Below are 72089 nucleotides of genomic sequence, written 5' to 3'. Positions count from 1 at the left end.
ATAGCCATTTTTGTGAGCACGCCGTTTGCATCCTGTTAGTTTGGTGATCGAACTGAGAATTCAAAGATTTAATATGTACTTTAAGGTACCTATGTTCTAAATTTGAGGACCTACAGAGGTCGTTTGGTATTTTTAAGAAAGGCATCATGTGTTGCCAGAACATTGACCTCATCAAGTCCGCAGTGTCGACAAAGCTAGTTGGGCATTTTCGAAAATTAATATCTCTTCGCTCGGGACTTGTCTTGAGAAACCGTTTGGTAGAAGTCATCCTTGTATATCAGAGTACACGCCTGTCAAACAGCGAGCTCCAGAAAGGTGTTTTGATAGGTTTGAAAATTACGTCTTCGCGATTAAATGCAAAAATTGTGGCGTAATTGCCTGAAGGATGTAAAATGCAATTTTATGATCCGAAAATGATGCCGATCGTTCCCAGAGGTATATTTGAGGTCTGTGAAGATATTCCAGAGGCCAGTAGCTTGAAAACGAAAAAAAAATTTAGTCGGACCCACTTTGGGGCCCAACCTGGCTCATGCCTATGTCGTATTATTTTATTGGCGACTTTGTTTAATAAAGGATTTTCAGAATATCTGAGTGCGGATTGTGATTATGTGACATGTCATAAGAGTTGAAAAGACTGTAGACCTCCAAGCAATTTCAGATTGGTGATTTTAATGCTAAAATCCTCCTTCAGTGACAAAGAAGAGACATAAAAAAAAAGGCACCTGGCAAGTAGAGGTTTGGAAGAAGGTTTTAGAACTTTCAAAATGCAATTGGCAGCCATAATGCCAATCAACTTTACCCAAATCTCCTCCTTGCTGTAGTTTTTGGAAGGGCATTAGAAATTACCAAAGCAATGAAGCTTTCAGCAAATGTGAAAATGGAGTGGGAAGTGTGAGCTTCTTAAACAATGCAATTCCAAGTGCCATCTATGGTGAGAAAGCATTCAAACTCCAAACAAATACGGTGGCATGTGAAAAGTAAAGGAGGCATTATGTTTTTAACCAAAAGAAATTAACAGCCACCACCAAATCCTCCCTTGTATATGGAGTGGAAGTGGCTGAAGAAAATGTTTGTAATAAACTCACTTCAGCAAATCCAACTGGCATGTGTAATTCCCGTGACTTCCTCCTTCCCTGTTGTGTGCATGTGTGGTATTTGGAGGGGACATAAGTCTGCAGCAAATAGAATTTAGCAAGTTTAAACCCCAGCATTCTCCCTCACGTGACTGGTGAAAGGGGGAATTTTGAAATCAAATTGAAACTTTTGCAGTCTCCCCTCCCTCACGTGGTGTTTGGGAAGCAAATTTAAAACTGGTAGCAAGTAAATCATGGCAGATCACATGGAGACTGGAGGGGTTGTAGTCAAATAGAAGTAAAGGGGTGTTTCCCCCAATTTCAATGATAGCCAGCATCCTCTTTCCTGTGTGACATATAAAAAGGGCATTAAAATTAAAAGACACCAATATGATATTGATTAAAGTTGATCCAAACTCTTGTGGCTTTCATAAATCTCAATTGGCAGGTGGAAGGCATTATAAACATCATGCAAGTGTCTAAAATTTCCATGAAAGCACTCAGAAATTGCTTCAAAATCGTAGTCCCAGGCATAATGCATTATCCCACATTGGCTGGGAAGTGGACTATTTTGATGTTTATAAGCAAGAACGCACAATAACATAATGTGTAAGCCATAAAGGCTTTTGATGGATGGTGCCTATGGGCGCCCAAGGTGGGCCCATGTGCAAGCATGGATCTCGAGGCAACAGAGGAGGTGATTGGACGGTGACCAAGTGGACCCCATGCAGGCATGCTTCCCAAGGCAGACAAGCAAAATTTTGCAGAGAAAGGTTGGGTTAACGAGTGAGCAAGTCCGAGGAGATCAACAGTGCGCTCTATTTCGCGAAGGGAAGATGCACGTAGTTTAAACCCCGCGAAGTTGCGAAAGCCAGGTGGTGGGTATAGTTAGATGTCTAGTAGGTGGGTCCCAGTGAGGTGGCAATCCAGTGGCGATGATGTGGCGCTTAGGTGGCGTACACGTGGTGGCCAAGTGATGGATAAGCAAGCGAACATGTGGCGGTGATGAGGTGTTATCCTAGGTGGCACCCAGTGGACCCCATCAGCCAATCGGAGGCCACCATGTGGCAAAGCATCAGAGCACATATGGAGGCAAAAATCAAATTTAAAATGAGTAAATGATATAGTTCTGAGTATATTAAAATTCAAAAAATTTAAATGATTGAGCACAAATGGAGATTAATTCGCCCAGGGTCTAAATTTTGGCCAAAATATAAAGTGTTATATGTTTTCGGAAAGCTCTCGGAGTGAGGAATCTGATTATGAGGTTAATTTTGAAAAATGTAGGATATTTTGGAAGAAATATCCACGGGAACAAAATTCAGTTAGAGGGGAGACACTTGGCAATTTTCAGTTGTAGATTTGAATCTCTTCCCTCCCCTTCTTATTCCCCATTCTTCTCAGTTGTAGAGGTTCCAGTTTTTGAGAGATTTGCTCCAAGGGAGAAATCCAAAATTGCAAGTTCCAGTGATGGCATCCTTTTATCAATGCAAATGACAGTGCGTTCATCTATGTTTTTAGTGTTGTCTTTACTATAGGTTTAGTTTCAGTTTGCAGGTTCACACATATGCAAGGTATGTGTGAGTTTCCATGAAATTGTCTCCAAAATGTACTCAGATTCATATAATTTCATATTATCAAGGATAATTTGAGTTGTCTCTTTTAGATTCCTCTAAGAGTGTAATGTTGTCTTTTGGGTATTCTTCAAGGAAGGATTTAAATCCTAAAACCCAGCATTAATGATTTTGAATGCATATTGGATATCTACATATAAGTATGGTTTTGTGACAGAGTAGAGGATTGTATTAATGTAAGGCATTGATACATGAAAATTTAATGTTGAAAAGAACTTGCATCTAAGATTTCTCATCCAGTTTTATGCATGACTGTGTGGCCTGGATAAGGCACTGGTCTCTTATAATATTGAAAGGTTGTCAGAACACCTTTTAAAAATAAAAAATTAGAATATCTTTTTATATTTCATGTTATGAGGAAGTGTCCCTCCATCTCATGATTCAAAATGTTGAGTTGCAAGTGTGGATCTAGCCCATCTACAGTTATCTCTTAGTTTTTGAACCTTTTAAGATCCATCTGCTTTTGATTGATGTAGTCTTGTGTGTAATAGGTCTGATTAAATGCATCAAAGGTATACTCGCCTGGGTTTTGCAGAGCCTGAAGAGTAGAAGGATTCATATCCTTATCATGTTGTCCAAGCCCTGAGGTGTTTCATTGATTGAGATTGGCTATCTCATAGATAGATTTGCAGGTATACTTGGGTTATCACTATTGGTGAACAACAAGAAGTAGGAGTAGAGAAGGACTCAGGGAGTAGACTGAACCAATCCAAGGTTGGATTGTGTGTAGGAGCATCCTTAGACCTAAAACCAATGTTTGTTTAGCCTTATGAATTTAGTTGCATTTTGTTGCTTCAGGACTAGACCTAGTTACCCCTATTAGGCCTGTCTGGTCAAGAGGAGTTCAGAGGTGTACAAAATGAGTTGGAACCTATCCTTTTGGAATCTAAAAGTACTCACTAAAGGGTACTCAAATCTGAATTTTGTTTTCTTCATCCTTTGGAGAAGTTGAGGCTAGTTTGCAGAAAACAATGTTTGGAGGGCTCTAGGCTGAATTTAGTCTGGTATGACAATATAGTAGCACTTGGGTGTTGTGGGCCTAGGAGCTATTGGGGATCAACTTGGTTGATAAAAAAAAGTCTTAACCAAGACAGGGGAACCCTGTCCACTCCCTAAATCGAAGGGTTCAGGTATTTCCATGTTTTTCTAATTTGGCTTGTTAGCCATTATCCTTAGCATGCCATGTAAAGAGATATTGTTCACTGGGTGAGAGTGAACAAAAGGATTGATCACCTGCAAAAGGTTGGAGTTAGGGCTTAATTATGCTTCCCCTACTAACCTCTGCATCAAGTGGTATCAAAGCTTAGGAAAAGCCGAAGGGAAGAAATAGTTGAACATGTCTGACCAAAACCAAGAAGGAGAAGAGGAGATCATTAGGATCCCTTCGAAGGTGACCAATGGTGAACTTGCAAAGAAAGTGCAAGGATTGAGTATTGAACTACAAAGTTTAAAAGGCAAGCTTGGGAGGAGGGAAGAAGGTCTAGTGGAAGAAAGGGGAGAAGAAGAGGAAGAGGAAATTCTTGTAGACCAAAGACACCTTGTGAATGCCCTCAAGTCTATGGCTAGAAGGACTTCAGACACTAAGTTGGACTTGTCCATGTTCAGTGGAAAGATGGACCCAGACCTAGTCATGGAATGGGTTGATGCATTGGAAAGTTTCTTCGAATGTGATGAGATCCCTGAGAACCAGAGGGTCAAGATAGCAAAGACAAAATTGAAAGGTGTAGCATTGAGTTGGTGGAACTTCACTCAAGGAGAAAGGGTGAAGGAAAGAATGAACATGATCACTTCATGGAAGGTTATGGTTGCCAAGATCAAAGAAGCTTATGTACCTGAAGGTTATGGAGTACAACTTCATAAAAAGAGACAAAAATTGAGACAAAAGGAGATGGATGTTAGTAGCTATACTTAGGAATTCCAAATGCTATGTCTGAAATCCAAGATAGTGGAAGATGAAACTGAGAAGGTAGCTAGATACCTGAACAGCCCGAGAATTAACATTTAGGATGAACTAAACCTTTGCAACCCCGACATGGTGCAAAAGTGTTATCAATTGGTAGTGAAGGTCGAAGAAAAGCTCTAGAGGAGGCAAGACTAGAACAGCAGGGGCAAAGGCAAAAAGGAATTCAGTAATAGAGATAAAGGAATGTCTAGTGGAAAGGGATAGAACTTCAGACTCCAAGGAGAGTTAAATAAAGAGAACTCACAAGGAGAGAACAGTTCTAGAGGTTGATATAGAGGCAGAAGGTCCAATAGAAGAGGAAGATCTGGTGGGAGAAATGGAGGCCCTATGAGGTGCTTCAATTGCAACCAAAAAGGCCACCATCCCAATAGATGTCTGGAGAAGACAGGATCAAGCACACAAGGGGATAGGAGAAAAAACTTGATCCAAGAGGATGCACAAAGTTCTCACTCACCCTCAAAGGATTTGGATCCAGAAGAAGGAGTATGCCTAATGATGAAGAGGACATTGCTGAAGACACCAACACCACAAGAACCACCACAAGTGAAGACATTGTTGAGGACCCATTGCAAGAGCCATGGTAAGGTATGTAAACTTGTTGTTGGTTCTGGTTCAACTGAGAATTTAGTGTCTAAAGAAATGACAGACAAACTCAAACTTGTAAGGTTGCCCCATCCCACCCCATCCCATGTATCTTGGCCTAACAAATCCCAACAAAACCTCATAAATTAATAGGCTTGGGTCAATTTCTCTATAGGAGAATATAAGAATAGAGTACTATGTGATGTTGTAGACATGAATGTGTATCATTTGTTGTTAGGTAACCCTTGGTAGTAGGACCTCAAGGCACAACATGATGGGATGAAAAACACTTATACCATTAACAAGGATGGAAATGTATACACCATGAAACCACTGTCTGACCTAAGGAATGAAAAGAAAAAAGAACCAATGGTATTATTGGTAGGAGAAAGGGAGATAATAGAAACCATAAAAGAAGCCAAAAGAGCTTATGCCTTAATCTTGAAGCCCAAGAAGCAGGAAAACCCTAAGGAGGTACCCAAATAAGTGCAAGAACTTCTCGACATTAACAAAGATGTAGTTGCAGGAGACATGCCCAATGCCCTACCACCTTTAAGAGATGTATTTCATCACATTGACTTCATACCTAGTGCTTCGCTACCTAACAAAGAAGCTTATAAGCTTACCTCTAATCAGACTACGAAAGTCTCAAGACAAGTCCAGGATCTACTGGATAAAGGGTTGATTCAAAAGAGTAAGAGCCCATGTACATTCCCTAGTGTATTAGCCCCTAAAAAGGATGGCAAATGGATGCTATGTACCGATTCTAGGGAAGTGAACAAAATTACAATCAAATACAGATTCCCAATTCCAAGGATTGAAGATCTAATGGATCGATTAGGAGGTGCATGTTACTTTTCAAAGATAGACCTTAAATTAGGCTATCACCAAATTTGGATAAGGCCAAGGGATGAGTAGAAAACTACATTTAAAACCACAGAGGGATTATATGAATGGCTTGTCATGCCATTTGGCCTTAGTAATTCACCTAGCACATTCATGAGATTGATGAATGAAGTTCTTCAAGACTTCAATGGAAATTTTATCGTTGTATATCTTGATGATATACTTTTTTTTGGTAAGACCAAGGTAGAACACTTGGAACATCTTAGTCAAGTCTTAAAAAGACTTCATGAACAAAAACTATTGATAAATCTAGAAAAATATGTTTGCATGTAGGAAGAACTAATATATTTAGGATTTTTGATATCCAAAGGTACTTTGAAGATGGATCTATAGAAGGTAGATGCCATCTTGACTTGGCCAACAAAAAGGACACCGAGAGAAGTGAGAAGCTTTCATGGGTTGGCAACATTCTATAGGAAATTCATTAAAAAATTTAGTCACATCTGTGCACCACCCCTTGACACCATCAAGGGAGGAAGAAACGTAAAGTTTGAATGGACAACTAAAGCAGAGGAATAATTTGTATACCTAAAAGGTAGAGTGGCACAATTTCCTATTCTTACTCTTCCTGATTTCAATAAACTATTCACAGTAGAAATAGATGCAAGTAATTTGGCCATTGGAGTAGTCCTTAGCCAAGAAGGTAGGTCAGTTGCATTCTTTTCTAAAATAATGAATGAAACTAAAAATAAGTATAGTACATATGACTTGGAACTGTATGCAATGGTGCAAGAACTTAGAAATTGGAGGCATTATCTTTTTCCAAAATAATTTATTGTTTTCACTGACAACCATGCATTAAGCTTCTTGAATAGACGGGAGAAACTAAGTTGCAGGCATATGAAGTGGGTTGACCAGTTGCAAGCCTATGCCTTCACTATAAAATACAAGAAGGGAACACAAAAGAAAGTGGTAGATGCACTTAGTAGGAGAGTCCATTTAGTGCAAGAGGTTAAGATCCAGAGTATTGGAATAGATGCCCTCAAAGACCTATACAAAGGTGATGTAGATTTTGATGGGATATATGAGGTTTGCATTACGCTTTCTGATGCATATCACATTTTATCTTCTGATTATATGATTAAGAATGGCTTATTGTTCAAAGGGGGATAGTTGTGCATTCCAAAGTGGTCAATGAGAGGAAATATCATTAAGGAGAAACATTGTGGTCCTATGGGAAGTCATTTTGGTATTGATTAAAAACTAGACTTGGTTAGGAGGCACTACTTTTGGCCTAAAATGCAACAAGCATTAGGAAGTTTGTAGAGTCTTGCATAATCTGTCAAAGAGCTAAGGGAGTTAGCACAAATCAAGGCATTTACCAACCATTTCCAATACCTACAAAACCATGGGATAGTGTGAGTATGGACTTTGTTATGGGATTGCCTAGGAGAAGACAAGGGTTTGACAACATTTTTGTCATTGTAGACAAATTCAATAAAATGGCACATTTTGTACCCTACAAGTCCACAAATGTTGCATCTCACATTGCAAATTTATTCTTTAAGGAAGTAGTTAGAATCCATGGAGTGCCTTCCTCAATCATCTCAGACAGAGATGTAAAGTTTCAAGGCCATTTTTGGCAAACTCTTTGGAAGAAGTTAGGCACAAATTTGTCTTTCAATTCTACCTACCATCCTCAGATAGATGGGAAGCTAAATTCATAAATAGGTCTCTTAAAAACCTACTTAGATGTCTAACCAAGCAGTATGCACAAGCTTGGGATTCAATTCTTCCTTAGGCAGAATTTGTATTTAATGATACTATTAATAGGAGCACTAGAAAAACTCCTTTTCAGATCAACTATGGTATTCATCCTAGAAGGGTGATAGAGTTAAGAGAGCTACCAAATTATTTCGAAGCAAGAGCCCATAGAGAATATTTGGTAAAGGTTTTCACTATTTAGAAAATTGGGTATTCTTGTCCCATAGTCGGCTAAAAATCTGCAAAGATGTGTTTGGCATAGCCTTGTTGCCTCTGTGGTTTTTGGGTCAAAGAGGGTTTAAGGTTTTTGAAAAGTTTAACCCTTCTTGTGTTTTGAAAACCCTTGCATTCTATTCTTGCATTACTTTTTCCACTTAAGGAAGGGTCGGTCCATCATAAAAAGTGTCCCCCCATTAGATTCTCCCTAGGTGGTCTTTTAAATATCTTTAATTTTTACGCCTTTGCATATGTCTTGTTTTAATATTTGTTGGGCTTCCTAACTATCATGCAAGTCAAGGTTGATCCTGCACTATGCATTATTACATTGGGTGAAGATGCCTATAGTTTAGCATTCACGAAGTGGCGAAAGGGGTAAGTGGGCTCGACCAAAGGATTGTTCATATGGTAAAAGGACTACATCTTGTATTGGATCCAATGGCTTGTGTTGCTTCTCTAGCCCAAGATGCATGTGATTTATCCTCTGTGAAATAGCGAAAGAGTTGGTGGGTCCTAGAGGCAAGTGGTTCCTTTGGTTAAAGGATGATCAGTTCAGAGAAGATCAATAGTGCATGTATATTCGTAGCCAAAAGATGTCCATGTTTTACCTTTCATGAAGTAGTGAAAAGGTGGAGGGCTCGGGAAAGGTGGTCATGAAATGGTTAACAGGCAAGCTATTTCCAAGGATCTAATGATTGTCATTGCTTCACAAAGGAGAGTTGCCTGAGGTTTAGAGTCTACGAAGTAGCAAAAGGATTGGTGGGTCCAAAAGATAAGCCAGTCATGATTTTAAAGACCGATCAACTTGGATTTGATCGGACGGCCCACATAGATTCATAGTCCCAAATCAAATAGAGTTTACCATTCACAAAATAGCAAAGTGACATGGCAATCACATGGTGGATGACATGGCAGGATAGGTGGGTTGCTTGGTTGAGGGAAATGATGGCTTGTCAGATGCATGTGGCTCTAAAGGATTGCTTGAGGGCCCCCTTTATTTTAACCGATGATGGTGTTGAAACCCATGGTGAAGTAGAACACGTGGCAGTCTTAGAATGGAGCCCGTTGGAGTTCTTGAGTGAATATGAGACTGACACGTAAGATTCATTTGCTCATAATAAAACAAAGCAAGTGGTTTCCAAGCTGAGGGTCCACTTTAAAGGTTTGAGTACATTAAATGGTGTACATCTCGAGGTGGAGCCAATGATGGGCATTATTTCTTAGCTTGAAGATGCAGGGTGGTTAGCTTTCACGAAGTGGAGAAGACCGCTGGCAGTGATGGTGGTGCATGGTTAGCATAAAAAGATGGAGGTCACCATAAGTAGTAAAGATCATGCGAGTGATAATTTATTGGATGACAAGCGTTGTTTTGAGTGATCAAAGTGCACAAGGTTTAGTGTTCACGAAGTAGAGAAAAGAAGGTGGGGCCCGTCACTAATAAAGAAGGACCGAAAGGAGTAAACGTAGTGCATGTTTCCAAGGATTTGACGAGTGTCATTGCTTTGCAAAGGAAAGGTGTGGTGGTTTTAAACTCCACAAAATGGCAAAACAACGAAACAATAAAATACTCAAAAAACTTGTGATCCGTTGGAGCCCATTTTTTAATTCGATTTGCAAATTCAATTCTGAGTTGATAGCCGAAGCATGCAGGATTAATTTATCAACTCAATGTCAAGTTGCCGTATTAAGGTCTGCATCAACTTGAATGTCAGAATCATTTTGATGAGTTTATTGTAGAGGAACCAATGCAGAGCGATTTTCTTCAGGTGAGTAACAGGTTTTTGTGTTTTTTTCTTGCTACTTACAGTCTGAAAATTGGTGTTACTGTGTGAATTGCTTCGTTAGAGTTTTGTTTAACTCTTAATTGATATAATTGCATTAATGGGATGGCACAAAGAAGGGATTTTACAAGGAAGGTAAATTACCAAGATAGGAATATATGTGATGACTTCCTGGAACAACTAACCATGTCTACCAATGCTACGACCAAAGATAAAGAATTGGTACCAGAAAACCCTCATTTAAGAATTGGAGACGGTCTATATGATAAAGGAAATTGCTTAAGGGATCCACAGATAGGGATGTCAGGTCTGGGACTTTTCAAGGTAGGTTTTGGTCAGAGACATTCCCTTGCCCCATTAAATAGTATATGGCAATTGGATGTGGGAAAGCTTATGACCCTATAGCCAAAATTATGACCCTATAGCCAAATGTATCAAAAATATAAAGGGATCAGCCTTAATTGAGATCAATGATGATGAGTTTAGGAAGGGTTTCAAGCTTAGTGTAGTGTCCAATTATTTAGAGCCTATCAACTTTGAGACACTTGCACAAGTCTACAATGTGCAAAGGGATCACCTTAGGAGTGGCCCACTGAAAGAGTTTTTTGTCAAGATAGGAGGGTTAACTTTTGTAGGCTCCAGCACCATGGAACCTTTCTCCCTCAATTTGTTTACTCTAAGGGCTAAGGGCATGTATTGGTCACTTTGTCAAATTTTTAGAGAAGATGCTGAGAAACTTGCCAACCCATTATATGTTGATGATAGCATAGATTCTGAACCCCTCTCTGGCAGTAACATTTGACTATGTGCCTTACCTCACTGATGCAATTCATGAAGGGATAGTAGGCATAAAAAATGGTAAGGTGGATAGGCCTTTTGGATGGTACTCCCTTCTCATGCATATGTTTTTATTTAAAGGTGCTGATTATTTTGCTAGTGAAATGGAACTAATAAAGGAAAAAGATGGTGAAGAGATGTCGGTGCAATTATGGAGCACCATTCTGTCCTACGATAGAGAAGATGCTAGTTACCTAAAGTTTGATAGGTGCTTTATGTCTAAAATCAGGATTCTCTTGTGCACAGAAAACCCTCGGATCCCTAAGGCTCTCTTATAATTCCTCGGGCCCAAGGAGTTTTCTGAAGGTATTAAGATTGCTCATAATTGGGGTGATATGTATTTGTACCCGGTTTCTACAGTTTTCAGAGTTTATGGTTTCAGAGGCACTCCATATTTGTTGCCTTATCAAGTCCCATTGAAGATAGGAATTGTAGAAGTCTTAAGGCAAATTGGAGGTGTGCAAGAAGCAGAGCTAACAAATAGGGGTAATAAAGGGACTATTTTCCCAACTGTTACCATGGCTCATCATTTTGTGATCACCAAAGGTGGCTGGAAGTATTTTGAAGATTTCTTTAAACCATATAGGTTGTCTATTGCAGTCTTAAGATTTGCAGACCCTGAAGATTTTTTCAATGGCATGTTTAGAAATAGAGCAATATGTAAAGGTAGGCCGCACCAATTTCATTTCCCTGAAGATCTGATTAGGAATGAATTCAATTTGGATGAGCAAGAATTGAGGAGAGAGAAGTGGGTGGCATACAAAAGGGCTCTTGATTTCATTCATCAATTTGATAGTAGTTATGACCCTCTTTCTAGTTTAATCCCTTTGAGGAAAAAATCAAATTCTTAATTATTTATTTTGAAGACCTCATGCAAACTTTGAAGGAAAAGAGGGAGGCCATAATGAGAGATGATCGTGATAGGGTTAGATTGGTTCTTGCTAAGCCTACCTTTGCTAAGGCCATCCCATTGGGTGATTATGTAATGCACAAGAAATCAAAATACAGTGTGATGATGCCAATAATTGGTGATCCTTCTACTTCAAGAGGGAAAAGTGAAATCAAAGATGTCATTGACATCCATGACTCCCCTAAAAGGAAAAGAGTGGGGAAGGAAGTCCAAACTGGTGAGCCTCTGTATTCAACATCTAAATCCCCTATCCACATAGGACATGAGCATGCGATAGCTGAATAGTTGTTACATCTAGGGAGTCTCAGGGAGATTGCCTACACATATGAGGAAACACAAGAGGGGATGCCAGAAGAGCCACCTAGTGTTGAGATGAACTTGACTGAAGATGAGTTCAAAGGTAAAGAGCTAGACCCAATTGTCAAGCAAGCCAGTGAGGAGTTCCTGATGGATAGTAATTTTGTTACAACAAGGGCCTTCATGCAATTTGTATGGAAACAAAACATTGAACAATTTAAGGCAAGATGTGAAAAAGGGAAGAGTGAGCAGCTTCACAAAGATGTAACTCTGGTGGAGGAAGAGGTAAAACAAGAAATGATTGAAGAATTCAAGGCCATTACTCCTAAAAAGGGAAGAGAGATGGTATCAAAGACTGGTGTTTTAATCCTCCCTGAGTGGGATATAGCAGATGCTTTGGTACTTGAAGTGGTTAGGAAAGAAACCAAGCCTATGGAAGGAGTGACATTCAACAAAGATAATGCTGCTTTAGTCACATGGTCATTAAAAAAGGATGAAAATAGAAGAAGGAAAGATACCTCAGATTCTAGTTTCCTAGGAGGTATGATAGTGAAAAGAGTCCAAGATATAGGGGTGGTAGAAGCTGCTAGCACAGTTTTAGAAACCGCAAAATTTAGTGTAGTAGTGGCAGAAAAGGAGGCAAAGGAAAAAGCTAGTGTCTAGTTGAAATTGGAAACAATCTTGAAGGTTTATAATGAGGCCAAAGAAGGAATAGCTAACTAAGATAACATCATTGCTATACTTTAGAGTCAGTTTGTAGGACAACACCATCAAGGTGAGTCCTCTACTCTAATGATAGCTTCTTCTCTAGCAAGACCTCCACCTACAAGTCCTATCATAGAATTTACCCCTTCTCCTATGCCTTCTAGTTTTCAACCAACTGAAACAATTCAACATGAGTTGGAAAACATGAAACAGGCTCAATCCCTATTTGCAAGTAAATATGAGGAAAAGGTAAAGGCCACAATTTTGATATTTGCTGATTCAGTTAGGGCCTCTGTCGTACATATTTGTATGAAGAGGAGTTTTAATATTTTGACTGAATTAAGAGAAGATGAGACCACTTTGGAATCTATTCCAAATAAGTGGATGCCTAGGGGAAAGGAGTTAGAGCTTATGTGTTCATCTCATGCAAATACAAAGGCAAATGACAGTCTCAGATCCACTTGTGAAGTCATAAAAGAAATGAATATACTCTCAGAAGAAAGGGTAGGTGTGAAGAGAAAAGCCCAATTATATAGGAAAGAATATTCTGATCACAAGTATGAGTTGTTTCCTGGGGGTTTTGTTGGTCCAACTCAGTTAAAAGAGGAGAAGGCATGCTTAGAAGAGCTAGACCACAACTTGTTCCAAAGGGTCAATGAAATCATCAATACTGATGACACGTCCTTATTTGTCAAGACAATTGAGGAGTTTGAAAAGGTAAAGTCACATTATGGTTTCATAGAAACAGAGATTGGGCAGTTAAGGGTCACTTGGAAAAGGCTAGAAGGGATGAAGAAGAAGATTGCTAGCTTCTCTTGGCCGAGTGATGACATTTTCCAAGAGTGGAAGGACAAATATGCCAAACAAAAGGAAGAAGTTCTAGAACAATTAGAAGATGTTGCAGTGGAACAACAAACTGAGGAGGCCGTTGATACTAAAAAGGACTTGTAACTGTTTCTTGGAGGACATTGCGGTCTGTAACAAACTTTTCTTAGGAATGTCCGAAGCTTTTATGCATCCATGATATTATAAATGTATACCAGAGCTAATAGAAAAGAGATCACAAGAAATTTTGTAAAGAAACTCTGTAGAAATATATCTGGTTTTTTTCTAGCTATCAGAGAGAATACTTTGATTCATGTAAGATTATCTAAAAAATGAATATAAAGATATAGATCAACACTTTTCTAGCCTAAATCTGTGTTGTCTTCTAGTGTGCACTCGTTAATTTTCTGGTTTCATTTGAATAATCTAGGGTTATTTGATTGAACATGGATTGTAAGGCAGTCATATGGATATGTTTCTAGCTTTTCTCTTCAAGGGAGAGGAATTAAATATGCTTGAAATATATCTATTAGTAAATCACTTGTTTTCTCATTTTGAATTTGATGAACGGTTTTATTTTTTAGAGGATAAAACTCATGTATATGTTAGGCATGTATGGGGTTAGCTAAGGCTGAGGTGGTGAGACGTATGGGATTGTTCAGTTTTGGAATTCTAATATGATTTGGGTGACTCTGTAGCTCGAATAAGGCACTAGTATCCAATTGTGGGATTCTTTCTTCTAATACTGAAAATGAACATAATTTTTTCTTCTAATGTTTTAGTTTCATTGAGGTGATGAAATCCATGGTTTTTTGACACTGGTTTACTGTGGATCTCAATTTCAAAGTGTGAAAATATTCATAGAAGGTATACCAACATGAACTTTGGATAAGTTTAAAGTGTAGAAGGCTCTAAAACCTTGTTATATGTTATTCTTGAGTTCTATTTCTCTGATCTCTTCATATGCAGACAAAGTTATTCATTTTCTTATAGGAGGATAGGAGGGAAATCAAAATTTGAGACTCACAAAAGTGGTGACTCTACTGGGGAGTAGTCATAGTGTGTTATATGTTACAGACTGGTGCCTAAATTAGTTTGGAAGTTTGTTGGATTTTTGTGATGTTGTGGAAGATCACGTTATCTCTCATTTGTGCTATCTTTCGTTTTGAAAATCTTCTTGATTTTTTAAATCTTTGCAAGTTATTTGTTTAAGCTTGTTTTCTTATTTCCCCACAGTCTGTGTGGGTGGCGACTCTAACAAGTATAACCAGTTCTTTTTGAATAAGTATAATTTTTTTAAAGAAGAACAAGCACAATGCAGAGAGGAAGGAATACTAGGTCATTCATGAGGAAGCATCCTCAAGAGACATTGCAAGAGGGATTACCTGAACAGGCATGGATAGGTAAGAAAAGATCAGCTGTACATGAGCCATCGAATGCTACTTGGGTACAAAAGAACACTAATGCGGGTAAGTCCTCTGAAAGACCCATATATGCCAATTCAAATTCTTCTTCTTGTGAATTTGAGTAGGATATTTTGGGTTTCCATTCTGGGTTGTTTGGCAGTAATGAGGAAGTGCAAATTTTAAATCAAAGAATATCTCATATTAGTTTATCTAGGAAAGACAGGAATAGTTCAAATATTAAGATGGACTCTATACCCAGAACAATGGATGGAAATATTAGTTTCATTGATATTGACCAAGTTAATGTATCAGATTTCGAAGAAATGTTCCCTAACGAAGATAAGGTATCCCAAGAAATTGAGGTCTTGAATAGAAAAGTCTATCATTTAATTTCCTTAAGGGCAGAAAAGGAAACAAATAAGGAAAAAGAGGTAAAAGAAAAATTGATGGAGAGGGACAAGCTTCTAAGACATATTGTTGATCTTGAGTTCTTCACCCAAGAGAAAGCTAAGAGTGAGGATGAGGGTCCAGTCATCAGAGAAATTCTAGTTGCCAAGACCAACCCTGCATACAAATTTGTTGTGCAACCAAATAGGGAAGTCCTTAGTGACCCACAACCTGTTAGAAATAATTTTGATAAGGGGAAACAAAAGTGAATGGAAGATGGGTCTGGATCTAAGACTACAAGGGAGCTCTCTCATATGTTATCTGCACATGAGAGAGAGCTAGAGAGGATGAGGAAAGAGAAAGAAGATCTGCAAAGGGAATTGGAAAAGGCTGAATTAGAAGCAGCCAATCAAGAGGTTAAAAGAAAGATTAATTATCTAAAGGTTCCCCCTATCATTTTTCCTTCAGCAAACCCAAATAAAATTTCTCCTCAGCATGCCTCACTCCCTCCAGTTAAAATTCAGTCAACCTTGCCTATGAGCACTTTCCCAACAAATCAAGCCCCTATCACTAAACAAGGTAACCAAATCCCTTTGACTCATGGTCCTATTGTAGGAATGAACATGAGAAATAACCCTACTGCTAATCAATTTCAAAGAAGACCCATTAACTTGGAGTTATACAGACAACTCTTTTTTGATGGAATCATAGGGTACCCAAACCATGTTCCTATTGAGTTAAGGGATAAACTTCACAAATTTGTTGGAAATAATGCAATCAGTGCAGAAGAGCACCTAAAATATTTTGGTGACTTGATAAATGATTATGAAATTGTAGATGAAGATGTTATCATGAAATTGTTTGTACAGTCCTTAGTAGATGATGCAAGGGATTGGTATAGAGGTCTCCCTGTGAGTAGTATTGAGTCTTGGGAAGATTTTAAGAATTGCTTTCAAGAACAATATGGTGACAAAACAAATGTGAGCTTCATGCTCAATGAGTTCAATAATATTAGAAAATCTGATAATGAAATTGTCATAGACTTCAATGCTAGATTTTAGAAAGCGATGCATAGGCTCTATCAAGTAATGAGGTTAGATGATAACATGTGTCTGATACTTATTACAATTCTTTTGATTCTAAAATGGCCTATATTCTGAGGGATTAAAATCCACATAGTCTGAGAGATGCATTCAGGATTGCCATCAATGTGGAAAGTAATAGGAAAGCATCTAGGAAAATAGGAAGGAGAACTGATGGAATGTTGTGGCAAGAATCAAAGCAACAACCTAATAAAGTCGCTAAGGAAGATGACAAAATAGAGAAATTAATGATTGCTATGAAATATCTTACTGTCAAGATAAGTAAAAATGATAAGCCTCATTACAATTGGCAAGATAGGCCTCCTAGATTGCATGACATGCCTTACAATACAACATGGAAAGATGGAAAACCTCAAAATGAGAAGCCAAAAAACACTCAGAACCAAGATACCCCAGATCCTTTAAAAGGAGGAAATGTTCATAATATGGAGAATACTCCTTGGTGCATGGATTGTGATGGACCACATTCTCCTCATCAATGTGTTGTAGCTCAAGCCCTTGAAGAATCCATGAGACAAGAGGTTGAGCCTGATATTAATATGTTTGAAACTATTATTGAAAGTGATGATGAGTCATTAAAAAGTGAATTTAATGAATGTGATGTGCGAAATAGTAAAAGATCTTACCAAGGACAGTTGACAATTGATTGGCATCCCACTTTGAACATGGTAACAATTGAAGATGAAGAAGTTCATCTCAGAAGACCCAGTGATGAAGAAGTAAGAAATCTTACTAAGGCTACCATAGCCAAAGCCAAACATAATTACAATTTGAGAAGTATTAAGAAGGATGGGGATCAAGGTGAACCTGGTTCAATGTTCATAAAAGAAGTATCCCAGAAGAAAGCAACAAGTAATGCCACCTTGCCTCAAGATAGTCAAGAAAAGAATAACCAAATTAAAGGTATAGCCAAGGGTATGGATAATAATGCTATTGGTGATATACAAGGAACTAGCACAATGAAGAAGCCAAGTTAGCCTAAGATAGAGAAAGTTAAGACTAATACTGAGTTGATTAATAATTCCACATTTGATATGACTCAAGCTCTTACCCAGATGAAGGTCACTGTCCCATTGATAGAATTATTGAAAATAAAGGAACATAGAGAAGCTGCTTTATCTTTATTTTCTAAGATATCTGACGGTAACATAGCTTTGCCTTCAGATTCAATCAAGGATGAAAAGGATCATGAGCTGCAAACCATAGAGGTATATGTTGGAACAACTATTACACAAGAGCCTTCATAGGTTGATCCTTTCTATGTTACTTTGTTAGTAAATAACTAGTTAATTAAGAACTGTATGATATATTCTGGTGCAGCTGCAAATATGATGCCATATGGTGTCATTAAAGAATTAGGGTTGTCAGTAAGTATAGTGTATGGGAAGTGTTATACTATAGACAATAGAGAAGTAACAATGATAGGTACAATGAAAGATGTGGAAGTAAAAATAACAGCATTCCCTGAAGCAACATATAAGATGGATGTCATAGTAACTGATACAAAACCTCACTATGGCATGTTGCTATCTAGATAGTGGATTGCAGCAGTAGGTGGAAATGTTTAGTTGGATCTGTCATATGCTACTATGCCAATCAATGGAAGCCAAGTCAAGTTGTATAGAGAACCACGTGCCCCTAGGGTAATTGAGAAAGTAGACCCTAGTATGCTAAACTGTATGATTGGTGTGGATCTAGACAATTTTAGAATACAACCAATTTTACCTCAATTGAAGAATACTAATCCTATTATGACTAAACTGGAATCTCAACAGCATGATTTGCGGCACATGTATTTTGATGGAGCTTGCTCCAAAGAAGGATCTAGAGCAAGATTTCTTTTTGTATCCCCATCAGGTATAACCTTCAAATATTCATTTTTGCTAGCCTTTCAATGCACAAATAACACTGTTGAATATGAAGCCTTGTTATTGGGGCTTGAAGTTGCAAAAAGGCATGGGATTTAGTTGTTGAGAGTACTAGGGGATTCAGATTTGGTTGTTTCTCAGGTTAGATCTAAGTATGCATCTAAAAATGATCATTTGAAAAGGTACAAGCATGCAGTTTGGGATGTGATTGAGCATTTTAGTGCATTCTCTATTAATTCGATAGAAAGGTCAAATAATATCATGGCTGATTTCCTAGCAAATGTTGCATTAAAAAATGATGATATAACACTAACCGGTGTATCCACAGTTGAGATAAAAGCTAGACCTGCCATTCCTGATAATGTATATAATTGGCAAGTGTTTGTTGGTGATGAAGACATTCTCAGATTCATACAATACATTGATGACTATGGTGGACAAAAAATTGATTGCAATGCATTGGTAGAAGTGGTTGAAGATAGGGAAACTGTGTTTGGAAATGACTTGATTCAATTGGAAACTAATGAAATACCTAAAGGATTAGTAGAATGGGAAGGTATGTTCAGTTACAGTGATAATCATTTGCATCAGAAGTCAACCACCAAGTCAGATGAATTGAAGAAAGTAAACTTGGGGACAAAATCATCCCCTAAGTTGGTGTATATTGGAAAAAACTTGTCTCCACATGTTAGAGTTAACCTTATTAATTTATTGAAAAAATATAATCATGTTTTTGCTTGGTCTTATGAAGATTTGAAGGCGTATAGACAAGATCTATTTTAGCATGAAGTCCCTTTGCTTCCAGGTGCTAAGCCTTTCAAATAGAAACAAAGACCTATTAACCCCCTATTGGAATCTAAAATGCAACAAGAATTAACTAAGCTGAGGGAAGGGGGAATCATTAAGCCTATAAGGCATTCATCATGGGTGTCTAATTTGGTCCCAGTTAGGAAGAAGAATGGGGACATAAGGCTCTGTGTTAATTTTAGGAACTTGAATCTTGATTCTTTGAAAGACAATTATTCTTCTCCTAATATGGAAGCAATGTTGCAGAGAGTAACTCGCTATGACCTTTTGTCTATGATAGATGGATTCTCAGGATATAACCAGGTGTTAGTGAAAGAATATGAACAATTCAAGACTACTTTTACCACCCCTTGGGGAACATATGTATATGTAAGAATATATTTTTGTTTGGAAAATACTAGAGCTACTTTTCAGAGAGCAATGGAAGTAGCTTTCAGGGAGTTCATTAACATTATCATGGTAGTGTATCAAGATGACTTGACATGTTTCTCCAAAAGGGTAGATGACCAATGTGGGCACTTGGAAAAGGTTTTCAATAAATCTCTAGAATTTGGTGTCTCCTTAAATCCAAAAAAGTGTCATTTTGCTATCACTGAAGGGAAGCTACTCGGGCATATTGTCTCCAACGAAGGGGTTATAATAGACCCTGAAAGAATTGAAGCTATAAATAATGTACTTGAGCCAAAGAGTGTTAAAGATATCCAATCTTTCTTGGGCAAGGTAAATTTTGTTAGAAGATTCATTGCAAATTTTGCAGAGATAGTCAAGCCCATTGTTAGATTGCTTAAGAGGGATACAAATTTATTCTGGGATGAAGAAGCTTCAAAGGCTTTTGGTGAAATTAAAAGGGCTATCCAGGAGGCACCAATGTTGAAGTCCCCTGACTACAATAAACCTTTCTCTCTATTTTCTTTTGTGTCATATCATACAATCGCTGCAGTTCTTCTACAAAAGGATAATGAAGGGTATTAACATCCTATGGCTTCTTATAACAAATCTTTACAAGCTGCAGAGTTAAAATATGAAATCATGGAAAAACAAGCATATGCTTTGGTTAAGGCTGTAAAAGCATTTAGGCCATATCTTGTGAATGCACAAGTGATTTCTTATGTCCCACATGCAGCTGTTAAAGATATTTTGTCTTAGTCCAAGGTCACTGGTAAAAGATGCAGATAGATAACCAGAATTTAGGAGTTTGATTTAGATATTAAAATTACTAAGTTGGTAAGAGGCTTAGGTCTTGCTAAGCTAATGGATAAATCAAACCTTCTTGAACTTGAGGTGAATAATGTTGAGGTTAAGGACATCCTAGTCACAAGTATTGAGACATAGCCCTGGTATTCAAAGATAGTGCATTTTTTAAGGGATGCAACATATACAGAGGGAATGACCCACAACTAGAGAAGGACATTGAGACTAAAATCTCAAAATATGTCCTTATTCAAGGTGATTTGTATTGGTGGAATAGAGATGGGGCATTGTTGATGTGTTTAGACAAATCTCAAGCTAAGAGGATGTTAACTAAAATGCATGATGGAGTGTGTGGAGCTCATTACTCTACCAAGACTATAGTCAGTAAGATAGTTAGGGCTGGTTATTACTGGCCTACTTTATTTAAAGATGCCCATGAACATGTTCAGAGATGTGACCCATGCCAAAAATTTTCATCTAAATTGAAGTATGAGGGAGCCTTACCCCTCAACCTAGTCATAGTAGAAGCCCCTTTTGTCCAATGGGGCATTGATTTTATTGGAGAAATAGTTGAGAAATTAGGAAGAGGTCATAGGTGGATTATAGTGGCTACTGATTATTTCACCAAGTGGATTGAAGCTATACCCACTAGGAGAGCTACAAGTAAGGTTGCTATTGACTTCCTGATGGATAATGTTATAACCAGATTTGGTGTTCCAGTGAAACTAGTAATGGATAATGCCATGAGCTTTAGGTCAGAGGAGTTCTTTGAATTTTGTACCAGCCATGGAATAGTTATGTCCTACTCTTCACCATATCATCCTCAGGGTAACGGGCAAGCTAAATCTAACAATAAGAGCCTTTTGAACATTATTAAGAAAATCCTTGAGGAGAACAACAGGTCTTGGGACTAGAAGTTAAAGTTGGTTCTATGGGCGGACAGGGTTACTATCAAGAAAGCAATTGGGGTTTCACCTTTTGAATTGGTATATGGCACACAATCTAGGGTGCCAGTTAATAATCTTCTTCCTATATACAAGTTCTTTCAAGCTGAGGATATGGAGTTATATGAACCTATGGAAGATAGAATGATTCAAATGGTGGAGGTATAAGAAATCATAACTTTGGCCCATAAGAGGAATTTGAAGATCTAGTTGCAATCCAAATACTTGTTTGATAAAAGAACCACATTGAGGAAGTTCCAAATCGGTGACATGGTTCTTCAATGGAATGCAAGAGGGAAAGATAAAGGGAAACATAAGAAATTTGAATCATTATGGGTAGGCTCTTCTATTGTTTGTGGTCTGAATGGAAAAGATTCATATTTTTTGCAAACAATGAGTAGTGAAGTACAAGAATTTCTAGTGCATGGACTATTCCTAAAGAATTACTTCTCTTAAGTCCCTGCACGACAGGTTTTAGTCTATATATATTTAGGTTTGCTTTTGTTGGTTGTTTTTGGGCTTATATTTGGTCTATTCTCCAGAGTTTCTAAATTCTTGTGTTGATCTTGAAATCAACCATCCCCATTCAGAGCCGCTATTATCACTATATAGAAAATTGGGTATTCTTGTCCCATAGTTGGCTAAAACTCTACAAAGATGTGTTTGACATATCCTTGTTTCCTCTGTGTGTTTTGGGTCAAAGAGGGTTTAAGATTTTTGAAAATTTTAACCCTTCCAGTGTTTTGAAAACCCTTGCATTCTATTCTTGCATTACTTTTTCCACTTAAGGAAGGGTCGGTCCATCATGAAAAGTGTCCCCCCATTAGATTCTCCCTAGGCGGTCTTTTAAATATCTTCAATTTTTACTCCTTTGCCTATTTCTTGTTTTAATATTTGTCGGGCTTATTAACTATCATGCAAGTCAAGGTTGATCCCGCAGTGTGCATTGTTTCATTGGGCAAAGATGCTTACAATTTAGTGTTCGTGAAGTGGCGAAAGGGGTAAGTGGGCCTGGCCAAAGGATTGTTCATCAGGTAAAAGGATTGCATCTTGTATTGGATCCAATGGCTTGCGTTGCTTCGCTAGCCCAAGATGCATGTGATTTACCCTTTGAAAAATAGTGAAAGAGTTGGCAGGTCCTAGAGGCAAGTGGTTCCTTTTGTTAAAGGATGATCAGTTTAGAGAAGATAAATGGTGTGTGTAGATTTGCAGCTAAAAGATGTCTATTTTTTACCTTTCACGAAGTAGCGAAAAGGTGGTCATGAAAAGGTTAACAGGCGAGCAGTTTCCAAGGATCTAACAATTGTCATTTCTTCATGAAGGAGAGTTGGCTAAGGTTTAGAGTTTGTGAAGTAGTGAAAGGATTGGTTGGTCCGAAAGATAAGCCAATCATGATTTTAAAGACCGATCAACTTGGATTTGATCGGACGGCCTGCGTAGATTCACAGTCCCAAATCGAATGGAGTTTATCATTCACAAAATAGCAAAGTGACATGGCAGTCACATGGTGGATGACATGGTAGGACAAGTGGGTCACTTGGTTGAGGGAAATGATGGCTTGTCAGATGCACGTGGCTCTAAAGGATTGCTTGAGGGCCTGCTTTGTTTTAATCGACAATGGTGTTGAAACCCATGGTGAAGTAGAACACGTGGCAGTCTTAGAATGGAGCCTGGTAGAGTTCTTGATTGAATAGGAGACTGACACATAAGATTCATTCATCGGTGATAAAACAAAGCAAGTGGTTTCCAAGCCAAGGGCCCACTTTAAAGGTTTGAGTATGTTAAATGGTGTACATCTGGATGTGGATCCAATGATAGGCATTGTTTTATTTCCTAAAGATGCAGGGTGGTTAGCTTTCATGAAGCAGCGAAGACCGCTAGTAGTGATGGTGGTGCGCGGTTAGCAGAAAAGGCTGGTGGTCACCATAAGAAGTAAAGATCATGTGAGTGATAATTTCTCAAACAACCAGCATTGTTTCGCACGATCAAAGTGTATAAGGTTTAGTGTTCATGAAGTAACAAAAGGAAGGTGAGGCCCATCACTAATACAGGAGGATCAAAAGGAGTAAAGGTAGTGTAAGTTTCCAAGGATCCAATGAATGTCATTGCTTTGCGAAGGAAAGGTGCAAGGGTTTTAAACTTCGCAAAATGGCAAAACAATGAAACAGCGAAATACTCAGAAAACTTGTGATCTGTTGGAGCCCGTTTTTGAATTTGATTTGCAAATTCAATTCTGACTTGATGGCCAAAGCATGCAAGATTAATTTCTCAATTCAATGTCAAGTTGCCATATTAAGGTCTACATCAACTTGAATGTTGGCATCATTTCGATGAGTTTGTTGTAGAGGAACTAGTGCAGAGTGATTTTCTTCAGGTGAGTAATAGGTTTTTGTGTTTTTTTCTTGCTAGTTGCACTTTGAAAATCGGTGTTACTATGTGAATTACTTTGTTAGAGTTTTGTTTAACTCTCAATTGATATAATTGCATTAATGGGATGGCACCAAGAAGGTATTTCATAGGGAAGGTAAATTATCAAGATAGGAACATATGTGATGACTTCTTGGAACAACTAACCATGTCTACCAATGTCGTGGCCAAAGCTAAAGAATTGGTACCAAAAAACCCTCGTTTAAGAATTGGAGATGGTGTATATGATAAAGAAAATTGGTTAAGGGATCCACAGATAGGGATATTAGGTCTGAGACTTTTCAAAGTAGGTTTTGGTCAGAGACATTCCCTTGCCCCATTAAATAGTATATGGGAATTGGATGTGGGAAAGCTTATAGTCCTCGGGGTCTTCGTGGATGTAGATTTGTTGACCTTGATTGCACAAAATTATTACCCTGTAGCCAAATGTATTAGAAATATAAAGGGAGCAGCCTTAATTGAGATCAATGATGATGAGTTAAGGAAGGTTTTCAAGCTCAATGAAGTGTCCAATTATTTGGACCCTATCAACTTTGAGATACTTGCACAAGTCTACAATGTGCAAAGGGATCCCCTTAGGAGTGGCCCACTAAAAGAGTTTTTTGTCAAGATAGGAGGGTTAACTATTGTAGGCCCCAGTACCATGGAACCTTTCTCCTTGAATTTGTTTACTCTAAGGGCTAAGGGTATGTATTGGTCACTTTGTTAGATTTTTGGAGAAGATGCTGAGAGAAACATGCCAACCCATTATATGTTGATGATAGCATAGATTCTAAACACCTCTCTGGTAGTAACGTTTGACTATGCACCTTACCTCACTAATGCAATTCATGAAGGACTAGTAGGCATAAAAAATGGTAAGGTGGATAGGCCTTTTGGATGGTACTCCCTTCTCATGCATATGTTTTTATTTAAAGGTGCTGATTATTTTGCTAGTGAAATGGAACTAATAAAGGAAAAAGATGGTGAAGAGATGCCAATGCAATTATGGAGCACCATTCTATCTTGGGATAGAGAAGATGCCAATTACCTAAAGTTTGATAGGTTCTTTACATCTAAAATTAGGATTCTTTTGTGCGCAATTAACCCTAGGATCCCTATGGCTCTCTTAGAATTCCTCAAGCCCAAGGAGTTTTTTGAAGGTATTAAGATTGTTCATAATTGGGGTGATATGTATTTGTACCCTGTTTCTATAGTTTTTAGAGTTTATGGTTTCAGAGGCACTCCATATTTATTTCCTTATCAAGTCCCATTGAAGATAGGAATTGCAGAAGTCTTAAGGAAAATTGGAGGTGTGCAAGAGGCAGAGTTGACAAATAGGGGTAAAGGAACTATTTTCCCAACTATTACCATGGCTCATCATTTTGTGATCACCAAAGGTGGCTGGAAGTATTTTGAAGATTTCTTTAAACCATATAGGTTGTTTACTATTGTCTCAAGGTTTGTAGACCCTGAAGATTTTTTCAATGGCATGTTTAGAGAGAGAGCAGTATGTAAAGGTAGGCTGCACCAATTTCATTTCCCTAAAGATATGATTAGGAGTGAATTCAATTTGGATGAGGAAGAATTGAGGAAAGAGAAGTGGGTGGCATACAAAAGGGCTCTTGAATTCATTCTTCAATTCGATAGTAGTTATGACCCTCTTTCTAGTTTTAATCCCTTTGAGGAAAAAATCAAATTCTTAACTATTTATTTTGACAACCTCATGCAAAATTTGAAGGAAAAGAGGGAGGCTATAATGAGAGATGATCCTGACAGGGTTAGATTGGTTCTAGCTAAGCCTTCCTTTGCTAAGGCCATCCCACCGGGTGATTATGTAGTGCACAAGAAATCAAAATATAGTGTGATGATGATAGTAACTAGTGAGCCTTCTACTTCAAGAGGGAAAGAGAAATTGAAGATGTCATTGACATACAAGACTCCCCTAAAAGGCAAAGAGTGGGGAAGGAACCGGTGAGCCTCTGTATTCTCCATCTCAATCCCCTATCCACATAGGAGATGAGCATGCGGTAGTCAAAAAGTTGTTATAGTTAGGGAGTCTCAGGGAGATTGCCTGCACATATGAGGAAACACAAGAGGGGATGCTACAAGAGCCACCTAGCGTTGAGATGAACTTGAATGAATATGAGTTCAAATGTAAAGAGCTAGACCCAACTGTTAAGCAAGCTAGTGAGGAGTTCCTAGCTGATAGTAATTTTGTTACAATAGGAGCCTTCATGCAATTTGTATGGAAACAAAACATTGAACAATTTAAGGCAAGATGTAAAAAGGGAAGAGTGAGCAGCTTCACAAAGATGTAACTCTGGTGGAGGAAGAGGTAAAACAAGAAATGATTGAAGAATTCAAGGCCATTACTCCTGAAAAGGGAAGAGAGATGGTATCAAAGGCTGGTGTTTTAATCCTCCCTGAGTGGGATATAGCAGATGCTTTGGTACTTGAAGTGGTCAAGAAAGAAATCGAGCCTATGGAAGGAGTGACATTCAACAAAGATAATGCTACTTTAGTCATGTGGTCATTAAAAAAGGATAAAAATAGAAGAAGGAAAGATACCTAAGATTCTAGTTTCCTAGGAGGTATGAAAGTGAAAAGAGTCCAAGATATAGGGGTGGTAGAAGCTGCTAGCATAGTTTTAGAAACTACAAAATTCAGTGTAGCAGTGGTAGAAAAGGAGGTAAAGGAAAAAGATAATCTCCAGTTGAAATTGGAAACAATCTTGAAGGCTTATAATGAGGCCAAAGAAGGAATAGCTAACCAAGATAACATCATTGCTAGACTTCAGAGTCAGTTGGCAGGACAACACCATCAAGGTTAGTCCTCTACTCTAATGATAGCTTCTTCTCTAGTAAGACCTCCACCTACAAGTCCTATCATAGAATTTCCCCCTTCTCCTATGCCTTTTGGTTTTCAACCAGCTCAAACTATTCAACATGAGTTGGAAAAGTTGAAATAGGCTCAAGCCCTATTTGCAAGTAAATATGAGGAAAAGGTAAAGGCCACAATTTAGAAATTTGCTTATTTAGTTAGGGCCTTTGTCATACATATTTGTATGAAGAGGATTCTGAATATTTTGGCTGAAGTAAGAGAAGATGAGAGCACTTTGGAACCAATTCTGAATAAGTGGATGCCTAGGGGAAAGGAGTTAGAGCTTATATGTTCATCTCATGCAGATGCAGAGGTAAATGATACTCTTAGATCCACTTGTGAATTCATAAAAGAAATGAATATACTCTCAGAAGAAAGGGCAGGTGTGAAGAGAAAAGCCCAATTGTATAGGAAAGAATATTTTGATCACAAGTATGAGTTGTTTCTTGGGGGTTTTGTTGGTCTGACTTAGTTAAAAAAGGAGAAGGCATGGATGGAAGAGCTAGACCACAACTTGTTCCAAAGGGTCAATGAAATCATCAATACTGATGACATGTCCTTATTTGTCAAGACAATTGAGGAGTTTGAAAAGGTAAAGTCACATTATGGTTTCTTAGAAACGGAGATTGGGTAGTTAAGGGTCACTTGGAAAAGGATAGAAGGGATGGAGAAGAATATTTCTATCTTCTCTTGGCCGAGTGATGACATGTTCCAAGAGTGGAAGGAGAAATATGTCGGACAAAAGGAAGAAGTTCCAGAACAATTAGAAGATGTTGCAGTAGAACAACAAATTGAAGAGGCCGTTGATACTGAAAAGGAATTGTAACTGTTTCTTAGAGGACGTTGTATTTTGTGACAAAATTTTCTTAGAAATGTCTGAAGCTTGTATGCATCCATGATATTATAAATGGATACCAGGACTAATAGAAATGGGATCGCAAGAAATTTTGTAAAGAAATTGTGCAGAAATATATCTAGCTTTTTTCTAGCTATCAGAGAGAATACTTTGAATCATGTAAGATTATCTAAAAAAAAATGAATATAAAGATACAGATCAACACTTTTCTGGCCTAAATCTATGTTGTCTTCTGGTGTGCACTTGTTAATTTCTTGGTTTCATTTGAATAATCTAGGGTTATTTGATTGAACATGGATTGTAAGGTAGTCATATGGATATGTTTCTAGCTTTTCTCTTCAAGGGAGAGGAATTAAATATGCTTGAAATATCTCTATCAGTAAATCACTTGTTTTCTCATTTTGAATTTGATGCATGGTTTTAGTTTTTAGAGGATAAAAATCATTTATATGTTAGGCATGTATGGGGTTAGCTAAGGCCAAGGTGGTGAGACGTATGGGATTGTTCAGTTTTGGAATTCTAATTTGATTTGGGTGACTCTGTAGCTCGAGTAAGGCATTGGTATCCAATTGTGGGATTCTTTTTATCTTTCTTGATGATCAATACTGAAAATCGACACAAGCTTTTCTTCTAATGTTTTAGTTTCATTGAGGTTATGAAATCTATGGTTTTTTGACACTAGTTTACTGTGGATCTCAATTTTAAAGTGTGAAAATATTCACAGAAGGTATACCCACCTGAAGTTTGGATAAGTTCAAAGTGTAGAAGGTTCTAAAACCTTGTTATATGTTATTCTTGAGTTCTATTTCCCTGATCTCTTGATATGCAGACATAGTTATTCATTTTCTTACAAGAGGATAGGAGGGAAATCAAATTTGAGACTAACACTATGGTATTCATCCTAGAGGGGTGATAGAGTTAAGAGAGATACCAAATTATTTCAAAGCAAGTGCCCATAGAGAATATTTGGTAGAGTTTATCAAACAAGTTCATGAACGGGTGAAGGAGACTTTGAAATCTACTGTGGAGAAGTATAAGGTACATGCATATCACAGAAAAAGATATGTCAGTTTCAAAATAGGAGATCAAGTGTGGGATTATTTGAACAAAGGTAGGTTGCCTAAAGGAAAGTACACCAAGTTGTAGATGAGGAAGATTGGTTCTTGCCAAATAATCCATAGGTTTGGAGATAATGCATATGAAATCTCTTTACCACCTAATCTTGCTATTTCTCCTATTTTTTAATGTTTTTGATCTCACTCCATTCAGTAGTATTACAAGTGATAACAATTCTTTGTAGGAAGCTGATGATGAATAGGTTGAATGGCTGAAGGACCTTCCACCTAGCCAACTACTCCAGTTGGAGAAAGTGTTGGACACTAAAGTGGTAAAACAGATTAGGAAGCACACCTGCAAGGAATATCTAGTCAAGTGGAGAGGTTTACCAGACTTGGATGCCACTTGGATGGATGAGCAGAAAATCCTCAAGCATGGCACCACATTGAAAGATCTACTCTCAAGTAGGAACTTAAGTTCAAAGAAATAGGGGGAGTATAGTGTAGGAGCACCCCAACAATGAAGCCCCTTTTCCATTTTTCACATTTGTTGTAATAAAGACCCATTTTTGTAAGACCAATTGTCAAGTTGGTACACCTATAAACCACTTGGTCAAACTTGGTCAATGGATCTATGGTCAACTAGGAAGAGTCAATTTTGTGTGTGTTGTGTGCTTAAGGTTTATTTGGAAACCTTTGGAGTGTAGGAAAGTGCATAAATGGTCGATAGACCAAATATTGCAAAAAGTTGTAAAAGTCACACTATCAGCGTAACCTATCCTGATAGAGTCACCTTCTTGAAGAGTTATCATCGGATATCAGTGTAACCCATTTGAGCACCACCTGATAACCCGATGGAGTGGCGACATTCTGAAGGAGTGTACATCGGGTATCAGTGTAGCTGTTTTGAGCACCAATAGATAACCCAATGGAGGGGTGACATTCCGAAGGAATTTTCATCAGGTATCAGTGTAGATGTTTTTCTTCACTCGCAATGACCCGATAGAGTAGCAAATAGGAGTTAGCATTAGGGATCGGAAGTCAAGGATCTTGACTTACCTCGATGACCTAATAAGTCAACACACTTGGATTTTTGGTGTTGGCTATCAGAAAAACTGTGTGGAAGTCATCGCGGTGACCTAATGGAAAAGTGGACTTGTGTACACTAGTTATTGGCCATCGACAAAGTGGTGTTTAAGTTATCCTAAAGAGCCGATATAAAAGCGCACCACCTTGAGCACATTTCATTAGACATCGAGTGGAGGGTTTTTGAGCTACTCTAAAGACCTGATAGGAGTGTACCACTAGCAGAGTTTGTGATTGGACATCAGGATGACTATTTTGAGTTAACTTGATGGCCTGATAGAACTGCATGATTGTAAAACATTTCATCAGGCTTCGGAGGTCATGTTTTTGACCTATGTCGATGACCCGATGAAAGTTACCAACTACCAAAAAATGTAACTGAAAAGGAATTTGGTCTCCCAACTCCTCCCAACACCTAGACTGGTTTGAATTTTAGTTGAGGACTTTGGTGGAGACCTATTTCAACATTTTTGAATCATTGCCAATGGGGAGCAGATTGATTAAATGAATGTAATTGATCTATTGGTGCGGACAAAAATATAGTTGCAGGTTTCTCATAAAATCTTTTGTGTTGAAAAAAACCAATAAGCTACATTGATAGGACTTGGCATGGCATGAATGTTTAGAATTGTGTAGTTCCATTTGTTTTCAATTGGCTTAGGATCTAGGTGGACACATTTGAGTCAGAAATTCTTTTACTCTAGTCTAACAACCACGGTGAAGTGAAATCAGGGTTTCATTCAGTAATGGTTCTAACTTGAGATTCCTACATTGGACCACAATGGCCATTAGGGGAGTTCAAGTTAGAGAAATGTACATTAGGACACTGGTAGTTATAGCCTGGGAAGTGTCAATACTTAGGTTCCACACCATACCCTAGGCCATGCATGCCCATGTGCTTGGTCTCAAAATTTAGGAAGTGGGAGTGCAGAAGGATTGTGGGAGGGGACTGAACCAATCCAAGGTTGGATTGTGTGTAGGAGCATCCTTAGACCTAAACCCAATGATTTTTTAGCCTTGTGAATTCATTTACAGCTTGTTGCTTCAGGACTAGACCTAATTACCCCTATTAGGCCTATCTGGTCAAGAGGAGTTCAGAGGTGTACAAAAGGAGCTGGAGCTCGTCCTTTTGGAATCTGAAAGTACTCAATAAAGGGTACTCAGATTTGAAGTTTGTTTTCTTCATCCTTTGGAGAAATTGAGGTTGGTCTGCAGAAAATAGTGTTTGGAGGGCTACAGACTGAATTCAGTCTAGTATGATAGTATAGTAGCACTTGGGTGTTGTGGGTCTAGGAGCTATTGGGGTTCAACCTTATTGATCAAAATAAGTCTTAACCAAGATAGGGGAACCTTGTCTACTCCCTAAACCAAAGGGTTTGGGTATCTCCACATTTTACTAATTTTCCTTGTTAGCCATTAGCCTTAGCATGCTAAGTAAGGAGACATTGTTCACTAGGTCAGAGTGAACAAAAGGATTGGTCACCTATAGAAGGTTGGAGTTAGGGCTTAATTCTGCTTCCCCTGCCAACCTCTTCATCAACATTCCCATAAGGCTAGTGCCTTATGTTGATATATATATTACATTTGTTATGTTATAGGATGGCATGTGATGACACTCCACTCCTACATGTGTCCCCTTGTGGTTTATTATTATCTCTTTTGAGTTTCCATTTATGATTTGTTGATTCATGTGCCTCTAGAAGTTTAGTCTAGTATGATGTGATTGACCCATGCATGTGAGTCCATGTGTGGTTAGTCTCTTTGGTTATAGGTGCCAGCTTAGGGTTAGAGTGTGTGTTGGGACCTTGTGTCATCTCCTAGCATGGGAGGCGGTTCCTTTGGTTCCACATGGTTGGGTGGTTGGTTATTTTAGCCATCGGGATGTTCTCTTTGATTCTTTGTGTGTGGATGTGGATTATCCTTCTTGATGGAATATAGATGTACCTTGTTGCATATTTATGTAATGAAAATGATGAAATGCATGTATGTAGTATCTTGTATATGGTGGATGGAATCATGTAAAAAAGAGCTATGTTATTGAAGTATTGTTATGTAAATGTGTTTGTAAGTAATTCATGAATGTTAGTTAGGATATTTTATGATTTGTAAATGTGGAAATGAGATGTTATTGTTATTTGAAGGGAATTATTTCATGTACCTAAATTTGGCAATGGTGTTGGAATTGAAATAGATGTGATTTATAATATGATCTATTTGGTATTGGTCAGAAAGGAATTTTATGGTTATTCTTTAGATTGTGATTTAATATGTGAAAGAACTTTGAGAAAAGGAATAATATTAAATGTCAATATTGAGGATGTTAGATAATATGGATAAGGTTTAGATAATGATGTCTTAACGTGTACGCCTGGAAATTAAGAAAAGTATGTTGAGAATGAAAAAGATTATGGAAGGAAAATATTAGGATTCTTGTGTTATGCATTAGGGTTTATTATCAAATAAAATGATCATGTTAGGAAAATGGTTGTATGTGTAGTTAGATTAGAAAAATGAAACTATTGCTAATGGATTCGTGGATTTTCTTTTGGTGCTATGTGTAAGCTATGATGTAATGAAAGAATTGTAAATGTGAATAGATCATGTTGCTAATAGGTAAATTATGCTAGATAGATAGTAAGTGACTTGTATATGATGTATGCATATAATTATATTAGAAGAAATGGATTTATATAGTTATATGTTTGTAAGCTAGTAAATGAACTTTATGATTGAAGGAATAGTGTGATGTTTTGCTTACTCATGATTAAGTAAAGAAATAAGGGAATTTAGTTTATCATGATGGATAGATAATTTGGTCGGTTGTATATCTCATGGTGAGGAAATGAATACGATGCATTAAATTGAGATGGAATATGTTTATCATGTGAGTAGGATGTCATTATGGTGGTAAAATAAGTAATGATGTTGAAGTACCTTAGAGAGAGATTAATGATGTTATGTTATTTCTACTTACATAATTAATGTAATGATATGTGTGTGTTTACAATGGTTATTGGTTAATGAATGTAATTAGATGGAGATGTTACGTGACACATTAGTTTTTAATAAATGTTAATAAAAATATTAATCTCCATTATTGTGTTAGTAGTTTTAATTTCTCTAGGGTATTTTGGTAGGTATTACACACACTCAATTGATTTCAGCCAATACTTTGCCAACAACTATACAAACAACTTCATTGACCTTAAATACAAATCAATTAGGTCAGTAACACAACAAAAACCCAATTCTATCATATAGATTACAAACAAATCAATTTGAGTGTGGCCATTGGATTTATATAGCAATCTATACACATTCTTCAAGAGAATTCCAACCGCTACAAGATCACCACTTCATCGGACTTGTAACTCATCACGTGCTATGCATTAGATGCAATACACTTTGCTCATTCCCTAGACAATCAAACACATAAATAAACACATCAAAAACAACCTAAACTAATCCTCATACAATGATCACATGTGTCGCTATCATTACCACTCATCACTATATCCTAAACCAACAAACTTGATTGGTTAGGGCATAAAAAAAATAGTAGGGCTTATCGGTTACATTGCATAGAAAAGGGTTTAACCTTATAGACTGGTTTACCGATTCAACTCACAAACTAACATACCAATTTACAACATCTTCCTGAAAGCTCTTCCTGCTGATTACAAGACAATATCAATAACAGCAACAATATCGGGAATATCATAAATACCATTACTGGTTTAATTGACATCAATGACAACATAACATATCATTAATGTAATCTTCATGCAAATGCCAACAAGTTTTAGTTGAGTGTGTGGCTACCCAACTAGATGATGTATCTCTAGTTTGTGTAAAGGCATATATGAGCATGAAAAGGATATGAACAAGAAAGTGTAGTGTTATTCAAATAGATCAACAAACTCCTATTGTTTTATAACAATTACAACAGTAAAATCCCCTAACTAGGTAAGCTCTAACAAGCTTAGTGTTATTCAAATCCTCTAACCAGGTATTAGCTTGGATTTCAAATCCTCTACCGAGGTTACTCCTCATAGGGTATTTCTTCTAATAGGGCATTATAGTCAATCCCTTAACTGGGTGGTCCCTAACAAGATATGTTCTTAATAGGATTTTTTGTAAAAAATTTAATAGGCTTGGCTTCTAACAGGGTGAACCTCAGAAGAGTTCAAATTTATTGTGAGTCTCATCTCACTGTGGTTTTTCCCATTTTGGTTTCCATGTCAAAAATATTGTGTCAAGTGGTGAATGTTTTTGTGGTTTTGTTTATTATAATTGAATTGCTTAACTAATTAATCCACTTTGATATGTCATGTTAACTAACAACAATATTAAATGAGGTTTTACTTATGTCAGTAAAAGTATTTGGAAGTTTGTGAAGTTTCAAGTTGTTTACTTTTAATCTGTTGTAATAGTCAATCGATTAAACTTGACAGTGATATTGAATTTATAGTTTAGTGGTTTAACTTATTAGTTTAAAGTTTACTTTGAGAGGTTTATTTTGAGATTGGTGAAGTTATTATAAGTTTTTCTATCTACTATTTCACTCCCCCTCTCATTAGTTGACTAGATCCTTATTCTTTCATCATACCATCAATTGGTATGAGAGCTTCTCAGGTCCTCTAAGGTCTAATCCTAACAGCTTGAGGTAACAAGATGATGAAGAAGGAAGGTCTGAAGTTTAATAGAGAGAAATATAGAATATGGAGGGATATAATGAAAATTTATATCAAGAGTTTAGGAAATCAATACTGGGAACATGTTGGTACTCAATAAGTTTCACCTAGTGGGATTATGATTGATGATCAGAAGAAAGAGCAACAAGAAAACAATCAAGCACTGGAGGCTATTATTAGTTATTTTTTTAATGTAGAATATGTAGATGTCCATGGTCTGAAGACTGAATATGAGGTATGGAAGAAACTTAAGGATATTTATAGCAGTGATGAAAATGTGAATATTTCCAAGGAAGAGAGTCTTAGAGGAAAGTTTGATGACATGCAGATGGCTGAAGGTGAGATTATCCAACAATATGGTTAAAGGATAAAAGAGATAGTTGGTGAGATCAAGAGTGTTGGTGGTAAAGTGGAAGATGCCACAGTGGTTAGTAATGTGTTGAGAACCCTGCTACTGGTCTATGCTATTCGAGTTGTAGCTATTTAGGAGCTAAAATGTATTGACAAAACTAAGGTAATCCTTGACTCCATCATTAGTAAGCTTATTGCTTTTGAATTAAATGGTTATGATGGTAGTGTTCAAAAATCTAAATTTGCATTTAGAGCTTCAGTTTCTAACCCATCTATGAGAAAAATTAGAGATGAAACTCACAGTTATGAATCTAGATCCAGCAAAGAAGTTGACGATGAAGACCATTTGGTTGAGCTTGAAGCATTGTTGGCCAAGCGGTTACCTAGAGCTATCCGTAAGTATAGAGGTAAACTACCTTTGAAATGTTTTACATACAACAAGATTGCACACATTGCAGTTAACTGTCCTAATGGTGATAATGAGCACAATCGAGAGAAGTTCAAGAAGTACAAGGGAAAAGACAAAAGAGATTGTTTAATTGCAATTGATGGCGGTATCACTGATGAGGAATCTGATGGTGATGTTAATGAAGATATTGTGTTTGTAGCCATTAAAGAGAAGACATCAAATCAGAAGGCTTTAGTTTCTCATATGGATAATTTTGATGATTGGATCATTAATAGTGTTTTTTCACATCATATGACCGATGATCGAAGCAAATTTCTTTCTTTGAAGGAATTTGATGGCAGAGTTGTAATATTTTGTAATGAATCACCTTGCATGGTTAAAGCTAATGGAACTATTTCTCTTAATAAGAAGAGTGGTGTAGCTGATATCTACTGGGTTGAAGATCTAAAGAACAATCTTTTGAGTTTTGCTCAGCTCAATGACAAAGGATATCCAGTAGAGTCTAAGAATGGTATGTACAGAAAAAAAGGGAGAAAAGGTGAACTGATTGCAACTAGCAAGTAGACTAAAGGTAACCTATTTCACCTAAATCCTAAAGTCAACAACTATTTAATTCCTAAAGTAGATGATAGTTGGCATTGGCATAGGATATTTTGTCATAAGAATTCTAATAACATTGTTAAAGTGAGTAGGTCCAAGATAGTGAGAGGTTTGCCTTAGTTGGACAAACCAATTAATTCTCTATGTAAGGAATGTTAGTTAGGAAAGATGACATCCTCAACTCTTAAGAGGAAATCATTTTTAGAGAAACATTTGTTAGATTTGGTTCATACAAACCTCTATGGACCAATAAGGACTAAAAGTATTTAAGGTGACAGATATTTTATGATCTTCACTGATGATTGCTCAAGAATGATGTGGGTCACATTCTTGAAGGATAAAACTAAAGCATCTAGTAAGTTCAAGGCATTCAGGGCCTTAGCTGAAAAGGAGAGTGGTAAGAAGATAAAGTGTAGCAAAAACTTTCTGGAGAGAAGCTGCCAGCACAACTATCTACACTATGAGCGAGATTTTGGTAAAAATAGGTAAGGATAAGACTCCTTATGAATACTGGTATGGTAGATCACCTAATATTAGTTATTTCAATATATTTGGTAGAAAATGTTTTCTTAAGAGAGGTGACTATGTTAGCAAGTTTGAGGCTAAAAGTGATAAAGGTATATTTCTTGGTTATTCCACCAAGAGTAAGGCCTACAAATGTTACAACAACCGGACATAGAGAATCATTGATAGCATTGATGTTTGAGTGGATGAGCATCCTAAAGTCTCCAGAGAAACCAATCTGGAAAAAAAAGGATGAAGACCCTTGCATTTTCTTTTTGGAACCAGAACCTTTGAAACTTGAAATTGGGAAAGAGATTGTTGTTGTACTAGTTCAATCAGAACAGGTAGATTAAGAAAAATATGATGACAATGAAGAAGATGAACCTAAAGATAATGATCATGTTATTCTGAGGTATGTGAGACTCAATCACAATCTTGACCAGATTATTAGAGATAAGGATGTTGGAGTGTTAACCAGAAGAAGAATTAGAGACAATTCTTGCATGATCTCCACTATTGAGCCTAGAATTGCTAAGGAAGCATTTGGAGATGCTCATTGGGTCAAAGCTATGGAGGAGGAGCTTGATCAAATTGAGAAGAACAATACATGGACCCTAGTACCCAGCCCAATGAATAAAAATGTGATAGGTACTAAGTGGGTATTCAGGAACAAGTTGAATGAAGATGGTATAGTAGTTCGAAAGAAAGCTAGATTGGTTTGCAAAGGTTATGCACAAGAAGAACGAGAAGATTATGGTGAGATGTTTGCACCAGTCACTAGACTAGAAGGTGTCAAAAATTTACTTGCATTTGCAGCACATAAGGGATTCAAAGTATATCAGATGGATGTGAAGTTAACATTTCTAAATGGAATACTGGAAGAAGTATACATTGAGAAACTAGATGGTTATGCTCTAACTAATCAAAAAGACATGGTATGTAAGTTGCACAAGACACTATATCGATTAAGGAAAGCACCAAGAGCATGGTATGCAAGGCTTCATTCACACCTAATGAAGATAGGTTTTCAGAGAACAAGTGAAGATAGCAACATATATCTCAAATCTTAAGGAGATAAGATATTGGTTAGTGAAGTGTTTGTAGATGATATCATATTTGGAGGCAATGATGACATGAGCAATGAATTTGAAATGAAATAAAAAATGAGTATGAAATGTCTCTAGTGGGAGAGATAAAAATTTCCATAGGCTTGCAAATTCGGCAAATGAAAAGTGGTATTTTCATCACATAGTCTAAGTATGTGAAAGAGGTATTAAAGACATTTGGTATGAGTGATTGTAAACCAGTTGGAAAACCAATGGTTATAGGATATAAATTCACTAAGGAAGATGAAGCCACATCTATTGATGAGAAGGAGTACAGGTCAATGATTGGTAAATTGCACTATGTTGTTCATAGTAGACCGGATATATAGCTCATGCAGTTGGTCTAGTTGCTATATTTTAGAAGAATCCAAAGGAAACACATTTGATAGAAACCAAGAGGATATTTAGATATTTGAAAATAACTATTGACTATGGATTATGGTATCCATATGAAGGTAACTTTTACTTGAAGGTGTATACAGATGCAAACTGGGCAGGTAATGTTGATGATAGGAAAAGCACAACCGATAGAGAATTCTTTCTTAGAGGAAGACTTGTTTCATGGAGTAAAATGAAGTAGAGTTGTATATCACAGTCTACTACTAAAGCTTAGTATGTTGTAGCTTATATGAATTGTACCTAGGCTATCTAGATGAGACATATTTTGGAAGGTTTCAAGATGATGTTTACAGAACCTGTAAAGATATTTCATAACAATACCAGTGCCATAACTATTTCCAAGAACCCTATTTTGCACACACTAACCAAGCATATTGAATTAAAGTATCATTTCTTGAGAGAAAAAGTGCAGAGTAAAGATGTGATCTTGGAGCATGTTTCTACCAAGGAGCAGTTTGCAGATATCTTTACTAAACCTCTGCCTAAGACTACTTTTGAGTAACTTAGAAGTCAGCTAAGGGTTGTACCCCTTCATGAGGTGAATTGAGCATGATGTAGAGTACATCAGTCCCTAAGCTACATGCATAATTTTATAGAAGGATTGGTGTAGGAGTGGAGTTATTCCACAGAGGGAGAATCAAGTTGCAAGTTGTTGATGCTGAACACTGAAATTTGACATTGCATGTTTTACTTTTAATTTGGCATTATTGTCAAAGGGGAAGAAGAATTGTATGATTGACAGAGAGAAGATTACAAGCTAAAGACAAGGAGAGTACATGGTAAAATTTAAACCAAGATTTCTATTCACAATCACAACAATCAATGGTATTGATATTTGTATTGCCATCAATGCCAAAGGGGGAGATTGTTGGCATTTGCATGAAGATTCATTAATGAAATGTTATGTTGTCATTGATGTCAATTAACTAGTAATGATAGTGTTATAATGTTGTTTTTTAACCAGTAGGAAGAGCTAGTGAAGGAAATCGTAACCGGTAGGTAAGTTTGTGGAGTGAACCGGTATTGATAAGTAATAGAGAGTTGAACCGGTAAACCCTACCTGCTGACATGATAAACCCTAACCGATTAAGTTTTTTGAATTGGTTATATTGTTTTATGATCTAATGATGAACAATAATCATTATGACACATATGCATATTGTATGGAGAGAGTTTCAAAGTGTTTTTGGCACTTTGAGATAATGATTTTTATCTAGGGAATGAGAAAGTATATTTCATATAATGCAAAGTGTGTGATGAGTTACTAAGTTCGATGAAGTGGTGATCAAGGAGATATTGAGGCTTTCTTGAATGATGTGTAGAGATTGTTATGTAATCCAACAATCATACATGAACTAACTTGTTTGTAATCTCTATGAGAGAATTTGGTTTTTGTTGTGTTACTGACCTATTGATTTTCTTATAAGGTCGATGAGTTGTTTTGTTTCAGATTTGGCAAAGATTTAGTTGAGTGTGTGTTTGCCAAACCAAATGATGTATCTGTAGTTTGTGTAAAGTCAGATAGGAGCATGAAAAGGATTTGAACAAGCAAGTGTAGTGTTATTCAAACAGATAAGCAAACTCCTATTATTTTCTAAAAATTACAACAGTAAAATCCCCTAACTGGGTAAGCTCTAAAAATATTACTATTATTAAAATCCTCTAACCAGGTGGTCTATTAGCTTGGATTTCAAATCCTCTACCCAGGTTACTCCTCATGGGGTATTGCTTCTAATAGGGCATTATAGTCAATCCCTTTACTGGGTGGTCTCTAACTGGATCTGTCCTTAACAGGACTTTTTGTAAAAGCTTTAACAAGCTTGGTTCCTAATAGGATGAACTTCAAAAGAGTTCATATTTCTCGTGAGTTTCATCTCACCATGGTTTTTCCCTTTTGGGTTTCCACATCAAAAATATTGTGTCTAATGGTTAATGTTTTTGTGGTTATGTTTACTATGGTTGAATTACTTAACTACTTAATCCACTTTGATATGTCATGTTAATTGGCAACAATATGAAATGAGATTTTACTTATGTCAGCAAAAGTATTTGGATGTTTGTGCAGTTTCAAGTTGTTTATTTATAATCTATTGTAACAATCAACCAGTTAAACTTGACAGTGATATTGCATTTATAGTTCAGCAGTTTAACTTGTCAGTTTGAATTTTACTTTGAGAGGTTGATTTCAAGATTGGTGAATTTATTATCAGTTTTTATATCTATTGAGTCAACCCCCCCCATCTCAGTAGTTGACCAGATCCTTATTCTTTCATCATACCATCAAACAAAACCGTGTTTAGTTTTACTCGAGTTCTAATAAAACTTGTAGCATTTTAGATCTTATTCATTATTGTGTGTTTGGTCCTTTAGATGTTCCTTCGATTGGAAAATCCACATATTATGTTTCATTTATTGATTATTTTAGTAGAAGGACATGGGTATATTTTCTAAAGAGTAAATCTAAATTTTTTCAGTCGATTTAAAGAATTTAAAGAAGTGGTTGAGTTGCAGACTGGAGAGAAAATTAAAATTTTGAGGACTGATAATGGCGATGAGTTTTGCTCTTATTATTTTGATAGATTTTGTAAAAAATTGGCATTAATAGATAGAAGACAACTCTGTATTCTCTAGAGAAGAATGGACTTCCAAAAATAATGAATAGGGCACTAATGGAGAAGGTGAGAAGTATGTTGAGTGGTGATGGTCTAGAATAACAATTTTGGGTTGAAGTTGTTGCCACTACTTGCTACCTGATTAATAGGACTCCTACATCAGCTCTTGGTTATTAAACACCTATGGAAGCATGGTTGGGTCACAAGCCTTGATTGAGACATCTTAGAGTTTTTGGTTGTGAGGCATATGCACATGTGCCAAAGGAGAAGTAGACAAAGTTGGAGAATAATCCTATGGAATGTATCTTCATCAGGTACAGTTATGGTGTGAAAGGATACAAGCTTTGGGAACCTATTTCACAAAAGGTAATTCATAGTAGAAGTGTTATTTTTAGAGAAACCAAGTCTCTTTTTGGTACATTGCAGTCAAAATAGACTAAAAAGGAAGATGTGATTCAATTCCCTTCTACAATTGAAAGAGTTGAATCCAGACCCCTAGATTAGCAAGAAGTTGAGGAGATCTCGTCTATCTCTTGTTGGCAATTGACACAAAATTGGTTGGTTTCACTATGTTGTCATTATTGGCAACGTGGCAAGCTATTTTGGCTTCATGTTTTGTTTCAGTTGTGTACTGGCAGGCACTTCATCGACATCGGCACTGACAGGTTGGAAGGAATTCTTAGGTTGCCAGCAATGCAAACCGACATGGTTTAGAATAAGGTTATCAGTATTGGAGACCGACATCTCTTGGATCCGTCATCAACAATTGATTTTGATATTCATCTATTTATGTTATCTAGCTGACATTTATATTGTTATTGTAATTATCTTTGTAAGCCGACATAAGGTATGATGAATTATAAAGGGTATATAAGTCAGTAGGTTAGATCATTTTGATAGAATTATCATGCGAATATGTATTAGGAAGGAACTAATAAAGGAGATACAAAATATATCAGAGATCATATATGTGAGGATATTTATGTAAAGGGTTTAGGGTTTTAGACTAGAATAGACAAAGCTTAATCGAAACTATACTCAGGCATATAAGATGTTATCTTAGCAGTTCACTCATTTCTCTAGATTATAGTTTAGATTTGTATGTAGCTAGTGAGGCTCCTTTTGTGATTGAGCAGTGTGCTCTAGGTTGTAAGCCTTCTTGCAAGTGTAGGCCCCTTATATTTTGCAATATCTCTTTATATGGCTAGTGAATTGATATTGTGGGTTACAAATCCCATTGTGGTTTTTTCTCTTTGAGGTTTTCCACATATAATTTTGTGTTATGGTATTCATTTATGTGATTGTCTTATTGGTTGCTTTACTTCTTTCAATTGTATATGTATCGGTATATTGGTTGGTGTATGCATGTTTTAATAAGGTTAAAATTGATCATTCTGGTAGAACACAGATTCACCTCCCTCTCAGTGTACTTGGATTCCAACAATTGGTATCAAATCCTTGTTCCTCAGAGGAAGTTTAACAACTTGAGGGAGATACTGAATCCGGAATCCATGGATATGAGTTTGGAAAAGCAACTTGAGGTAGCACTTGAAGACTAGGAGGAAGGATCTTTTGCAAAATCAAGATGATGAAGAGAAGGATGCACTTAAGCAACAATGTCAGAAGTTGAGTTAGGAAAACATGGTCATGAGAAATGAAATGCAAGCTATAACTATGAGAATCCCTAAGTAGATTGAGGACCGGAAGAAAAAAGAAGAAAATCTTGTTGTATCTCTAAAGAACAAATTTGAAGAATGTGGTAGGTTGGTTCATGAGAATGATATGTTGAGAACTGATTTAGTACAATCCCAGTGTAATGAAAAATAGCTTGAGAGACAAATGATAATTCTAAGAGATGATCTAACTATTGCAAGTGAGTATAGAGAAAAATTCAAGATTAGTTTAGCACAACTAGATGAGTTATTGAAGAGACAAAGACAGAATGGAGATTCCAATGGACTTGGATTTGAACAAGGATAGAGTTCTGGCACTACAAATGAATTTCAAAACCATAAGGCACTGGTAAGGAAGTTCAATGCTTATAAATGTAATGGTAGATGATTTATTTGTAATAAATTTGGTCACATGGCTAGGCAATGTAGAAATAGAGCAAATCAGAACAATAATTTCCTCCCGATCAATGTTCTAAATGCAAAAAGAATGGTCATAAAATAGAAGATTACAAAATGAATGTAAAATCTTATGCTTGTGGAAAATTTGGACATAAGCTAATTAGTGTAGATCAAGCAATTATACCGGTTTTAGCAAAGCAATTCAAATAAACAATGTTACATGTTATGCATGTAATGAGGTTGGACATATTGCTAAATTTTGTAGAAGCAAAAATATATCGGTTGGTAATAGAGGATCAAATGAGAAAAGGAAAGATAAGGTTAATGAAATCTGGAAAGATTATACCCAGAGATGGGTTAGAAAGACTGAAGATCAATCTATAGATGCGAATATACCGATTACTTATCCAATAGAAGAGGTTGCTCTTGCACTGGCAGGAAGCTCATCCAGTAACTTAGTCAGATACCTTAAGGGTAGGAAAAATTCATGAAGATGCTACATATGCCTTGTGAAGAAGTTTTGGAAGATGTTTCAAACATTGGAGATGCTTAACTGACATGGAGAGGTGCAACAAAGATCCAATATCTTCCATTGGAAGTCATTTATATCAATGAAAGATTAGGGTTTTTCTTGGAGGTTAAAAGGTTGAATCCACTTCATTTTTTATCCCCTTGCATTTAGAGAAATTAAGAGTGATTCAGAGCGATCAAATGCGATTTAGTGCAATCAGATATCTTCTTGAGTGATTTTCACCAGTGATTGGAAGAGTTTGTTAGGGTTTCACCGACAATAATTAATAGATATTTATATTTAGTCATGGAATCAGTATCATCATTTGTGCCTATCTTTGTTGCAAACCTGACTATTTTTGAGGTCAAGGATTGTCCCACACCAACTTTCAAGTGATATCCACATGTTGCTACCCTACACGACTCAGTTGGAGCATTTTCCCATGTTCTAGAAGGATTTGTGTGTGTTGAAGATGTTAGAGCCTACATTCATTGTCATATTGAGGATTTGGGTAAATCTGATATGAAGAAAATGTACATGAGAAAGCTAATGGGAGATTCTAGAAAGATCAAACATGAATACAAGCACATTGAAGACTTAGGATTCACCAACATTCTGGGCATTCCAGAATTCAAAGATGAAATTGTTAGGTATGTTTTAAGAAGAGTACATGGAGAGTTTATCTGGCTGGATAGACCATACAAGATTACCAAGGAAGCCATTAGGGCACTCACTAGTTTACCACAAGTTGGGAAGTGTCTAGATAAGAAGGTCTCTAATGATTATCTCAACAAAATCATTGGCACTACATCAGACAGACAATCTATAAGAATCAACATTACCACTGATACAGACATTAGATTCGGTAGCATGGTCATCGGTTACAAGATAACTCAGTCAAATCAACTGATTCTATTTCTAGCTCTTGTATTTACACAACTTATAAGATGATGAGAGAGAATGAGAAATTAGATCTATGTGATTGGATGTTGGATGAACTCTTGATAAACCTAGGAGAGATTAAAGGTGAAAATAAAGTAACTTTCTGGTATGGCAACTTAAATGTTTGTTTAATGCCATTTTTCATAAATGAGACTCTCGGTTTTGGAAAGAGACAATGGGCATTTGACATCCCGGTAGGGAGGTAATTGAAATGGTCAATTTCTTCATTGGGTAATCAGAGAGATGATAAAGTTTGGGGATAATTTAAGGCATTTCAGAAAGATATGAAATCTAGAGAGAGGGTTCCTAAGTACATTGTTGAGAAATACTCAACTAATATATGCTTCATGATAAAGAAAGATGAAACACTCATGGAAGAGGTCAAACCCTAGAATATCTGGATTGAGGAAATGGACTATGAAGTTGATGGACAGATTTTAGATGCCTATGCAAAGATGTTAATTGATGCATTGGTAGATGAATATATTTACACCTTTGGTACTACAAAGCAAAAGACACAAGAGGTTGAAACTAAGTAGAACCGAAAGAAGAGGGAGAAGCAAGAAGAAAAGGCAAGCAAGTTTGTGGAAAAGGTTTCACAAGGCATTAAAGCATCGATTGATGCCATCCTAGAGAAAGGCATGAAGAGAAAAGAACTGGAAGTGACTATTGAACCTGTTACAACAAAATCTACATCTGAAGATGACATACTACTGGCATTCAAAAGGGTATTAAGGAAGAAAACCAAGGAAACCAAGGAAGAGGCTAAGAAGAAACCGTATAATAAAGTTACATTCAAGTTAATGGAATAGAGGAGAGCTCCAAAAGAAACACCCTTTTCTCCATCCGATACTACAAAAAGGAAGAAGATGGATGACACTAATATGGCACTTGGCACCGGTAATGTAACTACTATTCCACCTAAGACTTGTGCAGAGTTAGTTGATGAGATCACTAAAGATGGTATGTTAAAGAATGTAAAATTGTATTATGAGCATTTGGATAATGTAGAACAAAGAGAAGTTGAGGAAGTAGTATTATTATATTTAGATATTTATAAGAAAGCCTTGATAGAAATTGAAAATCAAATACTAGAAAAATTGTATGATATGTTAGATTCTAGGAGACTCTTAACAATGCAAGAGGACAAGCATATTAAGATACAAGAATTGTTATTTGTTTGTATTTCCATTGCTCTAGAGGATATGGATAAAACACTTGAGGTTGCAGATAGGAAAATCTTTAACAAAAAACATAGAATAATGAGTCTTATGCTAGGAAGGATAAATGGGATAATCAAGGAGACCCACAAGGAATGGGTTAAGTTCTTTGAAGAGAACCGTGGTTTCTATAATACACTAGAATAAAAAACAAATACTGCAGACATCTCGGTTAAAGGAAAATGAAGGGTATTATGGGTACTTCACCCTCAATTTTGAAAAATATTAAGGTAATGGAAATTAATCCACTGGTAGATACAAATGTAAAAAAAAATATTGAGATATCGACAAATAAAGAGAGTGTAAAGGTTGATAATGTACAAGATACTAATGTTGAGGACAATAGTCTTCTGGATACAAATGTAGAGGATAAGGATATGTTAGATGGTTCAAATAACCAAAAGACAATTGAGAGGGGGGGGTGAATCAATTGTCACAGATTACTAGAACCCAAAAATATTAATACCAGAATGCTTAAACCAAATACTAGAATAGAAGTTAAACCAATTAAGCATAAACAATAATTACAAAATAAATACCATCCACATGACACCAAGATTTATACGTGGAAAACCAAATAAAGGAAAAACTAGTTAGATAATACTTCTATAGTAAGTATGTGAATTAATTAAGGGGCTAACACTTGTAGGAAGGCCAATAGCCTAGAGCATGATTCTCATTACAAAAGGAGTCTCACTAAATACATAGAAATCCAGACTACAATCTGGAGAAGAGTTTAAATTGCAAAGATAGCACCTTCTATGCCTGATTATAGTTCTAGTTAAGCTCAATACCGGAGGACTAAATTCTCTTACATAAACCCAATTCGATCTCCAATGATCGACCAAATCCTTTGCCTAAATGATATTACATTATTCACACATTACATATCCTTATCCATTCCCATTGTTCGATCTACAATGAGATCTTACATTTATATATACAAACCCTCGATCATAAACAATTAGGTCTGCCACCAAAAAATAAACCAAATACATAATTACAAAACATGTCAGTCTTAGACCAAACAAATAATATCCAACACACAAGACATCCTAGAAACACATCGAGAGGTCCAATCCACATGCTTCATTAAACTAGTCCATAACCTAGACCAACCAAGACCCAATATAGGTCCACATACTATATCAATGATCTTCATCCACCAAGTCTTGAACATGATCACCAATAGCATCTTGAAACCATACTGAAAGAAAAACCAACACCACTTATGCAATTCATCAAAGATCTTCAGCAAAAGCTCTATCGGTGAAACCCTCACTAGAACCGCAAGCCAAGCTTCCAAGCAAACAAGATAGCATTCAATCACCAGATCAAAACCAATTGACTAGATATGAACATAAGTATCATGAACAAGCCAATTCCATAACCAAATCATACCAGAGCCTATCGAATCATGTCAGATCCAAACCAACCAGAAACTACTCATCTTACCGGGACCAGAAGGGTGCCTATAAAGAATCCAAACAACTAGTGTTGGCATCAATGACAAAACATCAATGTAACACATAATCAATTCCTCCAACTGGCCAACAATCTCCCCCTTTGGCATTGAGGGAAACACTAGATGTGAAAAATATCTAAGTACCAAGAAATGCCGAACAAGTCTCCCCCAATGGAAGACAACCAACAATCTCCCACATATAGATGTAGCAATGAATTTCTAAAACAAAGACCAGACTCCCCCTGTGAATGATATCTCTGAAAAATCTCATAGATCTATCCACTAATGTATACAAATGCTTAATTTTTTCTTTTTCACGACAATATTTCTCCTCCTTTAACATCAATGCTAGAAATTTGACACAAATATCAAAGCAAAAACATAAACTACTAAATTTCAAGGATAACTACTTCCCCTGAGCAGTAGCATCCCCACATCAGTGCTGAAATAAAAAATATCTCTGATAATGCATATTGGACTGATGCCAAACCACATCAATCAAGTCTCTATCAGAAGGGTAGAAACTCCCAATTTGTCTCTCAGGTACTCAAATGATTCTTTAGGCAAAGGTTTAGTGAAAATATCTGAAATCTTCTCTTTAGTTTTCACGTAAACCAGTCTAACTTCATTTGCTTCCACCTTTTCCTTCAAAAAGTTATACTTGATAGATATGTCTTTTATCTTAGAATGAAATACTAGATTCTTTGATATATCAATAGCAGCAGAGTTATCATAGTGAATAAATACCAGTCCATTACAATCCACCTTTATATCCTTCAACATTTGCTTCATCCATAAAACATGTGTATAGTTAGTAGCAACAACAACATACTCAGCTTCAACTATAGATAAAGAAGTACATGATTGTTTCTTGTTCATCCATGAAACAAACTTCTTTTCAAGAAAGAAAGCTCCACCAGAAGTACTTTTCCAGTCATCAACATCTCTAGACCAATTGACATCTGTATATACACATAAAGTCATCATCCTTAGGGTACCACAAACTATATTCCAATATACCTTGCAAGTATCTAAGAATCATTTTCACCGCACTCTCCTAATTTTCTCTAGGAACACTCTAAAATCTTGATATAATACAAACACCATTCATTATGTGAGGCCTAGTCTGAGTCAAATAAAGAAGACTTCCAATCATAGATTTGTATCTTGTAGGATTTACCAGTGTAGAAACATCTTTCCTTGTCAATTTCTCACTTGTAACCATAGGATTACTTACTGGTTTAGAATCCCCCATACCAAATTTCTTCAAAAATTCCTTAGCATACTTAGTTTGACAGATGAAAATACCCTTATCAGTCTGAGTAATCTGCAAACCTAAGAAAAATTTCATTTCCCCAATCATAAACATTTCTAGTTCTTTCTCCATATTGTTAGCAAATTCCTTACACAACTTATCTTCACCTCCAAAAATAATGTCATCAACAAATACTTCAATAATCAGTATATCATCATCACTTATTTTATAATATAAATTACTATCATCATTACCCTTATTAAAACCAAGCTTCAAAAGATATTTATCCAACCTTCCATACCAAGATCTAGGTGCTTGTTTAAATCCATATAAATATTTCCTTAACTTGCAAACCATGTTTGTATCATCTGATAGTGAAAAACCATTAGGTTTCTCAATATAAACTTTCTCATCAAGATCCCCATTAAAAAATGCACACTTAACATCCATTTGATAAACCTTGTAGTTCTTATGAGAAGCGTAGGCAAGAAATAATCTTATAGCTTCAATCCTAGCTACAGGTGCAAAAGTCTCTCCATAATCAATTCCTTCCTTTTGATAATATCCTTTACAAACCAATCTAGCCTTATTTCTTATAACTTGACCATCCTCATTCCATTTAGTTCTAATAACATTCTTATTTTTAGGTCGGGGAACCAAAGCCCATGTATTATTTTTCTCAGTTTGATCTAATTCTTCTTCCATAGCTTTCAACCAATATTCATCTTTACATGCCTCAATTAATGATACCGATTTAACTTGTGAAATTAAACATACCTCATTAGTTGTCAGTCTTCTTCTTGATATTACTCCATTGTTCTTATCCTGAATGATCTGATCTTCTGAATGATTCAATCTCACATACCTAGGAGTCCTTTGACTCTCTGTTCCTCTTCCCTATTCTTTAGTTACTATAGAATTCTTTGATACTACCAGAGTAACTAGTTCAACACTCTATTTTGATAAAGGTGCTACCAATTTAGATATACTCATTTCCACTACCAGTTCCTTCTCAAAAACTCTAATTTGACCTTTATTTAGCTCATCCACTTTGACATTAGCACTCTCCACAATTCTCTGCAATCTCTTGTTATAACATCTATATGCCTTTCTTTCATTAGAATAACCAAGAAATATGTCTTCATCACATCTAGGATAAAATTTTCCAATGATTTCATCTCTCCTGATATAACATTTACTACCACAATTCATAAGGTGTCTTATCGGTTTCTTCATTGATATGTACTCTATTGAATGTATAAACCATTGTACTCATTGCTTCTCTCTAGTAGATATGAGGTAGACTAGCTTCTGTCATCATTGTTCTAGCAGCATCCAAGATAGTTATGTTCTTCCTTTCCACAATTCCATTTTGTTGAGGTGCCTGGGGAGCAAAAAATTGTCTCCTTATACCATGCTTCTCACAAATTTATTAAACTCACTAGATGTGTATTCTCCACCATGATTTGACCTCAAACATTTAATCTTCAATCCTATTTTAGTTTCCACTTTAGCCTTAAATATCTTAAACTTTTCAAATGCCTCATATTTTTCCTTTAGAAAAGTAATCCACATCATTTTAGAATAATCATCAATGATTAGCATGAAATATCTATCACCTTGAAAAGTTTTAACTCTAGCAAGACCACACAAATCAGTATGAATAAGATCAAGAACATCATTATATTTATCTTCTATACTCCTAAAATAGGTTCTAACCTGTTTCCCAATTTGACAATCTTTACATACTAAATTATAGGGCTTCACAATCTTAAGTATATCTCTAACTGCCTTAGTTGAACTGATCTTTACAATACAATCAAAATTCACATGACACAACCTTTTATGCAATAGCCGACTCTCATCAATATGTGTAATCAAACATGTCTTTTCACCTGAATTCAAATGAAATATATTACCTTTTGTTAGTGTACCAGTTGCAATCTCCAAACCAAATTTGTTAATGATTTTGCATTTTCCATCCTTGAACTGTAATTGAAATCCCTTATCCACCAATTCTACTACACTCAAAAGATTATACCTTAAACCTTCAATATAATAAACATTTTTCAGTATTGTTCTTACCATCCAATGATATAGTTCCCTTTTCCTTTGATCATACATGCTTTGTCATCTCCAAATCTAACTAGACCACCACCAAATTCTTGCAAAGATAGAAAATTTCCTTTATCTCCAGTCATATGATGTGAACAACCATTCTCTATTACCCATTCATCCTTGTCTTCAATTTTAGCAGCAAGTGCCTTCTCTTTAGGTACATTCTCTTCCAGTACCAAAATATCTTCCTTGATAGCCAAGAACACCCATTCCTTCCCCTTGTTAGAACCACTAGCAGATTCTTCTCTCGGTTCATCATTAGAATTAGTAATGCCTTCCTCATCCTCTATGAAGCATAACTTGTCTCTATTTTTCTTGTTCTTATACTTGTTTTGATATCTAGGGTTAGGCTTAAATGATCTTCTAACTCTTTCTTCAAATCTTGAATTCCTTTCAGGATATTTAGATGCAAAATGACCAATCTTATTACATGGAAAACATTTAAAAGGTGCTTGTCCTTCATACTTACTTCCTACCGGTCCTTTAGGTACTCTTCTAAAAAAAAGTGCTTCAATTTGTCGAAATTATCCATCTTATCTCTTCATATATTCCAATTCCTTTTGCATATAAAGCTTTCCTATCTTGCTTACCAATTGATGATGCAGATGCACAAAAAGTCAGCTCAAACTTCATAGCTCCAGAAGGTCCAAATTCTTCAAGCTCAAAAGAAGATAATTTCCCAACCAAGGTATCTTTGTTGATAGATGTATTAGCCATTGTTCTCAAATCATTAATTGTAATAGCCTTCATTTTATAAGCTAGTAGTAGGGCTCTCAGGACTTTAGAAACAATTTCATCTTTGCTCAGAGTTCCACCACAATATTGAATTCCCATAACAATCTCATTTACCCTTTCCATGAATGCAGTAATCCTTTCATCATCTTCCATCTTTAGGTTTTCATATCTCACCTGATAACCATCAAGTTTAGAAATTTTCACTTTAGGTTCACCTTCACTAAGATTCTCCAACTTATCCCATATAGCCTTTCTAGATGATTTGTCGGTTAATCCCATTATTTACCGATCACAAAGTGCACAGAAGAGGTCTTCTCTTGCTCTACAATCATTCTCAATCTCTTTATCTAGGTTTTCTGGAGGAGGATTGCTAGATGTTGGATTATAAGGTGTGACACCATTCTATGTGATGTCCCAAATCTCCTTGCCAAGACATCTCAGATGAGTCTCCATCTGAATATTCCATACTGTGTAATTTGTTCCATCAAGTCTCGGAATATCTCTCTGAAAGATAGCTCCAAAAGAACTGGATGAACTTGAACTATTAGTCACCATAGGATCTTCCTCAAGAGGTTAATCTTTCTACAGAGAGGACCAAAGCTCAGATACCAATTGTTTGACAGTTCAAATATTTGAAAAACAACTAAGAGGGGGGGGATGAATTAGTTGTCACATATTACTAGAACCTTAAGAAATTAAAAATTTAATACCGAAACCCAAAAATATTAATACCAAAATGCTTAAACTAAATACCGAAATAGAAATTAAAATAATTTAGAATAAACAATAATTATTGAATAAACACCATCCACATGACACCAAGATTTATACATGGAAAACCCGGTAAAGGGAAAAACCACAGTGGGAAGCCTACCCATAGTCAGATAATGCTTCTGCAATAAGTATGTGAATTACAATTGAGTGACCTGGACTTGCAAGAAGGCCAACATCCTAGAGTTCACTTCTCATCACAAAAGGAGTCTCAATGACTATATAGAAATCTAGACTACAATACAGAGAAGAGGTTGAACTGCAAAGATAGCATCTTCTATGCTTGAATATAGTTTCGATTAAGCTCAATACCAGAGGACTAAAATCTCTTCCATAAACCCATTTTGATCTCCAATGATTGACAAAATCCTCTACCTAAATGATATTACATTATTCGCACATTACATATCTATATCCCATTCCCATTGTCTGATCTACAATGAGATCTTACATTTATATATACAAATCCTTGACCTTAAATAATCAGGTCAGCCACCAGACAATAAACCAAATACATAATTACAAAACATGTTAGCCTTAGACCAAACAAATAATATCCAATATACAAGACATCCAAGAAGCACATCGAGAGGTCCAATCCACATGCTTCATTAAACCAGTCCATAACCTAGACGAATCGGGACCCAATATAGATCCACACGCTAAATCAATTATTTCCATCCACCAAGTCTTGAACATGATCACTAATAGCATCTTGAAACCATATTGGAAGTAGCACCAACACCACTTACGCAATTCATAAGAGATCTTCAGCAAAAGATTTGCTGGTGAAACCCTCAGTGGAACCACAAGATAAGCTTTCAAGCAAACAAGATAGTATCCAATCACTAGACCAAAACCAACTCACTGAATATGAACATGAGTATCATGAACAAGCCAATTCCATTACCAAATCATACTGGAGCCTATAGGATCATTCCGGATCCAAACCTACCAGAAAATACTCATCCCACCGGGACCAGAAGGGTGTCAGTAAAGCATCCAAACAACTAGTGTTGGAATCAATGAAAAAACATCAATGCAACACATAATCAATTCCTCTTAATGGCCAATAGGATATAGTTCCTAGGGAGGAACCGACTGTTACTGATACTACAACAAGTGGTGAAGCCGCCAGTGTAAGTGAGGAAGCTACAAATGATAAATCATTAAAGGAGAAGAAAGAGGAATCCAGCAGGGAACCACTAGTGAGTCCATCATTGTTGTCAATTGACAGCTCGTAGGTTGAAAAGAAAAGCATAACTGAGATGAGTTCTATTGAACTCATGATGATGGCTGCAAAAAAATGTTGAAGGAGGGATCTATGGATAAATGGAATATTGATTAGTCTATCACTGTTTTTGTCGTGCCCAAACTTTAGGGCACAAAAACGGAACAACAAATTTTTTTTGACGTCATGAACTCGCTATAAATCCTAATACATAACAACTGTATCTAAAGTTTTGTCTTATCTAGGATGTAAATAAACTTACTTACTAAGGTTAAGTTAAATAACCAACTCGAGCGAGTGACTTGATTTGGTGAAGATTAATTTGCATTGCCGATTAGTTAGCTAGCTCAATTACCTAAGACAAGTTGTCGCTAATTAAACCAAGGGATAATTGGCTATCTTAACGTATTAAATCATTCCAGGTCATATAATGATATTGCTAATGATTATTTCATGCTTATATAAAATTTATTATACGCATCCACCCGATGAGGGTTTCAATTTACTACAATGTCATTTGCCCACTAAAACCGACAATAAGCTAAGGCCAAATTCTGATTTTCCCTAAACCCCTTGATTTTGTCAATTAATTTTCAATCCGACCAAAAATCGATCTCAAGGGCTTAAGGTTCCTAAATAAATTTTCCTAACGTCCATTGATTAATTAAATATATTGCTGGGTTAAACGTAAAGTTTATCCAACTATAGTAATCCTTTATTATTAACCCCCTTGAATTAATTAAAATTAAATTTCTAAAGAACGAGGACATATAATAATTCAAATATTAAATTAACCCCTATTATCAAAAGTCTAAAATCCCATAATAATCCAATTATTAAATTTGTCCCCAAATATATACATTAAAATCAGGGTTCAAAATTCCATAATATTTCAATTATAAACTTAACCCCAAATTATATACTAAAATCTAACTTTAAATTTCCAATTTAAATTCCCTTTTATATATATATATATATATATATATATATATATATATATATATATATATATATATATATATATATATATATATATATATATATCACATTATAAATTCTTAAATTCTAACCCTCAATATAAATTAAAAATCAATTTTAGTGTTTCAAATCTAAATCTCCTATATATATATATATATATATATATATATATATATATATATATATATATATATATATATATATATATATATATATATATATATCTAATTACCTAAAATGCTAACCCTAACCCGAAATTGGGTTAGGGTTGCTCTTTTTTTTTTATATTTTACCTCTTACCTTATTTCCTCTTTACCATTTTATACCCTAACCCGAATGGGTTAGGGTTTTATATTACCCCTTTTTCTTTGTTTGCTTTCTTTCTTTTTTTTTTGAAATGTAACTGCAGGTACGGAGGCGGAAGGTTTCATGCGGGGAGAAGCGGTGGAGGAGGAAGGGTTTTGGGCGCCGCTGTGCATACGCACAGTGGCGGCAGCGCCGCCCACTGTGTGTACACACAGTGGCGGACGGCATAGCCGCCGCCCACTGTGTATACACACAGTGGCGGGCGTCGTTCACTGTGCGTAGCACAGTGGCGGCTGCGACCGCCCACTGTGTTACACACAGTGCGGTGCCCTTCGGCGCCGCCCACTGTGTGTAACACAGTGGCTCGGCCGTGGCCGTCCACTGTGTTACGCACAGTGACCCGCGTGTCTCCTCTCTTTTTTTTTTTTAAAAAAAACATTATTAAAATGCATAGTTCGTGGGGGTGAATAATATGTGCTGTGTTTTTTTTTTGAAATATCAAATGTATATTATATATATATATATATATATATACATATATATATATATATATACATATATATATATATATATATATATATAATATGCACCATATCATTTATGAATATGAAGATACTTTCTTCTACAGGCATTCACAGAGCATATTTTTTTTTTTGATGCAGAATATATATATATATATATATATGATTAAAGGGTTTATTCTGCATTATATTTTATATGTTTGAAACAGAGATGCACAAGTTCAAAAAGCATCCTTTATTTTGTTGTTACAGGGGTATGCACATTACAGGAAGCTTATATATATATATATTTTATATCTATATAGGTATATATTTTCAATATATATACTTATATACATACAAAGATATATATGACTAGATGTTGAAGTAATAGGGTTAAAACCCTTATATTGATCTGAGGTTTTTAACCCTCTACATTCCGTTTTTAGTCTTCTAACAGCATTTAGAATAGATCTATTTATTTATTTCTTTTATTTAAAGTTTTCTACAGAAATAAAACAAATTCTGTTTACCCCCTTTTTATCTTTTTTTTTTCAGTCATAAAATAACAGAAATCTAAATTGTGCAAATTAATAGTGAGAAATAAAGACAATACTAGTTCTCTCTTTTCTTTTTATAACAGTCAGAAAATTACAGAATTTACACTATGCAAGTAAATAATAACCCTACTGCATTTCTTCTTTTTTTTCTTTCTTTAACATTTGCAGTAAATAAAACTAGTAAATATTGAATAAGAACTCCTAATGCATCCTTTTTTTTTGTTTTCTTTTCTTTAATATTGCAGTAAATAACATGTTACAAACCAGATTTAAATGTAGACTACAACAAACACAATAGTCATCAAATATAATAAAAGTCACATTTACATTGTTTTTTTTTTTTTTCCAGAATGATAGTTACAATAACCCAAATATGAAAAATGGGTAAATAGTCTAACAGTCCCCTTTTTCTCTAATCTTTTACACAGAAAATATTAACTACATTTATTTAAACAGAAACAGAATCCTTTTAAGTCCTATATTTTCATCTGCACTTTCTTTTTTTGCTACAAATCCTAAGGTTACATTTCTTTCTTCTTTTCTGCATTTAAATAAAAATCAGAAATCTGAAATAGAAGTCTGCAACACAAAATCTGCAACTCCTAGTCTTTTTCCCAAGCCACCTGCAAGTAAATTTTAGAAATGTGACCATGGGATGCTCACCTCCCAGCCTAGGCTTACCAGAAGCCACCCCCGAGCTAGGAGAACCAAGACCTAGACGAGTTACAATCAGGCAATACAACACAACAATAGGGAAAACACACAACACATACACTTTCCCATCCCAAGCTACACTATCACCACATTTGTGGAGATCAATCTATGGGTGGAAGTGGACCAAGTACCATTGGGGAGACTGCAGCCAAAAAAAAATATATATCACAAGCCACCTCATGGCAACACAAAATACTCAATCAGAATTCATCCCAACCACCTTATGCCCCCCCCAAAGGCTCAAAGCCATTTCTCTCCCCTTATGACCCCCAAATGCATACACAAGGCTATGCAGCAAGGGTCACAAAGGACACCCTTGAGATCACTCTCCTTAAGGAGAGCCTCTCACCCAAGGCTGTCATGCTTCTTCCACCCCAAGATCATCCTACTCTCCCAAGAGTAGGAGATCTTGGACACTCCCAAAACAAAAACACAAAACAGAAAAACATAGAAATAAAACTACACATTATTTTCTTCAACAACAATTCACATACACACTTTCTTTACAAGCAAATCTTTCCTTCAACAAAACAACATAACTAACATAGACAACATAAACAAGAGGAGATAACAACCAACCTTATTCTGCCAATAGGTATTCTAAACTTGGTTGAAGATGAGCTGCCCAATCCACACAACTTTCTGCAAATCTTGGCCACCAAATTCCTCTAAATTTTCTAAAACTGGTTTTTCCTTTCAAATTTTTCCAAAAATCTCCAAAAGTGGAGAGTGGGTGATTAACTCACTAAGCTTCCATTCTTAGCCTAAGAAGGCCTCTCTCACTCCTTCCAACCTCTTGGATAGAGTGAGTGATCTCCCATTGGGTTGGTCTTCCCTAGGTCTTACACACTCCCTAACCTAGGTGCCTAGAGAAGGGAAATGGAATGGGGAAGAGGGATTACTATCTCCAAGAAGGTTCTCCTTCCAAGGATGGCACTCCTATAGATGGAATTCGTCCATCTTGGGAAAACCACTTTTTTGGGTGGTTAAACAAGTCCTAAGGGAAAGACACATGGCCAATTTTGGCCTTCACCCATAGGTACCCCATGAGGCCTAATAGGAAAGCTCTAAAATTGACTCTAGGAGTTGATTTGACCTTCACAAAGTCCACCTGAAGTTAACCTACGGGTCAACTCTGAGTTGACCTTCCTTGTGGCTCTCTAACCTAGATTTCTTGGTTCCTTCAAGGATAATTAGGGGATATAACCATTAACAAAAATAAAACTTTCAAAAAGGTGACATGACAAATTGCCAACACAACATACTACATAGGTGTCAAGTGACACTACAACATAATTCCACATCACAATAAACACATGGCAATTGTCCCTTAAACAATTTAAATAATCCAATAAATACAAATTACACTCATGCAACCTTTTACATTTACGAATAAAATACAGTACATATGGGGTGTTGTCTCTCCAAATAGACAACCCCTGGTTTTACTAACGCACATTGGCCTAGGCTTGATTCTCCCTAATATTTCCATGGTCACATGGATATTTTCCTGCACATCTCAATTTAAACATTAGTACTTCCCAAATAGCCTCATATAATATATAAAATCACAAAATCAGAATGCAATACATTCATTCTACAAAGACTTGACATTATGAAATATAATTTGTCACAATTCAAAGCAATTTCCTCATAATCCTCGAAATTTGATCCATCTACAAGATATGCAAATATTTTTCTAACATTATAACAATTCCTGAAATTCAGATAATAACCTGCATCATCACAATATTACCCTAATCTAGAATCATATAATATTCTATAATCCACAAGGCATAGAAATGAAGCATCCACATATATCAATGTTACCAAAATCGCGGAATCATGAAAAGTTCTATATCCATAGTGTGTCCAAACTAGTATCCAAAATAGCTCCAAAATGAAAATAACTGAAGAGATAGGATGGGTCGGGGTAGGGCCTCACAGTTTTGCATAGACTAGTCCCAAAGTACAAGTTGGACAGAGAAGAGAGGCCATATGGAAAGCTTAAGACAATCACATAACACATTTAAAAGGACTTCCAATTCCTATAGAATATTTCAAACCAACAAGCACTGTGGAGGTTCGCATAGGCTAAAAGAGCTAAATTTGATCAAATGATTGAGTCTAAGAGGAAGGAAATTAATGAAAAGTTGAAATTGATAGATAATTCTTTTAAGAAGTGTACAAACATTTACAGAGTATTTTATAACACAAATTTTCTTACATTTAATTTGGATAAGAAGATTAATGAATTTCAGGAGAAAATTGAAAGTATAGAAAATTCTTTTGATGGATTGAATTCATTGACTACATCCATTGATGGTCAGATTTTGGTTTTGGAAGCCGAAGTTTCTATTCTTGAGAAAGAAAAAGACAAAATCATCAGAAGAGCCAATAGTCTTAGAGGTTTGGTTAGTCCCCGGTTGGATTCACTTAGTGTACATAAGAAGGAATGTATAGATATGGTTGGCAAGCCCAGACTGACAAAGTTAAATGAGAAATAGTCCTCTGCCCATATGCTAAATGGAATTGTATCTATTTCCTATGTTGGTATTTTGGTATGGTTTTGTCATTGATGTCAACACCTACTAAACACTATCAACTCTAGCACTTTTGTTACTATTTAATAATTTGTCATTACTTTTATGGCCAAAGTCATCCTATATACTCCAGTTAGTTAATACTATCAGAATACTCAGTCGGTAAGCACTACGAGTGTTGGTTACAGAAGAAAGGCTAGTCACCAAGATGAAATATACCGAGCTGCCTATCGAGTAAAGTTCTTATGTCTACCGAGCAGAAATGAAGGTATACCAAGTTAATTTGAACCAAGTGGAAACATGTTACCAGATTTAATGAACTTGGACACATATGTGGAAACGTGTTACAAGATTCGAGAACAGGGAACTGTTATTTCATAGGGAATTGCACTTGAAGATTTTGTATGATTTTGAGGAAATTTATCCAATGAAATAATTTCTATTTTTATTCATTCGATAAAACATATTTGTATAATCGATGTATGAACAAGATCACCACCTCAGAGATCTATATATACAGAGTGATTTGAGTATCTAACATATAGAGGGAAGATGATGAGTTGAAAATGAAAAATCTTGAGAGAAGTTAAGATGTGATGAGTGAACAGAGATATTCAGAGGTCACCGAGAAGATTTTCAGAAAATAGTTTAAGAGACAGAGAATATAGAAGAGGTCACCGAGTTGATCTATCAATTATTAAGGTATGCTATGAGCATGGTAATTTCATATTGAGCACATAGAGTCTGCTATAACATTTCAGATGTAAAGTTGCAGATATTTTGTAAAGATTTTGATTGAATTATTTTGAGTTGTGTTAGAAACCTTTAACAGGGTAAAAGACTCTAACAAGGTCTATAAATTGTAAAGCCTTTAAGTAGGTACATCATTTTGTAAAAGTGTTTGTAAAATCCTTTAGCAAGGTAGATCTAAAGATCTTGATACTCCTAACAAGGTAAGCTATCAGAAATAGCTAAACATGTAGCTCTAACCGAGCAACCTTTATTATTGCAGTAGTGAAGTTGTGGGTGCCATCCCCACCGTAGTTTTTCTCTCTAACCAAGAGTTTCTGCGTAACCAAAATCTTTGTGTTATGGAGTGAAATGTATATGGATGTTATTTCTATGATTATGTTTTAGCATTATATATTATGAGATCATCTATACACAGTTTATGTTTATCAGTAAGATTGTTTTTGAAGAAAAGTTTTGAAGTACTAATGCACCCCTCCCCTCTCAGTACATTAGCTTTCCTTGTTGGACCTAACAATTGGTATCAGAGCGATACTCTTGGAAAAGGGTTTTACAGCCTAAAGAGAAAGATCCCATCAATGGAAGGCTATAAACAATCACATAGAATTGTGAATCTCCAAGAAGAATTGGATCATGCTAATCAAGTGATTGCAAACATGCAGAGACAAATGCAAAAATCACTTAAAGTCAGAAGAAGATTGTCTGTTGATTTATAGGTTTCACAAGAGTTGGTGGAACAAATTGAGACATCATTTGAGAACATCATATCAAAAGAGTCTGAGGAAATGATTGTAGAATTGAAAGAAAAGAACAAAGCACTGATTGATCAGCTAAAAGCAATGAGAAGGGAACATGAGTATTTTAGCACATAGATGACTAAAAATCTTGATGCATTGAGAACAGTTGAATATAACATAAGAGATATAGAAAGAGAAAAACAACATCTAGAAGCATTGGTGTGTGAAAAGAATGATGAAATCATAAGGATGATTGGAATTCAACATAATCTGTCTAATTAATTGGGTTATGCACATCATGAAGCAACTCTAAAAGAAAATGAGAACCAAACATTGAAACTTGAATTATCAAGATTGACCGATGAACTTGAAGCTGAAAAGAAGTCAAAAGAAACACTGAAGAAAAGTTATGAAGCATCAAGAATGTTGGATGAGCAACTAAACATAAGATCACCCAACAAATCTGTTGGACTCAGTTACAAAAGAAACAAGTCTACCGACAAAGGAATCAACACCACCGAGAAAGGAGATTCATCAAACAAGGCTGGAAACAAAGATAAGTTGAAAGATAAGAAGCCTATTTGCAACTATTGTGGAAAACAAGGACATATTGCCAACATGTGCCGAATCAAAAAAGGTAAGCAACCGAATGTCACTAGGTCTGATAGTTATTGTTACAATTGCAATAAGTATTGTCACACATCTAAACAGTGTAGGACAAAGTCTGTTAGCAATTATTAGAAGGAAAAATTCAAGGGGTTTTGCAAAAACTGCAATAGATATGGACACAATACTGAGAAGTGTTGGTTTAAGTAGAAAAACTATATGTGGTCTCCACACCGAGCAAATGATAGAAGCTACCGAACTCACATAGATCTCAATCAACAATATACTACAGTACCATGGGATTACATTATAAGGATATGGTGTGAATGTTGTGGAAGGTATGGACATATAGGTGCAAACTGTATGATAAGGTTTGGAATGAACAATCGGAGATCATGGAGAAATCCTGGAATGGCATGCTTTCATTGTCATAAAGTTGGACACTTGGCTAGAGATTGCAAAGATCAACCCAGAGGAGATACTGAAGAGATAAGAATCAAATTACAAAAAATCTAGAAAAAGAAGGAAAATGGGTCAAATAATGAAGAAAGCACCTTACCTACTAAGTTAGGTGCATCTACTTCTAATTAATCAAAAAGTTATGAAGGGACTGCGTCTTCACAACGATAGATCTTAATAGTTCCTATTTTAATCATGAATATAATTCCAAAATCTGCATAGCTAAGATGTATTAACATTTTTGAAATTGTATCTAGTCTTATGATTTACCAGTGAAGTCGGTAAATACAGTAAACTTGCCTAGTCAGTAAAATCATATAAGGAAGTTAGTCGGTAAAGTGAAACCAAGTGCATTTAATGCCTATCTTACCTAACTGCATGAAGCCCGATAAGGTAAAGGGTGTATTTAAAGTTCTTTGTGCGGTCATTTTACACTTACTGGTTTTTAAAGAGTAGAGTTAAGAAAATCAAAGGTGATCAAAACATCTCTAGAGCTAATTCGAGGTATTTTCACACAATCTTAAACGCATTTTCAAGCAAGTTAACTGATCAATATCAGTTGTGAATATTTGCATTATATTTACTAAGTCGAAAGCATTTTTTGGTTAGTTGAAACCCTAAGCTATTTTATTAGTAGAAATAAAAAGTTTGAAATGGCTCCCAAGATGCAGAAACCAGTTGTAGTTGAGACTATTGAGAAGCCCTCACTTAAGTATTCCTTACCTCCCAAAGTGGCATCTGAACCCGATGAGAAAACAACATTTTCTTTTATTCTGAATAGGGTTCTATTGGTTGAAGATGATAGATTTTATACCAAGTGTCATGTAGAAGAGCTAGGTCATACCGAAATTAAGGACATGTATGATGAACTATGCACCGATGGAATCCTGGATAGTAAGTATGAGCATATCAAGGTTAAGGGATTGACTGAAGCCCTAACCTATCCTCAAGTTTTCAAACCCCAAAGGGTCAAATTTGTCTTGAGTAGAGTGCATGATGACTTTATGTGGTTAGAGGATCAACCATTCAAGATCACCAAGGAGATTATTCACATAATAAATGGATACCCTATATTCAACCATGCCTGAGCACAAAAGATGATTTCACAGAAGGAACTAATAACTTTAACCGGAGTGGAGTTTGATTGTAGAGGTCTTAAGTTGAATAATGTAACAGATGCAGAATTAAAGTTTGCAATTAGAGTCATCAGTTATTGTTTCTTTCAGTCAGCGAGAGAGAACAGTGTACCATGTGCAGCTGTGGATTTGGCTTATAAAATTGTGAAAAGGGGTATGAAAATTGATCTATGTGAAGTATTGTTGAAGAATATTTTTGAGAATCTCAGCACAATAAGGAAACCTAAGAAGAATAACACTACTAACACACTAAAGTTTGGGTCACTCTTAGTGTGCATGTTCTTCTATTTTTAGAAGTTCTTTCCTTCAGTCGGTAACATTGTTTGGGAATTACACCGACCAATCACCCATCAGATAAATGATTTTATCAATCAGCTAGGTGATAATTTCAATGAGATAATGGATGATTACTTTAATAAATTTCAAGAAAAGATGCATAACAGGTATAGGATCCCACCTCAGCTAGTGGAAAAATATAAGGATACTATATGTTTTGAAGTGGACATTGACTACTATTATGTCAATGCAGTAGAACCCATAACTCAATCTTTACCGCCTATGGGTTATGAGATTGATTTTGAGATTACTTAATAGCAGATAGATACTTTTCTGGCACTTCCAAGGCACTCGACTGAGATTAGGTATGGTACCTATGAAGAGGTAAAAGAGAAGGTAAAAATGAGCATAGTTGTACCAAAGGCTACCAGAAAAGCCACTAAAATGATAAAAGACTTAACTGAGAAATTTGGAGAAGGTTCTACCTCCACACCTACTAAGCCAATAGGTAGGAAAGATGATCAACTTTCAATTGAGGAAGAATCTGAAGCTCAAGAAGCAACCATCACTCTGATTACCAAGTTGCCAAAGGGAAAAATATTGAAAAGGAAGAAATAAGATATAACTAAGGTATCACCGACTCCACCAGTGAAATGACCTAACACTAGATCATCTGCAGTGTCACCCGGTAAGAGATAGAAAAATGTTGAATTGCCTAAAGTTACAAAGACTTATAGAAAGTCGACCAAGAGACTCATTTTGAATAAGGAGTCAAGTGACACAGAATCTGAAGACACAAATAAATTTCAGATTGTTAAAAGCACAAAGGAAGATGTACACAATGTTGACAACTTTTGTGCAAAATTGAAACAATATGGAGGATTCGGGTCATTTAGGTATGTAAAATATGACTCTCGGACAGAAGAAGAAAAGAGGCAAATAGAAGAGTCAGTAGTATGTACACTTCTCAAATTTTGAGTAGTTCCATTGGAAGTAACTCATCTTCTTCCAAAAGCATTATACTCTCATATTGACAACAGATGGAAATATGCTATGGACTCGGAGAAGCAGATAAGAGAAAGAGTTTTGGTACATCTCTTTCCAGACATGTTGGTAGATGATAGAAGAAATCATTTGAAAAACTACCAGACAAATTTTCAAATAAAGCAAAGGGCCTTGAAAATGATGAATGGACTTTATCTTGAAGTCGAAAAGGAAACTAAAGAAAAAAGGCAAGAAATCTTCAAAATTCAGAGTGAAGAACCTCAAGGTGAAGTGGAAATAGTTGACATCACCAAGAAAGATCCTGCTTCAACTATTCAACTAGATGAGGACATCATGGACATTGAGGCATAGGAAGAAGAAATGATAGAAGGAAATGCCTATGCCAAACTGGTATCCAGTGAATCAGTCTTGGAACAAGTTATGTCCTATCCTCCAGTAACTCAACAAGTGACAATCGAGATACCTCAGGACACAGAACAAGGCAAAGAGGATCATAAGGCTACACAAGGAGAGTCTACCTCTCAGGCCACAGGCAAGCAGACTTCTCAAGCTCCTGCAAGCACTAAAATTGTTGCCACTGAGACCCCATGCAAGGAAACACTGAAGGCTAGAATAGAGGCTATAGAAACTGACAAAAGTGTTGCTCCCACTGAAAAACATACCGAGGAAGATAAAGCCTCCAAAGCCATTGTACTCATTCAACCAGTGAATGCATCATCAACAAAGTAGAAAAAAGAAAAGAATGCATCATCAACAAAGTAGAAAAAAGCAAAGAAGCATAGTTTCAAGATAGATTTGTCAAAGCCTATTGTGCTGCCGAATGTTGACATTTCAAAACTAAAAGGGAAAGCACTTATTAAATTTGGTGAGCTTTGCAAAGCCAAAGCAGAATAGGAAAAACAGATAGCTATTTAGAAGAAGAATTGAGTACTTCAGAAGGTTAAAGCATTATTGACAGACATGCTACTTGAAGCTACCATAAGTAAAGGTGTTGCCATCCATATGCAACTGGATGAACTACTCACTCAATTGGAAACATCAGGAGTAGAGGCATTAGAATACCTTAGCAAATTAAAAGAAAAAGAGCTAACTGCCAAGATGATTGAAGAAGTGCAGAAAGCAATTGCTATAAGTAAAGTCAAGCTTGTTGGATTCATTGCTGAGTTGTCCCCTCAACTCAAGCATGTTATTTATTTGTTCTATAAATTATGTGCATTCTCATTCTTTATTAAAGATATCAAGCATAAGACCAAAGTCATTGAAAAGGAGATTACCGATCTCTCAAATAAACTGACTACCAAGCCAAATTCTATTCAGAATTTTTATACCAAGCTACAAACTCTTATGGCTCAGCAGTTACAACTTCAAAATGAAGAGCACAAAATAAGGATGGATATTATGACTCTTCAGACATTATTTATTCCCCATCTGTCATCAGTACAAGAGCAGATTAACCGAGCTACCCAACTGTCCACACAAGCAAAGGGAAGCACTTTAGATGGTTTGATTTCATTGTTAGCTGATATTACTACTTAGAATTCTTTAATGGAAAGTGTCAAGGGTGCACTTACCAACGCTCTCAATGATGCTCCTACTAAGTATAAATCTATTTTTGATCAATTGCCCCCACCGAATGGTAACGTGCTTTGATGTTTGTCAAAAAGGGGGAGTGTACCGAGCATATATAGAGTATCTGAGTGTATAGATGAAATTGATAGAGGGAGCATGGAACATCAGGTGCATGCAAATCGAGTTTTGTACAACATATTGATAAGAGGAGTATGTATTTGAAGTATGTATTTGAACGAATGTATATACTCTCATTTTAGTCACATTTTGTAAGTATATAGATTTTGTGTTATGACTTTGAAAGGAGTTTTGTCAAACATACCAAACTAATGTCAAAAGGGGAGATTGTTACTATTTACTAAGTTGTCATTAGTTTTCTGGCCAAAGTCATCCTATATACTCTAGTCGGTTAATACTACCGGAACACTCAGTCGATAAGCACTAAGGGTGTAGGTTACAGAAGAAAGGCTAGTCACCAAGATGAAATATACTGAGCTGCCTATCGAGTAAAGTTCTTATGTCTACCAAGAAGAAATGAAGGTATACCAAGTTAATCTGAACTAAGTGGAAACATGTTACTAGATTCAATGAACCTGGACACATATGTGGAAATGTGTTACAAGATTCAAGAACAGGGAACTGTTATTTCATAGGGAATTGCACTTGAATATTTTGTATGATTTTGATGAAGTTTATCCAATGAAATAAATTTTATGTTTATTCATTCGATAAAACATATTTGTATAAATGATGTATGAACAAGATCACCACCTTAGAGATCTATATATATAGAGTGATTTGAGTATCTAACATATAGAGGGAAGATGATGAGTTGAAAATGAAAAATCTTGAGAGAAGTTAAGATGTGATGAGTGAACAGAGATATTCAGAGGTCATCGAGAAGATTTTCAGAAAATAGTTTAAGAGACAGAGAATATAGAAGAGGTCACCGAGTTGATCTATCAGTTACCGAGGTATACTATGAGCATGGTAATTTCATATTGAGCACATAGAGTCTTCTATAACATTTCAAATGTAAAGTTGCAGATATTTTGTAAAGATTTTGATTGAATTATTTTGAGTTGTCTTAGAAACCTTTAATGGGGTAAAAGACTCTAACAAGGTCTATACATTGTAAAGCCTTTAACTAGGTACAACATTTTGTAAAAGTGTTTGTAAAATCCTTTAGCAAGGTAGATCTAAAGATCTTGATACTCCTAACAGGGTAAGCTATCAGAAATAGCTAAACATGTAGCTCTAACCGAGCAACCTTTATTATTGCAGTAGTGAAGTTGTGGGTGCCATCCCTACCATAGTTTTTCTCTCTAACCAAGAGTTTCTGCGTAACCAAAATCTTTGTGTTATGGAGTGAAATGTGTATGGATGTTATTTCTATGATTATGTTTTAGCATTATATATTATGAGATCAAGTATACATAGTTTATGTTTATCAGTAAGATTGTTTTTGAAGAAAAGTTTTGAAGTACTGATTCAGCCCTCCCCTCTCAGTACATTAGCTTTCCTTGTTGGACCTAACAACTTTGGTGAGTCAGCAACATTAACCGGCAAGTACACAGTCACTGATATCTGGTACACCGACAGGATATAATGTTCACCGGCACTTGGAATGGCATGGAAAATACATGGTTATGTCGATGACATCTTTTGGACACCCTATCTTGAAGATTGTTTTATTGGAATAATTATATTTGCATATTTGCTATTATCGGCAAATAGGTCCAGGGTATACACCAGCAGGTTTATCTTTTCCAGATCAGCATGGCACGCTTTAGAGATGATTAATTATTGTTGTAAATGCATTAAGCTAACATTTTCAATTAGTTATTGCATCAGATATTGTTTTGTTTGTAAAATGTTTTATTATAATATCTTGTAGAGCTGACCTACTAAAATTGGTATTAGGTTTTCGTATAAATGTAAGATCTTAATTGCAAGATCGGAAATGGAATGTGGAAAAGAGTTGTGTGAAGGTATATGTGAGATTAAGTAGAGCTATACACACAGACATCATTTGAAGGTGAAGCTAGGTTTTTTTTTTGAAGACAATCATAACTACACCGGTACTGAATCTAGCATATGAAGATGCTATTTTGAGCAGTACTTTCTTATTGGATTTAACCATCCAATTGTAGTCAGTGCGACTCCCATTGAGCAGTGAGCTCTAAGTGCTTGGCCTTTCTGCAAGTGCACACCCCATTTGTATACACTTACTATTTGTAGTAGTATCATCTAATTGTGGGTAAGGTTTCCCACTATAGTTTTTCCCCTTACAGGGTTTCCACGTATAAGTTTTGGTGTTATGTGTTGTGGATGACTTTGTCCTTTTTGTTTCATGCATTAAATCTTACCGGTATTGCTATTAACTGATAAAACTGTCTACCAGCATACAAGACTGGTTTACCAGTATAAAGTATTAAAGTTGTTTAAGTTATTTTTGATTTAAATTTATCAGACAACCGATTCACCCTCCCCCCTCTCAGTTGTCTCCAGGACCTAACAATTGGTATCAGAGCCTGGTCCTCTTTTTGTGGAAGTTTAACAGCTTGAGGAGATCCAACGGTTGGGAGTATTTAAAACTAAGTCAAGTTTATAGGCCCATTTCAAAATTTTGCCCTGCATTTCGAAATGATTAAAATAAGTTAGTTTGAATGGCCTAGTTAGCAAGGGGGTAAAATGGAGCCAGTTGATTTTCAGAGGGTAAGGCTCGGGATTCATGTCCCACACCTTTCATTTGGCCTATGCAGTGATGTGCAACTTTCAGAATTCAATTTGGATAAGTTTACTAGGTACCCATTTCGAGGGGTGAGCTGAAAGTGCATTCTAAGCACAAGTGCATTCTAAGCATAAGTGCAAATTTTATTAAGTAGCCTAATTTGGGTGTTTATATCTTTTGACATGTTTATTATCATGAATAATTTCAAAATGGATTGAATTTTATGCATAAATGTGAGTCAACATGCAAAATTTCAAGTCCTTATGAATCCGTTTGCTCAGTTTTCAAAGCTCAATCCGTTTGTAGTTTGTGATGTTTGCACAAGTGTAAAAATGTCCCGGTGAGCGTCATGTCAGAATGTTTGTTCCGGGATAATGTTGGTATAAATGGTGAGCTACATTTCAAATTTCAAGCCTTAATCATTCTGTTTGATCGGTTTTCAAAAGAGCTCATTTTACCATCAAATTCAGTTATCCGCACTTTCAGTGTTATATCAGTTAATGTAGCTGTTTTGGTGAGTGCACCATTTGCATCCTGTCAATCTGGTGATCGAACTGAGAATTCAAAGATTTAATATGTACTTTAAGGTACCTATGTTTCAAATTTGAGGACCCACGGAGGTCGTTTGATATTTTTGAGAAAGGCATCATGTGTTGCCAGAACATTGACTTCATCAGGTCCGCAGTATCGACAAAGCCAGTTGGCCGTTTTTGGAAATTAATATCTCTTCTCTCGGGACTCATCTTGAGAAACCATTTTGTAGATGTCATTCTTGTATATCAGAGTACATGCCTGTCAGACGGTGAGCTCCAGAAAGGTGTTTTGACCACATTGAAAATTACGTCTTCGCGATTAAATGCAAAAATTGTGGCGTAATTGCCTGAAGGTTGTAAAATGCGGATTAATGATCCAAAAATGATGCCGATCATTTCCAGAGGTGTGTTTGAGGTCCGTGAAGCATTCTAGGGGTCAGTTGCATGAAAACAAATTTTTTTTTAGTCGATCCCACTTTGGGGCCCGACCTGGCTTGCTGCTTCATGCATCTTTTCAAGCAAAGTTAAATTGTTATTTTTGCAATCATATGTTTGTATGATTTAAATATGAAGGAATGGTATTTATATTGTTGAAAAGAAGAGATTTGTAGAGTTTGGGAAGTTTTAAAACTTCAAACAAGTGTATGTTGACAATTTAGAACCAGCCTCTTCCCCCAATGTGGCAGTTGAACAGGAAGCTTAAAAGCTTTTTAGCAAAATGAAATGGCAGTCTTATGTGCAGTGTTTGGAGAAGGGAATTAAAACTCCAACAATACCATTGATAGGTGAAGAGCCTCCTTCCTTTTCCCACGTGTTGGCAGCCCTCAAAAGATTTCAACAATGGCTGGGGAGTGCAAGTTAAAACCTTCAGCATTAAATCTTCAGCCAAATTCAATTGGCAAGTGTAAAACTAGTAGCTCTCTGCTGTAGCATGGTCTGGGGCCTCCCATTTCCCACGCTAATGTATAGAAAATAGAAAAAACCATAAAGCAATTCAAATGGCAAGTGTGCAGCACTGAGCCCTCCCTCTTGTGTAGCATATAAAAAACTCCAGACTTCAGCAAGCATGAAGGAAAAGTTAAATCTTCAAAGCAATTTGCAAGGGCATTAAATCAAAACCATTAAGCAAATGCTCTGCCTATGCAAGGTCACGTGGAAGGATTATTGATTGCAGCAGGCAATGTGGATGGTGAGGGGAGTTGAAGTAGATTTTCATGTATCCTTTTCTCCCACGTGATGCTCAACCAATATATTTTGCATTAAAATGTTTTAAATTCAATGAATGCAATGTTTGGAGTGTGGTGTTTGGAGTGTGGAATGTGGTATAGCCTTGAAATCCTCCCCTCTTCTCATGTGCTGGCAGCGAGCAGCAATAAAAACCTCAAGCAAGTGCAAGAACATGTGTAATTCCAACATTCCCAGCCATGGCAAAATGTGAAGGCATTTATAAATATTTTCAAATAAATGCAAGTGGAGGGGGTAAGACCAGTTCAATGCCCCTTTCCAAAAGCCCTCCCTGCCATGAGTTTGAATATGGATAGAGGAGGTGTTAGCTTTCACCAAAAAACACCATTAAAGTCTCATAGAAGCTTCAAAACGTAGCTACAGGCAAAACATTTTATCCCACATGCACTGGGAAGTGTTTTTTTTAAATGTTTATATGCAAATCCAAACACTACTATAATGTCTAAGCCATAAAGGCTTTTGATAGATGGTGCCAATGGGCGCCCAAGGTGGGCCCACACGTGAACACGCATCCCAAGGTGACAAAGGAGATGATTGGACGACGACCAAGTGTGTAATGCCCCGCCAGGAAACCCCGAAGGGATAAGCTAAAATAACAAGAATAGAGTGCAAATTTTTTTTTTTTTTTTAAAGTTACAACACATAAGATGCAACACGATAACAAAGATTCAGATTACAAAGCGGAAGACTTAACGACAATCTCCTAAAGAGTTTCCAAACGAGATTACTTAAATTTTCACAATACACTTTACACACACAGTTAATCCAAAAGCTGAATATCTTAATAACGAGATAATTCACAATCAGGATAATTTCTTTCAAAGGACGGAAATATAAATCACAACAAAGATTCATCCATTAAGATCCATTCATAAACTTCATTCAATCTTTTCATTTAAAATTACAAACCATACATATAACATCCTAATACACTAGGATTTCATCAAACAAAAGAGATCTTTCCAAGCATATTTAATTTCTTAACAACAACTGAGTATAATTCAGTACTCTAAGATACATTGTTCCATAATCCAATTCATTGCATAAAAAGGACGATTTCACACATGCATTACGATAAACCGCATCTCAAGCAATTATGCATTCGATCCACATGGCATTCAAGATAGACTGAAAATAAGCATTACTAGTTAATTTCGATTTATCCACTTAACCATTCTAACATAAGTTAAACATTTATGAAAAGCTGAATAAAGGAACCATAAGAGAATACATCACATAACACCATAATGATCTCGGAGTTCACCCCTAAAGGGCTACATCTCCGGGTCTGCGCAACTGCAAGACCCCCTCGGATAAATAATAAGTTTAAGAGTACAAGAGGTTACACCATACAATCCAGCCATCAAGGCGATACATAAGCAATATACAAACGACCACATCGGTCAATCAATACATAAACGATCCTTACAAGGAACAGGATCCAGCTGAACATAATCAAAGCTAATAACATAAGAGTCCATGAGAGCATCCATAAAATTGAACCATCACCACCCAAGGTCTAACATGAAACCGACACTCACAAGGGCGGAGACAAAGGACGACTCACAAGGGTACTCAAAACAGGAAAAAAATGACAAAACACTAGCAAACGTAGGGACAAGTGTCATCACACAACCTGGTATGGATACCATGGCAAGTCTTCATAGGTCCCGGCCCATACACTGGTAACCCTGGCAACCTAATCCAAACTTCCGGCCCATCCAAGCCTCATGTGGACCCACACATCCTCTCGTGAAGACAAGGAAGATGGTTTGCCATTTCAGGCCTTCTCACAGCATGTCGAATCTATGATAGCACTCGTCCCATGTGTGAGGCACATAATCTTACTTAGAGATTACATTCTAATCTATTTAGGTTATCACTTATTAGACTCACTTTCGACGGGTTACCCAGCAGCCACTTTGGGCGCGGCCCCCAATCGAAAGCCACTTTCCCATACGACACTAGACTAACTCAGACGAACTCAAACCAAGGAATACACATGGTCAGACGAACGGAGTTCAAGAAGGAGAACAATCATCTGGTCAAACACGACTCGAGGGTAATCACTTACTGACGGTACTCTAACTAGAGACCTGACAACTAAGGTTAACCACGAATCATTATTCGACTCACTCAAAGAGGATATAACCAACTAAGTCAACATCACAATCCAAAGTCAACTCAAAATTCGAGGACTGAAACAGGTACTCCAAGTCAATCCATACGACAGGGTCCTTTTAAACACAGCAAAACATGCCATTTCATAATTAAAGCGAATACAGTAATTAAACTCGCAATGCAATAATCAGAAAAGACATTATTCCCTCAAGTTGATTTAAACATTAAAAACGATCAAGTTTTCTACATGATCTAAAAACAGGTTACAGTTATCTACCTTGTCAAGGGATAAGTTATACTTGGTTTTCTAGCTCTCTAAAGTTCAAAGCATCGAACAGACATATAAAGCCATGAGAGTTTTAAAACCATATTTATAATAATAAAATTCAGACAACCGATATAATGATAAAAAGGACGTCTAAAAGAAGATAATCATTATCAAAAGTATATCGTTAAATTTCTAAAGATCAATGGTTAATTACTCATTTCTAATATCTCCAGATGGCTTACAACGTTAAACTCTTCAACAATATATATTTATTCGTGAATAAGGTATATTTTAACTCAACAAGAACCTCCAATATATCAATAATTGATCTTTCCCAAATATACACAATTAAATTTCAAGCTTGCATAATACGTTAACAAAGAAAACTCTTCGGCATAATCCATTCACGCCACATTTCTCATCATCACGACTTGATTTACAATCTTCATAAAACAATATTAAAACATTATATATTTTCTTTTCTTTTCTTTTTTTTTTTAAAAAAAAACATATATAAAAAAAAACATCTTTTAAACACTAATTAAATCTTATCATTACAATAATATTATAACTATTGTATGCCATTTTTTTGAATAACAAGAAAATTATATTAAACAAAATACCATATT

This window comes from Cryptomeria japonica, chromosome 11 (genome assembly GCF_030272615.1).
Source record: "Cryptomeria japonica chromosome 11, Sugi_1.0, whole genome shotgun sequence".
Taxonomy (NCBI): Eukaryota; Viridiplantae; Streptophyta; class Pinopsida; order Cupressales; family Cupressaceae; genus Cryptomeria; species Cryptomeria japonica.
Note: the sequence above shows the minus strand (reverse complement) of the source record.